Below are 72,089 nucleotides of genomic sequence, written 5' to 3'. Positions count from 1 at the left end.
ACCAGGGTCTCCCGGATCCTAGTCCAACACTCTAGCCACTACACCACGCTGGTATTGAGGATATTGTTGTGGCCAATTTTTATACATTTGAATAATCAGAACTATAGCTCACTCTGAGAAATAGTCACAGTTGCTGTGAAAAAACTTCTACCAAAATAAAAAAAAATGTTACCAAGAACTCAGATTAAAAACTACTGATAACTTTCCTCCTGTACACAAATTTTACTGAAGCAGAGTCAGCCGCCCCACTGACAACATCTTGCCCTTCTTCACTGGCATAATTTTAAATTTGGCCTAAGTGGTGCATTTTTAAATGAAACTATTTCAGTAGCCTATGGCAATTTAACGAATCTGTAAATTAATCCAGGTGCTATCATTGCCAAATGATTGGATTGCCTAACTCATATTAATTTAGCTATTTTTAAATAACTGGCTGAAATGTACACCATTTACTTAATTAGATTTACAGTTAATTAATCCTTCAAATATCTTCAACTCCTAGAAGTCTGGCTCCAGAGAAAGTTATGTGCACCGTAGTGCCATTGAAATCAATGGATTGTTAGTTGTAACTAAACGTATCTTATACATTTCAACTGCACATACATGGAACTATTTTCCCCTAAATTAGGGCCTGGATATTTGTTTTATCTTAACTGTAATGTAGTCGTTTGTTAAAGTTTTGGTTATTTCCATCAAGACTTCAATAAACTCATATTTGCAACAAAAAATGATCCAGTACAGCTATCCAGTAAGCTATAGAAAGTATTTGATCACATATCATCCACATAGGCAGGACAGAAGAGCAAGATTTGGGTCCAGTAGCACCTTAAAGACCAATTACAGACTAACACGGCCAACTCCTTTGGATCTAGATTTCAGGTGACACTCCAATTTACAACACCCCTCCCACCCTCTGCCTGGATTATAAGGACCCCTTTCTTTCCCCCACTCCTTGTATCTGATGAAAGGAGTTCTGACTCTCGAAAGCTCCTACCCTGGTCTTTAATGTGCTACAGGACCTGAATCTTGCTCTTCTACTACAGACCAACATAGCTACCCACCAGAAACTATAGACATGGTAAAGTGTGATTGTCTGAATAGGTTCACTTATGCTCACAAACTGGCCTAGAAAAAGATAGCTACATTTAAAACTTGTTTTGTGGGATTTTTTCTCAGCCTAACCTTAGCATTAAGTGATGTGCAACAATTAAATAAGCATGCATTTAAATAAGCATGTACAATAGGGTTGCCAGCTCCAAGTTGGGAAATTCCTGGAGATCTGGAGGGTGAGACCTGGAGAAACCTGGAGAAAGTGGGGTTTGGGGAGGGAAAGGATCTTGGCATGGCATAATTCCATAGGGTCCACCCCCCAAAGTAGCCATTTTCTCCAGGTGAACTGATCGCTGTGGCCTGGAGACCAGTTGTAATTCCGAGAGATCTCCAGCCACTACCTGGAAGCTGGCAACCCTAATGTACAATCAAGCCGTAGCTAGCCTATCTTCTTCTCACTTCTTGTCTATGTTTTATTGACAGAAAATAAAAATATTATTGTATAATTTGTATCGATATCAATCTCATAAAACTGTTCCTCAAATTAGGGCTGCAATCATATGCACACTTCCATTGAATTAAATTGGACGTTTCTGAGTAAACTATGTTTAGGAATTCTGTTTCCAACTTTGGAAATTCCTAAATTAATGGATGTGCAGATAACTGCATATAAATCCTATTTTGCTCATCTTATACTAGCCCCAGATGTTACAAGGACTGCCAACAAGCAGATGCGCAAGTTTCTCTTTAGTTGTTTGCATGTGCACAGTGTTACGTCCGAAGAGAATCAGTTTGGCAGGTACACAAGCTTCAGGTGCAAGTAACTTCAGGTGCATTTACTATTTGAGCACGTATCCTTTCAGATATTAGCGAGAGTAGAAAAACAAAACATAATGAACGAGAGAAGGTGCAAGGGAACATGACTCCAAAGGGCATCATTTCAAATGTTGTTTCGTCTGAAATAGTTCAAGAATCCTCTCCTTTTAAGCAGGGGTGAACCAGCTTATTTGTCCTGCTTAGAGACATATAGTCTTTATATGTCTTGCCTTGGTTGGATTATTTCCATCCTTCTCTGTCTTGCCACGGAACTTGTCCCAGACACCACAGGAGGGATGTGGAACAGGCAGTTCAAGTGAATAATGACGCTACAGGAACAGGGAAGATGCCTGTCACTATTATTGGTACTGCAGGGGTTTTAGCTACTCTTGCTTTAATGAAGAGGAAAGATGGGAGAAAACAGTGACCTGTCTTAGAAGTGCAAAAACAAAACCCCAAACTCTTAAAGCCAAAACACTGTCCTCTAAACGTTTATTTTATCCTATGAACTGTCCTCCTCATTTTTAGAGCTCTTTTAAAATGGGCAGGATGCTCTGAAACGTTATTTACTGTCACAATAACTCGCTGAAAAGCATTCCCTTTTATTTCCATTTTACAGATCAGGAACTGAGACCAGTCCTGACAGCGATCATGACAGGATAGAGCTTGGAAACCAGCTTTAGATACAGTTCCTTTTCTGCTGGTGAACAGTGAACTGTCTGACCACACAACTGGGATGTTTCACTGATTTGCAACAAAGCTTGCATGCTGTTCGAGGAGAGAACAGGGAACGTGGCTGTGTTGTACATCCTACGCTTGAGATCCACCTCTCTTAGTGTGGGGCTGCTCCTTCCCGGGCATTTTCTCCTCCGGATCTTTATGAACAAGAAGCCTGGATGGGGGTAGGTATATTTCACTCTGTCTAGTTCAGAGGGGGGGGGGGAGTCCATTAATTCGTGTGAGTCTCCAAGTTTAGTCCTTGAATGGAATTTTCTTTCAATCATTCTTTTAATCATGAGGGTCAGCAGATGGGTGTCTCGCAATGCAGTCCTAAACAGAATTTCCCCCCTTCTAAAACCGTCGACTTCAATGGATTAAGAAGGATGTAGGTGGACTTCAGGCTGGCACCTGCCCTAGGGGGGGTTTTTCACTCTGGTTAGCATGCAGGGATGCACTTTCCCTCTGGAGTATACAAGTGGCAGGCTGGGTCCGGTATTTTAAGCTGCAGCACGCTAGGTGAGAGAAATGGAGGGGGAGAAAGGGGAGGGGGGATAGGCAGAGACCGCAGTGACACTGCCTTCCCTGGGCTGGCTTGAAGCATCTCACTGGTGACAGGCCTGGGAGCACGTGGCTACGTCATGGAAAGCCAGTCTCTCAATGCAAATCTCAGCTCCTCCTACTCCCGTTGAATGCCTGTAACTCATATCCAAGGCTCAGGAGCAAAATCCAGTGTGTGTGTGTGTGAGAGAGAGAGAGAAGGGGGAGGATATCTTTTTTTCCCCTTCTAATGCACGCCAGTGTTGGAAGAAGCAGGCAGAGAGAAAGAGAGAGAGAGAGAAGGAAAAAAAGAAGAGATCTGCCTCTCTCGTGTGCACGTTTCCCCGCATACATACACCACTGAGATGATTTGATGGTAAAACCAGCACTTTCAGAGTGGACCTTTCGCCTTCATCCATCTGACTTGAGCTGGGTGGTGATGGTGGTGGTGGGTACGGGCTGTGTGTTCTCTTTTCCAGGGGCTGCACCATGACAGTCTTTTAGTAGGATGCATCCTCTCTTGGCTTTGTTCTGCAGATCCACCCATCTTCCTAACAATCAAGTAACAGGCTATGGTTTCCTCTTGGAGGATCTTTTGTGCTTTACTGTTGCCTCGGGTTAGTTTTTGGCCTTGGCTGGAATTTCTTCGCCTTACATTTTGGTTGGCTTCTGTTTGAGAGGGGAGGACAATTTTTTTTTAAAAAAGGAAAGGATCTATGTGTATTTTTTTTCTTCCACAGTTTTGGGTGATAATCCAGCGTCGGTCTGGAGTGGGGGGATAACCGTTCACCCTGGCTGGAAAACGCATCCCTTGAGAAGTCTGAAAGAAATTAACCACGTGAGGGAAAGAGGGGGGGGGAAACCCTGGGAGATCAGGATTTTATCCTTTTTTCTTTTCTTTTTTTGGTCTATGATAAAACTGGTGTCCCTCTTGAGGAGAACTGATCTCAATTTATTATTATGCAACAACCACAAGGATCTCATCTTTCTCAGGGTGTATAAGCGCTGGATTGCTTTTCGCCCAAATCAATGTGGTTTCTTTGGAACATTTTCAGCAAAGGATCGCATATGCTGCAGTGTCTTTGTGGCAAGAGTCTTAAGAAAAACAAGAACCCAACTGGTAAGCAATACATTGCATCACACTGTTTTCCTTTTGTGTTACTCTGTCTGTTGCTTGCTGGAGGTAGGTCTGCAGTCCTCTTGAGGGGAGAAAGGGGGAAATGCAACCAGGCCATGCATGCAGCTCTGTATACAAATAAGCAAGGATCCGTTCGGATAAGATTTGACAAATCTGCTATCAGTCTGTTGTTTTCAGAAAAAGAGGGAACTTAGATAACTGTTGACATTTTGAACAGTAAAATGAAATTGTACCAGGGTGTCTACCCCTGTTTCTCCTCCATCTCCTCCCCTCGCCCCATCCCTCACAGGTATAGTTATTTTCCAGAAGAGGTCTCGGGGCCTTGTTACTCCTGTGAGCCAGTGGCTGGGAAGTGAACCTATGGGCTTTTCCAGTGTCCTACATGATACTTTCAGTTCAACTTGCAAATGTGGGTGGTGCTTCCGAAGTGTGAAGAAAGACCCCAAACAAATCCCACTGCAAATCCAGCGGCGTGTACTTCAGTAGATTTTGAATCAGCTGCCCTCCCTCCCCCCATCCTAACCTGGTGATGGGACAAGGGAGAGACTTTCATGGGTCTTGTGCCTGGAAGGGAACTAAGGGAAAGCCCACCTGTCCAACAGCCCCAGAGGCGGTTGTCAGCATGTACAGGTTCATTTTTGTTCCTGGCAGCTGGGACGATCAGCTCCTCTGAGTGTGATTGTGTCTGTCTCTCTCTCTGTCTGTTGTTTTAGTGCAATGATCATGCGCCTCAATTCAAGCAAGCTCCAACGGGGAAACTTGCAGTACATTACATAAGGAAATGCAAATGCTGGGGCTTTGGGCTGCCCCAACCCCCTAGGGATCACTTCCTCCTCCAAGCTGCCTGCCCCCCACCCCCTTTCTCTTGGGTCAGTGCTTGCAGGGGTGGAAGCGTCTGGGGCAGCCCTGACAAATAGAAAGGGCTGTTGGGGGGGGCGCTCCAAGGAAGTACCGCCACAGCCAGCCAGATCCAAGAATGTAGAGTTTGATAGTTGGGACTATCTGTGGCAGAAGGGTCTCTGCACTCCCTTGTGTACCTGGGAGAGCAGGAGCTTGGCAAGTTGTGTGGTGAGCCCAGAGAGAGGGGGATAAGGCTGTGTGGTATGTGTCTGGGTATATGTGTGTGTGGTGTTGTCGGCCCTGCAGTGGCAGCTTCTAAGCAGGAGGCTCCTGACGCTGGCACTGCAGTGTAGTAGATCATATACTTCCGCTGACACCCCAACATCAACAAGCTGCAGCAGGGTTGGCAGCCAGTTCGTCTCATTTCTTCAGGCAGCTGTGCCCCCCCCCATCCTTCCTGCTTGCTTGCTTCTAGGTTCAGAGCAAATGCAAAAGAACAATCTCTGCATCCCTGGAGAGGGGGAGCAGCTCATCCTCTGGAGTTTTGGCTTCCCCCGGCTTCACTGCTGCAGCAAACAGCAGCTCCTTCCTGGAATACCAAAGAGGCTGGAATGCCCCAGCCCCACTAGAGGAGTGGGCAGGCAGGCAGGCAGTCAGTCTTGGTGCTGCCTTGGAAAGCTTCCATGGGGTGGAGAGGATTTGCTAAGGAGGTTGGATTGGTGCTGAATTGATCCTTCCGGAAGGCACCCTTTACTTTCCCACTTCCATTCACTGCAGTGCAAGAGAGACCCCGCTTTTGCAGTGGGCACCTTTGAGTAGGTGAAGCAGATCCATGCAAAAAATCCCCATTGCACACTTTAGAAAACTCACCTCCTTGATTAATTTAACATAGGGTTTTTGATGCTTAGAGGCTGACGGAGGATTCCAGAGAGTCATCAGCTGGCCCAGATAAACCCTCTTTTGTCTCCTGTGGCTTATTAAAAAGGATGTTGCAGTTTGGAGAGGCAAGGAACATAAAATACCCCTTTCTTTCCATCCTAACAGCCAAAAAGCGCCACTTAACATGAGTGTTTTCGATTCCTTAGACCTTTCCAGGCACAAGCAAGAGAGAAAGAGACAGACACTGTGTTGGGACAGTTGTCCAGATTACTTTATGACTCTTTCCAAGGAAACTGCCTTGTGGGGCTTGTTTCTAACTATTTCAGTGGGGGTGGAGGTTGTTTATGGTCAAACACTGCAGATTTGTTTTGGTGGTCAGGATAAGAATCAATAAGTATTGTTAGAGGCTTCAGAAAAGTCGGCAGCACAAGCAATGCTATCAAAAACATCTTTCCCCCCTCCAGCATTTTGTTATCTTTAGTTTGTTTAAGTGCATTTTGGAATACTTTCTTGTTCTACACTGAAGAAAAAGTAATTCTGGGTTTGGTGAGGCAAAGCATAATTCAGTAAATGTTCTATAGCAATGCATGTACTTGGATAATGATGAAGTGTTTGATGGGAGTGGAGGAGAGTGGCAAATTAAGCGTGGCCAAGAACATCAGGTGTTCTTTTATCTTTCAAACTCACCATATTACCAATGCAGCAGCCTGGATTTTGATGTGTACTTCCAAGCTTTCCCAAAGTTGCCGAGTTTCACATATGAACCACACACACACCCTCCTTCATCCTCCAGCCTTTGGCTGTGATACTAAGGTTTCTTCCTCAGCCCTTAGCTGAAGCATTTAATATATGCCGCAAATAGTATGCAGTCCTGAGGTACCCAGCATCTGTGAAATTAATTGGTCAATTAATGTGAAATATAGGCTACCCCCTCTAAACTATAAAACACCCCAGAGGAATAGTCTGAACGTGATCTATCATGCTTTGTTTGTTATGACTCAGACACAGCATAAAGAGGTTATCACTTGAAGTCGGGAAAGACTGGGCGATGCATGCAGAGGCTGCATGAGTGGATTCCTTTGACAGTGGTCCGTGTACTGCAGCGTGTCAGTGGCTGTATCCTGTTCTAAAGTTTTTCAGTGGCAACATTTGTATGTGATCTTGTGAGTGACTCTTGAAGCAAACAAAATATGCAGGTGGCATAAAGTTTCCCTTTAGGATAAAATGTTGGAAGTTTTTACGGGTGGGTCTGGCTAGGTTGTGTTGAAAACAGGATAATTATGCTTAGAATTAAGCACCAAGGGATATATTTTATTCAGATGTCTATTGGCTGTAATGCTGAAAGTGGTTACTTTCTTTTACAAAAGGCAGTCTAAGAAGGCTGAAGCACTCCCTGCACAAAGTCCAATGTAGCATTAAGTCAAACAAAAAGTATATGCCTTTCAAACAGTGCGAGGAGATTGACTTTTTGGGGAAGAGCCTGATTAATTAAACCCTAATAATGCCAATTAAATTATTAACAGGCAATTGGAAAGAAAACAGGGCTACAACTTTTTAAAATCAAGGGATAAATTATTAAATTATATTTTGCCTTTGTTTAATTGTCCATGTACTTGGTATTCAACATACTCCATTCACATACTGTAAAAGAACCTGTAATATAGCTAGCACTCATTTTTGGTTTTTAAGTTTATGGCACATTATGTTAAACTTATAGCTTTGTTCGGTTTGACTGCCTAGAAAAATGACTAGTCCATGGTAATAGCTGGAGTATTCATCATTCTCTGAATGATATGCCAGTTTGAAATATGATTGAAAATGTGTTCAGAAAAGCAAAATGGAATGTGTTTACTTATAATTGGTAACACTGATGTGTCTGAGCTGTTAAAGCCATTCATATGTGGATGTTTTCCCAACTTTTTTCAAATGATGTCATCTTCTCCTCTGTGTTTTTCCTTCCTCTGCCTTGTTTACTTCTTGGGACTCCCTGATTTTTGTCTTACTGGGATTCCTTTTCCCAAGGAAAGAGTTTGAAAATGATTTGATTTGCTTTTTCTTTAATATGTTAAAATGGATTGAGTAGGGTTGCCAACCTCCAGGTAGTGGCTGGAGATCTCCCAGAATTACAACTGGTCTCCAGGCCACAGAGATCAGTTCACCTGGAGAAAATGGCTACTTTGGGGGGGGTACATTCTATGAAATTATACCATGCCAAGGTCCTTTCCCTCCCCAAACCCCACTTTCTCCAGGTTTCTCCAGGTCTCACCCTCCAGATCTCCAGGAATTTCCCAACTTGGAGCTGGAAACCCTAGAATTAAGTAAAATTTAGCTTTAAAATTTGCACATTATGTCTTCATTAAAGTTACTTGTCCTTGATGCCGTGATTTTTTCCCTCATTAAATTGTTGTTCAGGGATTCTGAGTTTTTGTAAACTCATGGGGGTGGGCGTCAAATTCCTCTGGATCAGACCTGGTCCAAGACCTGTATCACAAATCTTTTCTAATAATGCAGTGGAAACTGGAGCATCATTCATGGATCATGAGTGGCTACACACAGTTCAAGAGTTGTGTCCCAGCATCCTCTTTGACTCCGTAAGGAGGCCTGACTGAGACTGCTGTGAGAGCTGCTCTGTAATATTGCCACCCCCACCCAAAGGTATGTTTGTTTTGCTTGAACTGTTGAGGCAGCACTGGCTTTAATACCTAAATTAATCAGAGCTGTTTAAAGTCTGAAATAAGTAAAAAGCAGGACGTGTATCTCTCTCACCTGTAACTAAATGCAAGTATTCCCATCTGCTGGCTTTGTAGTAATAATACTGCTAAATAAATAAATTTGAGGAGCTCCTTACTTAAATGTTTTTGTGAGGGGAGACGAAACTCTTTTTTGAGGGCAGGGGATAGGTGGAAAGATACAGTAAAAGATTTCAGTGGAAAGACTGGCTATGTTTTTATAGAATCTCTGGAGCATGCTGGGATTGGAAAATGTAATCTTGCATGCTCCATAGGCTCAAGGGCTGAATACATGAGTATCTGGTAGGGGAAAGGGAAGGCACTAAACTTACTGAAACAAATAAGCATGGAAAACTAGGGTGTTTTAGTACCACCCACTAGTCAGCAATCATCCTAGAAAGAGATCTATGAGACCTTTCCCAGCAAGAGAATAGTAGCAGGTTTCTAGGCCCAAATCCAACTCCCAGGCCTAGACTCTCTGTTCTGGAGGAGGGCCTGGGCCAGCAGCAGCTGTGTGCAGAATGCAGCTTGTGTGCTCTATCACGGCTTCCATCTGACTCCAGTAAACTGCATAGAGATGGGGAAATAAGTTTGCATAAAGATACCCTGAATATGATCCTTTGCAATTTAATTTCAATTTCCCTCTCACGGTAATGGACTCACAGCAGTTCTGTCCCAGGTGCCACTAGGCCCTTGAGCCTAGTTTATCTATTATTTTATTGGATTTATAACCTGCTCTCCCTGTGCACCCATTCTTGTTCCAAAGGCCTCTCTCAGTCTGCTCTAGTTCAGGGCCTTCCACCTTCCCAAAGCAGAGCTTGAGATAGGCCTGGCAGTCCCCAGGTGGGGCCTGGTGTTCTCCTGGAATTACAACTAATCTCCAGACTAGAGAGATCAGTTTTCCTGGAGAAAATGGCAGCTTGGGACAAGGAACTCTATGGCATCCCATCACTGCTTAGCTCTTTGCCCAAACTCCACCCCCAAATTTCCAGGAATTTCTCAACTCAGAGTTTATAAACCTAGCTTGAAAGGAAGATCAGTGCCGCAGCTTGCATTATATCTCTCCAGCACCAGCAAGCAGGTAAAGTCTGGTAAGATTGCCAACTCCAGATTGGAAAATTCCTGGAGATTGGGGGTGAACCCTGGAGTGGGCAGAGTTTGGAGAAGCAAGGGAGCGGTGTATAATGCCATTGAACCCACCTTCCAAATCAGCTATTTTCTCAATGGGATCTGATCTCTGTGGTCTGGAGATGAGTTGTAATTCCAGGAGATCTTCAGCCACCACTTGGAGGCTGGCAACACCAGAGCTGATCTCTGTAGACTGAAGATCAGTTGTCATTCTGGGACATCTCCAGGCTCCACCTGGAGACTGGCAACTCTGGGTGTGTGAAATGGTTATTCTACTGAAGCTGGGACTGTGGAAATGGAGGGAACGAGTTCATGGATGGTCATGGAGGGCAGTGTGGCAGAAAGTGGCTATGTAATTGCTACTTAGATTAGGTGTTCTTGGAACAGAGATAGCAAAAGTGGAAAAGATGGGCCATGCAGGCTGGGGGTTGACTCTGGATGCTAATCACATATATTTAATATGACCTGGATAAAATTAGAAATGAGGATATCATTGATCTAACAAAATCAAAAAGAGTCCAGTAGCACCTTTAAGACTAACCAATTTTATTATAGCATAAGCTTTCGAGAATCAAGTTCTCTTCATCAGATGCCTGATCAAAACTCCCAGTTTTGATCAGGCATCTGATGAAGAGAACTTGATTCTCGAAAGCTTATGCTATAATAAAATTGGTTAGTCTTAAAGGTGCTACTGGACTCTTTTTGATTTTGCTACTACAGACTAACACGGCTAACTCCTCAGGATCTATTGATCTAACAGTTTTTTAAACATTCTTTTGAAGAAATAAACGTCTCTTAAGCCTAGCTTTAGGGTAGGGTAGATAGTTGGGGCGATGTTGTTTGGTGCAGAGAGCAATCCTCAGCAGGTCTTCTCAGAAGTAAGTCCCATATTATTCATTGGAGCTTACTGGAAAGTGTTCTTAGCGCTGCAGCCCTGCTTATTAAAAAAACTCTTTCCAATATATCAGTAAAATTTAAGTAATAAAGGAAATGATTGGGGATGGTGGTTTGATGTATTGTCATGCAATCTGTAGACTTTAAAAATCCTTCCATGGTATACACATTAAAATATTTTAATGCTAATGAAAAATATGAAAACTACATTGTCTTATTTGTAAACATTTCCCTTCAAATTTCAAATGAAAAACTAGGTCACCTGCATTAAGAATATAGGTCATTAGGTTTGGTGGGCATTTCAGCAAATGGTGGCTAACTGAAAGACAAAAACAAGGTGGGAAAAACAATTTCAACCCAGAGCAAACCAGGTAACCAAGAAGGTTGAAAAAAGAGGAAATACATATATGTAGAAATATCCAAATAAGTAAGAAAATTCCAAATTTTTTAATTTAAATGTTAAAAACCATGTGTTAAAAGTCAATCAGTTTTGAATACATATATAGGTACTTTCCTCTAATATAAAACCAAACCACATGGTTTACATGCATTTTATGCCACAAACAATTGTACTTGGTCATACAAAAGTTGCCTGTTAACATGTGACATCCCCATGTGTATAGGTGTGATTATTAATAAATTTTTATACTCCTGAGATATCTAGGATAGGATTTGCATACCTGTTTTAGCCAGAATCTGTCTAACAGGTATATGAATTCAAAACTGTGTAGGCATTTGTACTCAAATCCATGTCCAAAACTGTCGATTCATACTGGTTTTACAGATTTCCAGTATGTCTGGATATCTGGGGAAATCACTTATGTCTTCAATACACTTTGAATGTTAGTGAGATTATACTTATGCACAATTTTTTACAGCCACCTGTTTGAGACTTAATGATAGATATGATTTTCTGCTAGTGTAAGCAATAACGCTTTATCAGGTAAGTAGTAGAAAAGTTATGAGTTGATTTGGCCAACTGGCAACAAGACCATGTTCTGCTCCCTGATTCTTCATTCCGATCTTGGTTTAATCAACCAGAAAATGTGGCATAGCTTTAGTTATGTATGTGTGTGAGATCGCTTGCACTGTGGGATACAGGGTAAATAGAGAACTGATTCCAGTACTTTTTCAGACAATATTTTCTTTATTAGGATATATTCATCATCTTATGGTAGCTTCCGTGGCCTTCTGGTACTCTAAGGTAGTATAAAGGGTAAACTTTGGAGAAAAGAAACAAATAACTGTTGGATCTTGCAACATTTTCTCTGGGTGTGCTTAGAAATGAATCTTGGCCATGGGCTTGACAGCACTTGTCTGTTGGCATTTGATGCAGCAGCCTTACCAGACTGGACAGGAGACCACCTGGAAACCCTATACCACACTGAGTGCCAAAGGAGCAATAAATTTTTAAAACTTCCATGAAACCTTTATTTTGCTTATGACATCACCTGATGATGCCCTGCTCTTACAAGCATCTGTTTTAATAAAACAGAGCTCTGGATGAGGTGCTATGACTATTGTGACATAGTGGTCTCACAACTTTAAGCACTGCAAGCTTATTGCAAGCCAACTGGCAGTACTGCACTGTTGCAGTACTGTGCTGGTAATCGTTGGCTTTACCAGGTAGCAGTGCTATAGCTGTTATTTAGCTGCTGAAAATAGATGGAATGAAGAAATACTAAGAACAAATGAAGAAATAATAGGAACAGGACTGGAGATGAGTCTCCTAATGTGTCATTCGGCAAGCCCTGAGGCAAACGTCGTTGACATAAAGCTTTGTATATTCGAATAAGCTTCTACAGCTGGGATAGATCCAGAGGAGTTAGCCGTGTTAGTCTGTAGTAGCAAAATCAAAAAGAGTCCAGTAGCACCTTTAAGACTAACCAATTTTATTGTAGCATAAGCTTTCGAGAATCAAGTTCTCTTCGTCAGATCGGATCATGCATCTGACGAAGAGAACTTGATTCTCGAAAGCTTATGCTACAATAAAATTGGTTAGTCTTAAAGGTGCTACTGGACTCTTTTTGATTTTACAGCTGGGATGAAACTGATTGCATTGGCAAGTTTTGGAGGACAGTGGACTGAATCCTTTGTTTGGCTTACACGTTAAGGCTATGGTTGATACTGTACACTTTTATGGCAGTCATACCTGTGTCCATGCGTGTGTGTGTGTGTGTGTATGTGCACACACGATTTGGTGCGTGGCCTTTAGGCATGCCTTTTCTCTTTGCTGGGGCTATAACTAGGTCAAGACAAGATATTTCAGTCTTCAAGATTGGGAAGGTTCTTATTTGCTTAAGAGCATCTTAGAAGAGAGAAATCTCAGTGGGTGTGGTTCCGCTAATTTCTGCAATATTGGGGAGAGCTGAGTCAGGCAAAGTCTGTCTTCCATTCAAGGGTATAGGAAACTTCCCAGGATCTGGGCCTACACAGACAAGATACATCAATGGACTGTGCTTATATTTCACAGAAGAGTCTGTAACAGCCCTGAAATATCCATGCAGAAATTATACATGAATACACATGCATAACAGCATGCCTATCTACTATACAGCGAACCTATGCCAGACATTGGTACATGCCTCACAGAATTAAATGAAAAATGGATCTCACCTACTGAAATACTTGTCCTCCATGGAATATATTTTCTGAATTTATATAAATTAATTTTTCCTCGATCAAATTAAAATGCATCTTGCCTTTGCTAATAGAAAAAACGCTTTCCTGCTCACGACTCTTTCTGTTTGATATATGCTCTTGTGCCCATCTCAGTGTGCACTGGTTTTAGTACATGTACAAATGGATCAGTACTTTTCAGAGAATTATTGGTATTGGTGGGGCATAAGTAACATGCATGTTTAATTGTGACATTTGAATCACTTTCTGGGAAAAGGTTTATTTAAGGCCAATAAATCGTTAACTTGAAGTCTGCAGAAGAATCACAACATCGACCTAATGCCTGAAAACAGAAATTGATTAAATTTTTAAATGCATGAATTTGCAAAAAAAGTGGTTTTTTTCTTCCCAAAAGCAATAAAATGCACAAAAGAAGCAAAATCTTGTAGACCTGTATTGGTTTCATTTGTACTATAAGGCTTGTCATGATTTCATTTCAGCATGACAAAGGCCTCATTCATACATGCATGAACACCAGTTGATATCTTGATACTTCCTTTTGTGCATTTGATGACTGTAATCTGAATGTGGTAGCTGAGTCCATTGAAAAGCATTGTGTTTGAAGTGATACACAATTTATTTATGCAGCATTCTAGCCATTCACCTCTACAAATAATGCAATTGAACCCTTCAGGCTATTGTTTTTAAATGGTGTGGAGTTCAAGAACATGTGCCAGCAAAATATTCTTGGTTTCTCTCTACAATACATCATAAAATAAATGGATCCTGATTGCAGCACAGGAAAAATCTCTGATGTGCACCTGGATGTATTGGAATGCAATGATAGGTGCAGTAATGCTGACCTGTAAAAGTCCCTAAAGCCAGTGTGGCCATAATGTTCAGGACATACTATGCAACTAGTATGCTGCATAATATGCATTGTTGCTGTATTATTATTGCAGGACTGGATTGTTTGGGCTGCTGTGCTGAGATTTTGCCTTAACTAAAAAAATCTGAGAGATAAGCTAACCCCCTTACCCTGAATGTCCAGGATGCATGCATGGGCCAATCAGGTCTTGTTTAGTTCGTTTGCTTAGCTATACCCTATTTTTCTCTCCAGTCGAAACCCAAAGTAGCTTACAACGTCATTCTCACATCCTCCAGTTTAGTCCCACCTCACCAACCCAGTGAAGTTTTAGGTAGCTTTGTACATTGTATTTCAAGTTTCAATCATCGTCAGATAGTTAGCTATCAGTTGGAGAAACTTACCTGCTTGCTGGTAAGTCTTCACATTTGTGGGCTCATGGGAAAGATGTTGATACTCTGGAGGTAAACAGGTAGCTGGAGCTCAGTGGCTGAACTTCTAACTGTAGGAATGATTGGAGTTTTTATGTGGCATATGGCATCTGTCATTAAGAAAAAGTTCTGAATGGTAGGTTTTGCAACTGGCATAGAATCCTTGTGGAATGTGGCTGTCTGAAGGGTATCTAAGATGTGATGGACTTTGCATAAAAGTCAGTACACTGTGAGGATAAACTGAACATTGGAACTGTTCTTTGAAAGGGCTCTGCATTTGAATGGCAGGGGGGAAACGAAGAGAGTTCTCTTGTGCTTATTCCTGTGACTTAATGATGCAGTAGCAGTACTGCCAGCTCACAACAGAGTTGGTGCCCACATGAGCATTCCTTGAAATATTGTCCAAGAAATGTAAGAAACGGACCTACTCACCCACTCCCCAGAACATAATATGCAATTCAGGGTATATGATCAGTTCCAGCAACACTTTTACCTCACAAAAGGATGGAAAGATCTGCAGGAATTAGTTGTATACATATTTTGATGGTAACTTATTTATTTATATATTTACTACATTTATTCTCTCCCTTTCTCCCCAACAGCGACCTAAGTCAGCTTATATCATTTTCCTCTCCTCCATGTTATCCTCACAACAAGGTGAGGTAGTTTAGGCTGAGGGAGTGTGACTGGCCCAAAGTCACCCAGCAGGCTTCCATGGCAGAGCGGGGATTTGAACCTCGTTCTCCCAGATCCTAATCCTACTCCTACACTCTGCTCACTACACCAGGTTACCCAGCAAGCTTCCATTGCACTGTGCACGCCCGTTTTCATATTCATAAAATGCCACATGCACATATACCTGGTGCTCCATCATGTACATGATGTTTTGGTGATTCCATTGAAAATCAAGCAAATGTTAATGGATCTGAACCTCTGATTGCAGCAAGGTATCAGGTCTTGTTTGATTACTAATACAAAGATTGTACAGGATATTTTGGAAGACCAGGAAATGAAATTAACAATCAGATTTTGAGATATGTTAGAAATATTGGTACCATTGGTGCTATTTAATCAAGGAGCGTTAAGAACTCTGAGAAAAGACAGAATAAAGTATTTGTATACCAAAGGATATCACTATCTTCTTACTATATAACTGAGTAAGCGTATTTCAGACAACTCACTTTATACCCTGGTGCACCACCAAAGAGCGCTGCCATGGAGGGACACATAGGCAAGGCACCATGTCCCTCCAGAAAACATACCATGGTGGGAAGCCCAGGCTGGGATCAGGCACAGAGCAGGCAGCAATGCCTAATCCTGCCTTCACCCACCGGGGATCAGGAGCAGAGCAGGTGGCAATGCCTGCCCCCCTGCACTCAGTCAGGATCAGGCACGGAGCAGGAGGCAATGCCCGCCCCCCCCTCACCTGGGGCTCTTTTTTGGGTTTTCTCCCTCCTTCACCCAGCTGAGATCAGGCATGGAGCAGGCAGCTATGCCCTTCCCCCTTCTCTTGCCCAGGAAAAGGAGTGGAATAGGTGGCAATGCTTGCCCCTCCCTTCACCGTGCCAGAATCAGGCGTGGAGCAGGTGGCAATGCCTTCCCCCACCTTCACCCAGCCGGAATCAGGTGCAGAGCAGGTGGCAATGCCTTCCCCCCTTCACTGGCTGGGATTAGGAGTGGAACATGAGGCAATGTCTACCCCCCCTTCACCTGGACGGGATCAGGCATGGAGAAAGAGGTAATGCCTGCCTTCCCCTTTCTAGAGCCTGTTGTATTTTTTCCCACAACGGCTTTGTTACTAGTATCTAATAACTAGGTGGATGGCCCCTGTTTTTATGGCAAAAACAGCACAACAGGACCACCCAAAGACAAGATACAGGTCAATACCTATGAAGGGAACTCCCTAGGTATACACAAAAGAGTTACTATAAATTAGAAAAATAAAATAAACTTTAAAAGTTGGTCTGCTGAGGTCTGAAAATGTTTGAGAAAGAATAGAATGTTAAGAATAGCTTAGTTTCAGATAAAGGAAAAAGTGTGGAGGAAAGAAATCAACCAGTTCGAGCCTCAGAGACCTTAATGAATGCTGAAACAGGGGATTTTGTGCACCATGAGAATTCCAAGTTGTCCCTCCACATGATTCCTCTTGGACCCTTTCTTTTGTGAGTAACTTTGGCTGTATCATACCCTTTTGTGAGCTGGGATGTGCGTGAGTCCCACGGGGCAGTTGCGTGCTCTGAGTGGCCTGGATGAATGTGAACACATCACATCACCATTAGCAGGTGGGTGGTGCAAGTGGGCCATATCCCTATGGCTCACTGCTTAAAAGGAGGTTGAGAGGGTAGATAAGGAGCCCAGCACGAATGGACATGGGAAATCTGGAGGTGGCATCAGCCTCCGAGACGACCACGGTAGGGAAGATGTTGCCAGTAGGCAGGCTGGAAAGCACCTCAACCACAGAGGCAGTGCTTATCAAGTGGAAGGGCGTCTGTCTGGAGGAAGGCATGGCGGTGTGAGGGAACTGGTGGAGGTATGAGAATTATCAAGCGAAGTGGTAACAGAAAAGAGACAGAACTGTAAATAAGATCCAAGGAAGAGGAAAGGGGTGCTGAAAGAGCAGGGATCCCCAGTGTGAGGGTCCATTAATCCTAAGAGGCACACCTTTATATTAAAAGATACATTTTTCTTCTCTAGACATCTTTCAATGTAGTCACTGATAATATCTATAGAACTCTAAGGTGGTATCAGTGAACTAGGTGATTTACCTTTTAGTAAGGAAGTTTTTGCTATATGAGACGTACCAATTACTGTTGCTAATGTTCAGGACCAGACAGTGACTTGCGTTCAGATTTATCCTTGAGTATATGAAGCATATGTGAAAATATAGAATCTCCCTAGTTACCAAGTCCATTGTTAGAAATGGTAACCACTTCTTATGAGAGGATTTGAGTCATGGTTCATGTCAAGGACTCATGCCGCCTAATATACTCCCCTCATTTCAGATTGTTCTGCCTCACTTTTGTTTATAAAAGCAATTATGTTTCTGCAGTCCTTATCGTTTAAAGTTTGAAATGATAACCACTGTTACCAAAACTGATTCAGCACAACATTTAAATAGGTATTTAGATTCATAGGGATAATCCAGATGAAGTGTGTTGGAAAGTTTCTTTGTATTTAATGATGTGGTTTTTCGTGTTTTGTTGCAGCTCATACAATTACCGAGACCTTGATATTTAGTGCAGAAAGAACTTGCTCATCACAAGGTTTGCAATCTGATGGTTAGGTCACACGCAGCTGTGAGAAATGACAGAATGAGAGGGAGGTAAATTATTTTTATCAGAAAATATGCAGCGATGGGAGGTTTGTAGGCACTGGCCACAATTCAACACCAAGTTAAACCCATTGAAAAGAACAGGATTAAGTACCTTTAATGCTAATTCGATTGGGTCCGTCCTCCATTTATAGGGTATTCATGATTTATTGCGTAGTAGGATTGGCTTGTCCAGTGTATTGAGCAACTTACAGTGAATCTTTAAACTTCATTGGACTTCAGAAGTTCCTGTTCTTTGTACAAGCTTTACTAATAGTGAAAAGAAGTTATGTATCTCTTCACTGTTCATGTAAAAATACAATGGCAGAAGAAAATCTTGAATATATGGTAAAGAATGGCACAAGCATAAATTTTAACTGGAACTCTCTCTAAAATGGAATCCATCTTATTAAAGGGAATAATATAAGAGATAATATAGTATCTGTAAACTTTGAAATGATGGGCACGATCCAGCCAAAGTTAAGAACTTCCTATTTCGATGGGAATGAGTTAAACTTGGGTTACCAGCCTCCAGGTAGTGGCTGGAGATCTCCTGGAATTACAACTGGTCTCCAGGCCACAGAGAAAATGGCTACTTTTGGGGTGGACTTTATAGAATTCTGCCATGCCAAGGTCCTTTCCCTCCCCAAACCCCACTTTCTCCAGGTTTCTCCAGGTTTCACCCCCCAGATCTCCAAGAATTTCCCAAGTTGAAGCTGGCAACCCTAAATTAAACATACTACCACTAGGATCAATTAGACTTTAAAGTGCTTCCCTTTGGATCATTTCATGACCCATATTTGCTGTTAAATTTACCATCTTTCAAGTGTTGATTGTCTAAACACCACTTGACAAAAAATGATATTGTGGCATCAGAATGGAAGCTTAATCTAGTACAGTATTGTAAAATGTCAAGAACAGATCATTGCATGTCATAGATTTTTTAAAGAAAGAGGGGAATGAAACACTGCTTGTGGAATCAAAAATGTAATGACAATAACTGGAATTAGAAACTTGAACCACCTACACATATGTTTGAATTTATTCCCCCTCCCAAATTATTTTAATTTGAGGAAAAGGTGAGAGGGATTTGCATCGCACTAGTTTAACATTTGCATATGAACAGTAGTCTCTTGGAAATTATTTGACTTAATCAGTTGGTGAAGTTAAAATTAAAGAGGTCCCACTTGACGTTAAAGTAGTTCCAAGGTTAAACACATCAACCTTGTCTGAAATTGTCTTTGTTATTTTTAGACGGGAGACACAGGTGTGATGCTTTGCTGTAAGGAAGCTTTGTTTGAAAGAGATTCCATGAAGATGGAATTTCAAGGCAGAAGTATATCCTGTTACTAGTGCGTGATTTCAACTGTGCAGTATGGGAAAGAGTGCTTGGGAACTTGCTGATATCATTATGAAAACTTTGATCATCGTAATTCATTGGGAAATCTGTCTTGCAAGACTAGCTGAAATGACTGGGAGCTAATCAAGAGCTTAGTAAGACTCAGAAATAAAGTAGAGCTCATGTACATTCATTTCAGCAGATCTCGTTGAGGAGAATTTTCTAATGGGCTTAGCCCCTGGGTTTTGCATGGCCCATTCCTTCTTTTTCATTCTGGCAAGCCCCTTCATTCTGGCAAGCTTGCTACCATACTTTACCAGATAACTGATTATCACCTTGGCCTGTAGATTCCCTGCTCCTCATTCCACATGCAGAGCTGCAATCCCACCCCTAGAGAATAAATGCTAGAAAGACCTGGGACTGGGAAGGGAGAGGCTGCTTCTTGACCTGCAGATTGTCGCTTTTTCTATGTTTTGTCCCTGTTTTTAACTTTTATGTTTCAGAGCTGGGGGTTTTTTTTGACTCTTTGGGTGGTTTCTTGCTGGTGTAGTGTCTTCCTCCAACTTTGTGGGTAACAAGGATATGAGCAAGATATATTCTGATGTATTAGAATTTTTAAGTGATTGTTCTTGCCTGGGTTTTTCTATGCATTTGATGTATTTTGTATTTTAGTATGTTGTTATCTGCCCTGAGCCCACTCACGGGGAGGGCGGAATAGAAATTTGAAATAAATAAATAAAAACAAATAAGCTGCTTTGAGTCATGTATTTCAGGAGAAGAGCATCATATAAATATAATAAATGAAACTACAAGATTGCATTTTCTATGCTACGAACCTATATAGATTTATATTCATATAACTTCAATGACTTTCACTAAGGAATTGCGAGAATAGTAGTTTGGTCAGAGTACTGAAATCATTGTAAGAGGAGATTGTTAGAGAAATGGTGCTAGTGATTCCCCAGGACCCATTGTTTCCAGGAGTGGATAGAGAGAATGAATGATACACATTTTTAATCTATTCGTAGTACAATTGCATAAGCCCCCAGTCCAGCACCAGTAGTGAAATGCTTCCTTGCATTTGTTTCCAGGTACAATTTAATTTTTTACCTATAATTCCCTAAATTGGACCCCTAGGACCAAGGAACTTGAAGGACCACCTCCTCCTGTGCTGTCCAGCCTGCCAGTTAAGATCCTCCTCAGAAGCCCAGCTTTCTGTGCCTTTGTCTGCAGAGGCAAGATGACTGGAGACCAGAAACAGGGTTTTTTCAGCGGTGGCACCTTGTCTGTGACACGTCATTACCCTTGAGGTTCGCCTGGCACTAACTTCACAATCATTAAGTACCAGATTACAACATTTCCTTTTTATCAAACTAGGCATTGAGCTTTCAATTTGTTTTACAATCTACTCTAGTCTGTTTTATGGGACTTTCTTAAAGTTGTTAAAAATTTTGTGCTATGCTTTATGCTCAGACTATAGCTTTTGGCCAGCACCTTCCACCAACTGGAGTGCCTGTTCCTCTGATTGGCTGTCAGTGTTGGGCTCAGAGGAAGAGAGCCAGTAGGTAGCAGTTGCAGGAGCGAGATGGAAGGTTCCTTCTGTTCATGTCTCACCTATGGCTTCCATAATGGCACAGTGTCCATCCATGGCAAAAGCTGCATGAGTGGTGGCGGCGGCTGCAGCATAGGTCCTGCTTGTTACCAATGGCTCCTAGAAAGGTCATGCACCATCTCCCCATGAACATTTAAAAACTCAGTTGCCATACTGACTTTTATATAAAATCCATTTTCAGGAGTCTTTTACTGTCTTTCTTCAACTGTCTGCAGTTTCCTTTACCTAATTTTTACCTCAGAACACAGAGCCAACCCATCAGCCTGCCAGCCATACAGGAAAGCCAGGCCCCACAGGGAGAATAGCAACCCTAGAGTGGAAGACTGGGAGGTGTGTTTTTACCTCAGGACACATTCTATGACTGGGAGTAATTGAATTTGTCCTGAGGTACTGCATGTGTCCTGCATACTGTTTAGAATGTTGGGATGATGACCAATCAGGTGCATATGCAAATGAACTCAGGGAAGAGTGGCTGAGTTGGCAGTTGGTGCGGTGGGGGGAGGAGCACCCTGCCAGCCACTCAGGAAAGCTGTATCCCTATGGGAAAACACATTTTACCCCTTTTTACCCCATTAGGGGGCAAATTTCTTTAAGTCCCTTCTTTGTGAGCCTCTACATCATGAAAGGAATGTTTTCTCCAGATTTCTCGTTTCTAGGTCCAGGGGATTGGGCTGGGTGTTTATGAGTCAGTCAGGACACTTTTCTTTATATATATAGATAAGGGAATTCCACCTTGCCAAGTCATAGGAAACTAAAGAATGATCCATTTAGTGGCATTCCTCGCCCCTAAGGCTAATGGTACTTAGGAACAGCCAGAGTCTTTTTAAACAAAACATTCCTGTTGCAGGGAGCACACTGCCTGAGGTACATGTCAGCCATATATAGCAATTGATATCATAGTGGTCTGAAGAATTCTACATATCTGCTCTATGGAGATCAGGAATGTAAAAACAGAATTCCCAGTCTTTTAAATAAATCATCTGGATTAAGTATGAATGTGCATCTGACTCAACTTTGTTTTGACTTTTTCAACATCTACTTTGTCAAGCAGGGCATGCTATTGCCATGCAATTGGGGTGCTAGCCACTGATTTGGCAGAAGTTAACGGATGCCCCATTGACTCAGGAGTAGAGATGGGCACGAACCGAAATACAACCCAAAATTCGTGACAAGCCAGGCCGGTTCATGGTTCGTGAACCAGTGGTTCGTCAGATCCCATTGCTGACGAACCACCATGAACTCTAGGCTGGTTCGTTTGAGTCGTTTTTCAGTTCATCACTGCAGACAGCCTGGCACTGATCAATCAGTTTCCTAGGCAACAGGGGATGGACTTCCTACAGACCTTCTGCTGACCTGGAAGTGACCTGCTGACCTGGAAGTGACCTTCTGCTGACCCAGAAGTGGTGATTTGCTGGCCCGGAAGTGACATTTTCACAAACCTAAACAAACCAATTCGTGAACCTGGGCAGGTTTGTGAAAGTTCGTGGTTTGTGGTTTGTGAAATGTGATGAACCACGAAACGCATGGTTTGTTTTTTTTCTGGTTCATGTCCATCTCTACTCAGGAGTGAGCTTGGATCTGCACAATCTCTTGTCTTCCTGAATGTTCTCACTCTTTGAAGCATGTCACTTAAGATCTTGCGTGGACAATCTGGTAGATGAGTGTGGCTTTGGAAGGCAAGCAATCTCAAGGAACAGCACAGTTCGCAACCAGATGGAACCTGGCTCTTGCTTAAAAATAGGTTATGGAAAGTGTGTTAGAAGCCTACCATTATCAAATAATCTTGCAACTAATGATTTCAGCAGAAGTGAACCTTCACATAATAAGTACATCTATATACTTCCTCATGGTTCAGTTTTGTCCTGATCAAGGATATTTTGAAGTTACAATGTTCAATACCTCTCAAACATATGTTGTCTCAGAAAACAGATGTTAAATCCACATACATAGTAGGATTCTGAGGTACATTTTTTTCATACAAAGTATACATTTTGTGTATACTTAGCTTTTTGTAGTGGAACTGATACGAGTGAGCTCATTTAAAGCAAGCCCTGGGCAAGATTGCAGTAATGATGGTAAGCAGGCTTTGTAATTTGGATAGTATTCTATGGGCACTCTCTTCCATCCTCATCCTGTCCACTTTTAAAGACTGCAGTAACGTTACTGGATTCAATTATGTTCACAACTCCCTCTTGGTTTTTGTGTTTACCTTTCTGGCTTCTCTTTGGTGATTTATATTGTCCGATTACAGTGCCTCCTTGCCTTGTTCAAAGAAAATTCTAATCAGTTTCATTTTGTTCCTGGAAAATCAAATGGAGGGGTTTTTTTGTTTTTGCTATTTCTCCCATGTCTAGAATATAGATGCCATCAAGAGCCTTCCTTGTGCTTTGTTGCTAATGAAATTTAGAAAAATTGTGTCCAACACTGAGTTAAACTGGGCGTTTCCTAATACGGCAAGAAAGTGCTGTGCTTTCTTCTGCGGTTGTAATGAATTCCCACTTCTTTTGCTGTAAATCAAACATAGCAATACCTAGAAGCCTTCAGGGGGGAAAAAGAAAGAAAAGGCAATGTTATTTATTAGACAAACCCATACAAATGTCTTCTCCAGTTTAAAGAAAAAGGCTAACTTAATTATCCCGTTCTGTATATTGCACTATGCTTATATAGGACACATTCACAGAGATCTACTCTCATTTGCTTCCTGGTTCCCCTTGGCTTCTTTGCTAAATCAGAACTGTTAGTTGAGGTAGAAATAAAAAGGTCAGCTTTGCTAAGAATTTCCAAAAGGCATTGATTTTTATTTTTCAAAATCCCTAATCAGGATATTATTTTTAATAGGGTGGGGTGAAGTCTTTAGTTCTTTAATAGTAATACAAAACTGACAATGAAAAAAGAATGGCAGAAAACAAAGGCCTTGAAAAATAAATAAATAATGGTGCCATCCTAAAAATAGTTTCACTTTTCTGAAGCCCATTGACTGGTATAGCTCAGCATTTGCACTGCACCTCTTCTTGTTCAAATATTTTCTACAGACAACTCTAACATTAGGCACCGGGAACGTGGAATCAGTTGTCTGCATTTTTGCATCCTAGTTTACCAGAGAACATAAATATACTCCTTCCATTGAACCTAATGGGCATCTTAGGTGCATTAGTGTTCCATGTACATATTTTGAAGCACTTGCAGTATACTACAGCTGGTACAGAAGTTCTGTGTTTTAGCCTGCGTCAAGTCCTGTTCTTCCATATACCTACAGGGACCCATGTAGGTAGATTGCAGCCTGGACTGCCGCATATATTGGACATAAATATTTGGCATGGTTTAATACCATAAAATAGGGGAGTGGGATATTTAGAAACAGTATTACTTAATAGCTTGAAATGGAGTTGAATTAAACAAAGAAACCAGAAAAGTAATTGAGTCTTTGGCTGCTGCTTCATATTATGGATATATAACAAAATATACCTGCCAGATTCAGAGGCCCTTTGGGCTGCTTGAACTGCAGGCTGCCTTTTTGCTGTTGTTCCTTACCTTGTGAAAAACTGGGCAGGGGGAGGTGTTAATTGAGCACTTGGCAGATCACACTGCTAAGCTGGCAAACAGCAAGTAGACCTTGAGTCTGACAAGCCCAATATAAGACACTGGGGAGGGGGAAGATTTGTATATAACCTTCTTTCCTTTAGATTTGAGGTATATGTGTTTTGAAATTATGAACTACACTACTGCTAGACTAGAACATGAAATTTTGCCATTATGTTGTTTGCTTTTGTATGAAAGTAGTATGGAATTAAAATGAGAAGCTAGATTATATCTGATATCCCATTTTTTTCTAAGACTCGGTGTGTGTCTTTTTCATCTCAAAATCTCTTTTAATGGACAGATCTCAAGTGTGATAGTCAGAATGCCATATAGGAACATATTGGGAAGAGTCAACATACTCAAGGTGATTTCTAGGTTAGCAATTGCTCAAGCCATGCGAAAACTGAGATTTTTGATCTTGAGAACTTAATGCAGCACCTCAGCTCCCTAATGGGAAATAGACCCTATTAAGTTATCCATTATATCTCAACACTGAATGAATTACAGAAGATTTCTTTTTCTTTTGCTGGAAGTATTCTTTGGTGGTCCATTTAAGCTTTTATTTTCTGTTACGGAATTTTGATTCAGAACTGAAGAAAGTAATGCTCTCCTATTTTTAAAGCTTGAAAGGATCCAGGGTTCATTGGTTTGGGTTGGGATAAGCTTATGGCCCCTTGGCATGTTTCTCCCTTAAAGCTCCATGCCCATAATGGAGCCACCGTAATCTTTCTTTCTTTTTTTTTTACTTCTACCTTTTTGGTGTATCTTGCACATTGTATGTACGATACTTGTGGTTCCAAAGTGGGAGCAGTGGCAAATTCCACAGAAAGCTAGACCAGTGGCAGGGGATACATAATAGCTGCCCACAGGCAATGAAGCCATATTCCAAACTAGTTTGGAGCACAGGATTAAGTTGGAATCTTCCTTAAAGACAATTTTGTAGCATTAATGCAAGATTCAAGTCCAATAATAGCACCTTAAAGACTAACAAGATTTTGAAATCTTGTTAGTCCTTAAGGAGCTACTGGACCCGAATTTTGCTCTTCTACTGCATACCAACACAGCTATCCCACTTGAAACAATCCTGAAGTGGTTTTGGCTGGAGTTCCTGAAAAGTAAGAAATGTCAGCAATTGTTGATTACAATTATCAGACTATATATGTTCTTGTAGAAAATGTCAACATTTTAGAGCATTTCCATGTTACCTTTTTAGAGGGGCAAATACACAGGCTGTCTATTTGTAACATACATTTGGCTTATTATTAGGAGTAATTTATTTTCCAAGCAGTAATAGCTATATATTTGTACTTGGCAAAAATATTTGTCTCAGTTAAGAAATCCACAGCCTTTTAGATGCACTGTGAATTGTGACTCTGGCCATTTCCACACACGTTGAATAATGCACTTTCAATGCACTTTTGTAATCCTTTAAAAGTGGATTTTGTGTTCCACACATGGAAAATCAGTTTCAAATGTTCACTAAAGAGTATTGAAAGTGGATTATCCAACATGTGTGGAAGCAGCCATAATGACATCACTAGTACTTTGTGGGTGTTTGTGATGGAAAGCCAAACAACTCCTCCAGTTTTCAGAATGCCATGCTCATCATTTTGTGTGTAATTTTAAAATTGCTGAAGGATTTGCATTTTCCTGCATTCCCATTTAATTTCACAAATGCAGTCTAAGTATACAAGATAGTATGCTTCTCCCTTTTGAGCACCAATCCTGTTTCCATAGAGGTATTGCCTGAATACAATTCTGCATTTAAGAGGTTAATGCACACAGTTGCCCCTCCATTTTCCAGTTCAAACTTCCTAATAGAATCTTAATTTTTTATTCAAGGCTGTGTGCTTGACTGCTCCAACAGCCCACAACCCAGGCATCGCTTGGATGTGCTTAATTATTTATGGTGCTAGAGTGAATTTTATTTATTCGTTTGTTTGTTTGTTTATAGTTGCCTTTCTCACTTGAGACTCAAGGTGGATTACACAGTGTGAGATTAGTACAGTTAATTTCAAGGACATTTCCATAAACAATGCCATAGGATAAATAAACACAATTTTACAAAGACATAGCATTAGTAAGAATCCAATACAAAGTTGAAGAAATGCTGAAACAGAATATAAGCAATTCTAGGGCTGACATTAGACCACATGAAGCACAAGTAGCTCATAGAAGCACATATTTAAGACAACAGGTAGTATGTAAGGCAACATAGTGGTGAAGTCTATGGTCCTTAACTCCTTAGCGAAGCATCTGAGAACCCCTCCCTACAATACAAAAGCCTTTTAAAATAATTCTGTTTTGTATCGTTTGTGGAAAGCTAGGAAAGTGGGGGCTCTCCTGACCTCCTCAGGCAGGCCATTCCACAGGGTAGGGGCCACCACAGAGAAAGTCCGTGTATGGGCTGCTGTTGATTTCACTGGTCCTTCCAATCCAACTTCTCCAAGTATATTTGACATCCTGGGAAAACAAATAATCTTACAGTTATCATTTGGACCAGTTTCTGCAGATGTACCATTACAATCTCATTAATCCAATTCTATACAAATTTTAAGCTACTTACATTGAAATCTATGGGTTTAGAAGAGTGTAACTCTGCTTAGGATGGGACTGTTAATATAGTATAGAAAATGTCAGAAATGTGTCTAATATTGTTGCTTTCTGGCAATTTTTAGGGCAGTGGGAATGTCAAAAAGGGCTCTGGATAAATAACCAAATTTCAGTTTTTATCATTGACTTGTATAGGATCAGATTTACCATAAATGTTTGAAACATGGCTTGTCTGTTTCTCTCTCTCTTATTTTTAATATTTTCTGGTATATCTCAAGGATTTACAATAAATGTACCAACATTATCCTTGTTCATTGCCATAAGGCTGTGTTTAAATGAATTTTTCAGACAATTTTATGAACTAGATTTTGTTTCACAGCTTTTTAAGCTGTCTCAACAATATTGTACACCAAATATAAAATAGCTTGTAAGATTTTTTAGGAAGTATCTTTTTATTTTCTCAAACTGCCTATATTTCACCATAGTTTATGGATAGATATAGTTTCCTTGGTGTAGCTGTGGATTTTTTTTCTTTTCTTCCACATTGTAGGTAATTGAATTGGAAGGTATAGTGAAGAAATACAAGCTGGTAGGATGATAAACATTTGAGAGAATGAAGAAAGTTTGTTAAGGTGCTGGATGCTGGAACAATATCAAAGCTTAGGGAATTTATTATGGGATTTTGTTTATTTATTTAAATATTTGTATCCCTTGGTTCTCCACCGTGGGACTCTGTCTTGGGCTACTGTGGGATTCAGGAGCGGGTTTATCTAAAGGCACAAATTTCATAAATAAATAAAAAAGCATAAGCAGACATAGAAATGAACATTCATACATATATACTGTGGCCCATCATATGTCAAATCATATGCTTTGAACATTCATCTATTCGATTTATCTTTTTAAACTGCTGCAAAATTGTAAGCCTGATTAAGTTAACCAGTTGAATTACTTTGTGAGTCCATTCTCCTTTGGGCGTTTGACTGTTATTTCTAGTGTCTGGCAAAAATCAAACGAGCTACAGTAATAGTACTCAAAACAAGCACCCTAGAACAAACTGGAATTACTGCTATTAAGAAGAAATACTTCTGGTAAATAAGATATATTTATGCCTAGGCTTTCAGACAATTATTTAGCCTGCATTTCCTTTGTGACCTTTGTGAATATGAGCACTTCTACTGCAGAAATTCTTGTGACAGAACCAACACTCCTGAAGAACATTTAGAAGTCCAAGCCTTCCTTTACAGAAGACAACTCATAGGTTTGAGCCCTGTGGTAGTGGATCGCCTAGGGCAATTTGGAGTATTTCTGTGTTGATACAATCTCTCTGATCCAATAGGACTTATACACCAAATTGGAAGCATTCTTTGTCAGAAACACTGGTCAAATTTGTAAGGATAGTTTTTATCAGTCTCCTTGAGTGATGTAGACAGGATTCTTGGATTCCAAAGGCCATCACCTGTAAACAAGGTATTTGTCCTAGCTGGTTTCTGAAAGCTTGTAGACAGAAGATCAGGGCACATGTTGTGAGTATTGTAAATGCCTCCTTGGCTGAGGGAATCTTTCCAACACTTAAGGAGGCTATGATGAGATCTTTGCAGGGGGAACAAACTGACAGGCCTGGCTAGGGGATTTTCTCAGACTCTCCACTGCATTCAACACGGTTGTATGAGTTAAAGGTCTTTATTTAGATAAAACTCCCTAGAAGTGCACTGATACATAGAGATTGCCTAGAATGCTGAAGCAAAATTTTCCCCAAGAGGTTATACCCCAGTCCCCCCTCCCCCCAGTTCAAACAAGTCAGTTGAAGTCAGCTCAAGTCCTTTGCAAAAGATGCAAAGCTGAATTTCCAACGGCTGGTTTCCACATGCTGCCAGCTGGACTGATAAGGCCTCTTAGCAAAGCATAGTCGAGTACAGTGAGGGAAGCTACACTACAGGAAGAAAGCCCAGGCCCCCCAGTAGATAATCATTCACAGTTATGGCAGGCAGGCTGGCTGGTAAAGATGCTTTTGGCAGGTAAAGATGCTTTGTCCATTTATAGGCCAGTATCCAACCTGATATTTCTAGGCATGTACGACGCTCCACCCCTTTGACTTAAACAACTTAAATGGCACTAGAGGGATTTTTAATTCAAAAATAAAATATTTTATTTAACATAAATGGGAAAGGTCAAGTGAAATCAGGGTTGAAAATTTCTGAGGTAACTCAATATAGATAAATCTGAGGTAAAATCAGTACATGCACAGACTTAAGGTCTAATGTTTCAAACTAATGAGAGTTTCTTAAGCTCTTCACAATTATTTAAATCTTAATGTTGAGAGGCTTTTGTTCCAGTATTTCCCCAAACACTCTAGTATACTTTCTTTGAGTATTCTCTTACTCTTTTGGGTTTCCAGAAGGCTAGTACCCTCTCTCCAGTACCCAATCCCCTTCTCTTGAAACACCAGTACTTGTCTTGGGTTTTTAACTGATCCTTAAGGTCTCCAAAGGCAGTTTCTAACCACACCAGACCAGAGATCTCTTCACTCTGATTGGGAAATTCTCCTCCCTTAGAAGATCTATCCCCTTTATTTGGCCCGAATGGAAGTCTGTCCCTACTTCCCAAGCTTCCTGGCCAACTCCCCCCCCCCGTTTTCCTGTTTGTGAAAATGCCCCCAGTCAGGGCTGAATCTTGAAACCATCAGTACTCAACACCTCTTAGCTGGGGCTGAAATCAGACTCCCCTCTCCCCAGCATCCAGAAATCTTCCTCTGTTCAGCTCATGCTACCCAATCACATTCCTTGGAGTAGATTGTCACTCAAAGCTCTCTGTTTCTATGAAACATTAATCCTTCACTGTCCTTCAGCTGTTTGTACAGCACTTCATGCTTTAAAAAAGAGAAGTCTGTCACAGCATAGTAATAGAACAATTGGTGGCAGAGCAACTACAGGGGTTTCAGAATAACAATTCTGTTCTTATTTCAGTCTGGCTGTGGGATAGGGATGGTTTTTATTGTTCTGGGCAATCTCCATTTGTAAATGATAGGGCAAGGCATCCTTCCTGGTCTTGCTTGATGGCCACAAGCATAGATGGCTTTAAAAGGCAGTTAGACAAATTCATGGCTGATAGGTCCATCCGAGGCTGCTAGCCAATGGTTAATAAAGTAACTTGCATATTCAGAGGCCATAAATCTCTTAAACCCAGTGCAAGGAAGGCCATGGCCTCTGTGCCTTGTTGTTGGCCCTCCATGGCAACTGGTTGGCTGCTGTTTGAAATAGCAGGTTGGACTAGATGGACTGAGCGAGCAAGGATCAGCTTATGATCTTTCTGCAGCTTTTGATAGTGGCCGTTTTCACACTACTAACCTGCTTCTGCAATGTTGTGCAAAAAATGCGGAAGATAGCGTCTTCGTGTGAGAGTTTTGCACGATGTCACGCAAAACTCTTGCAAGAAGACGCTATCTTCTGCGTTTTTTGCACAATGTTGCACAACGTTACAGAAGCAGGTTAGTAGTGTGAAAACGGTCTATCATTCCATTTCCCCCCCAAAACACTGAAGCTGTTATTTTGGTGGGGGGGGGCGGGTCCCATTAGGATCAGTATTATTCCTGATGCATTTTAATACCATTTTTGTCAATGTTTTTTAGTATCCAAGTTCACCCACTAAATGAGCGTCTAAAGCTTTGCTGCTGTGTGCTATCAGTCTATGTTTCTGTTTTCATTTCTTTATATATTTCTTTAAGTAAGCCTTCAGAATCTGCTATCTCCATCCTGGGTTGATGCCTGGATGCTGTAATCAAGTAGTTTGGGGAGAACAAGCTAAAACAGAATTCGAGTAAAATGGAGGTGATGTTGGTAAAGAACATTGATATTCTGGAAGATTTTTCATTGCCTTTTTTGGATGGAGTCTGGTGCTAGGAGTTGAGGGGCATTTTGTAGATCCAGCTTTGTTGCTAGAGAAGTAAGTTTATATAGTATTTATGGTTGCCAGTCCCCCACTGGGGCCGGGGGATCCCCTGTTCCCACCTTCTATCCCTGCCTTCACTTAGCTGGCAGGGGAAAAGGCAGGGGAATGCGCCTTGCAAGAAGCTCTCCCGGGCAGTGCAGTGCACTCCTGTGCACCACAGTAGGCTGATTTTGGCCCTAATCAGGCCACTGAGGAGCTCAGGAGAAATCCAGGGTCCATTGCGCTGCCCCAGCAGTGCTCCCACATTACACAGGGGCTCGATTTGACCTGAATTTGGCTGCTGCGGAGCACAGGAGCACTCCATGGCCCGTTGCGCAGCCCTGGCAAAGCTCCCGCACTCCACAGTGGCCCAATTCTGGCCAAATTGGGCCCAATTCAGCCTGCTGGAAGTGATGTCATCACACAGGCCAGGAGCGCGACACGAGGGCAGCGATCAGGTAGGTGCCAGATCTCCAGCCTCCTGCCTGTGGGGGTTAGGGGAACTGGCAACCCTAACAGTATTAGAGTTCCTGGAGTTCTTTACAATTATATCAAGCGTAGAAATTGTACTGTGTTCTTAGTTGACCTGGCCACACTGATCCAAGCTATTCAAGGTTGGGCTCCTATTTTGTACTTTCTGTGGGGATGTCCTTAAAAGATGACTGAGAAACTAAAGGGATACAAAATGCAGCAGCTCAGCTTCTGCCAGGAGCGAAATGATTTGAACGTATCTAGGAACATCTTCATTGCCTCCAAGTCTGTTTCAAAGGCCTGATTACATGTGCTCTAAACACGTGTTTAAAAACAAAAGAGCCATGAGGGGGGGTGGGCAGACTGTTCATCATAGTGATAGATATGTGTCTCCTGCACAGACACATGGAAAAGGTAGTCAGAGAAATACCTCACGTCCCACAGCTCTTTTGTATGATGGTGGGTATAAAAACAGGGATGGACAAAGCCTCTCCTTCCTCCACATGTATGCTTATAAGTCCAGCCCCTGCTCCCACAAACCATTTTGAAGATGAGTGTGGTCACATGTGAAATGTGAGTTCAGTTGGCGGTCCCCCCATTAAACATATATTTGCGTGTGTAATCAAGTCCTAAGTTCAGCTTAATGTGCTGGTGTTTACCTTTACAGCCCACAATGGCCTAAGGCCTATATTCTTGGGATATCATCTTTCTCGATTCATATGATAGATACACTCTGCCCAACACTTTCTGGTGGATGTATTCTCATGCATGCTAGTAAGAATAGCCTTAGCCAGTTATTGGATTTCTCCCTAGTAACTCCAGGAAGTTTAAAGGTCTCGCTCCACGTTAATGTTTTTTTAAGATTGTTTAAGGCAGAGCTTTTCAGTTCCAGGCAGTAAGAGACTTTATTGAGCTTCTATGATGAGCATAAGTTTCGGTGTGTGTGTGTGTGTGTGTAGAACCTGTTGATATTTTTTTTTTTGGTATTGCTGGAGTATTGTCAGTTGCTTTGATAACCCCCTTGGGTCCCGTCCTGGGAGAAAGTGTTGGATATAGATCTTTCAAATAAAGACAAAGAAGAGACAAGAAGTAGAGTTCATATAGATAACAGAGAATCCTTTGGCCAAAAATAACAAAATATATGGAGAAATAACCACCAGCATCCCTCCTCTGATCTCGTTTAGCAATTGGAATAAGAATATAGTGCGTTTGTCGTTTAATCCCGCAGGTTTCAGCTGCTTTTCCCTGTTATTATATCTCAAGGGTTTTAGATAACAGGCTATTTTTACTATGTTTAACTGATCCCCAGTAAAGAAGGGTCATGCTGAGTACTTTTTAAAAAGGTTTTCTGTAGCTGTTTCTCTGGCTCCTGAGCCAATTATCCTGTGGCTTTAAACGCGTGCATTTCAATCCATTGGCTCTGATGCACACATGGGGACTCTGTGCAAGAAGCTCCGTGTGCGGCAAAGCCTGGCTGCCTTTCAAATTCTTTTGTAGTTGCTGCATGCTTCCTTCTATTGCATGGGAGTGATGCTTCTGCTCAGGGCTTAACTAGTGCTTAACCGTGCTTTTCATCTGTGGCCCTGATAAGTGTACACCCTCAGCATAAAAGTGCATTTTACCTATGGTGTACAGAGCATGTGCTCTATCACAGAGCCATTCTCCCCACCCTCCCCCTCCATTGCAGGGATACAGTACAATGATAGATCTATCACTTCTTTGTCAGGAGATGATTGGGCAGTGTGGAAACACCCCCTAGGGATACTATTGCTGTAGACTGTGAACTGTTTATGTGACCATCAGCCATAGGCTATGGTCTTATTAATAACACCATTATGGTGCCATGAAAAAAATGTTTTAAAGTACAAGAATATAGTGAAATGAGTAGTTCTGTACTATAAAGCTATAGGAAAGAGATTGCTCTAAACATCTGCAACAGGGAGCACAAAAAGTTGGGGTGCTTCTTTGATAGCAAGAAGACACAGCTTCTCTGTGGTCTATTCCTATTTCCAATACTTCCCTGCTAGCTGTGTCAAATTAGATAAAAGTCTTGCAAATTCACACTGGCTTGGATCTAGGGTTGCCAACTCCCTGCTGGGGATAGGGAGGCAGGGTAGGAGCCACTAGAGCATGCGGTGAAATGAGGCACACGTGTTCTGGAGGCCCCAATGATTCACTTCCAGTTTAAAACTGGATGCTATGTGGTCTCATTGGGGGGTCAAATCAGCCCCAAACATTTGGACCAGCCGAGACCCTGTAGCTTCCGGTTTTCAACCTGAAGTGATACCGTTAGGGCCCCTGGAGTGCGTGCATGTGAGACAAATGGATTGAGGCCCCGTCGTCCCCTGCTTTAAAGGGAGGGAGGGCTGGCAAGCAACCCTACTTGGATCCCAGGCAACCTTTCTGCTCACAGTAGGCATTTCTGTGTGCAGAAGTGGAAGACCATTTTTGTTGATCCTCCCCTCACTGTACCTCCTACTTTGACCCTCATGATGTTCTTGGGTGGTGGTAGGGGGGGGGATAATTTTGGGAAGCAGAGATCACTGCAGCTAAGTAAGGAGGCTGGAAAGCTATCATTTATGCTTAGGACCCAAGTCAATTAGAGTAAATTTAATATAATGAAATGAGCTTGTTTAACTTGAGGAATTCATTCTGCTTGTGGTATTTAGGGATCCCAATCTGTAGAACCTAGGAATGTGTTAATGCGGGATTCTGCCTCCCACATACACAACCTTTCTCTGGGCTTTACAGTACAGTCTTAAGCAGAGTCACACCCTTCTGAGTCATTGAAGTTGTCAGGCGTCCGTCCCGCTGATAACTTGCTTTGCCTGTCACTGCTTTGAAAAGGTTTTTTAAAAACCTGTCAGCCTCACAAAATAGTAAAGAGTCCAGTAGCACCTTTAAGACTGACCAACTTTATTGTAGCGTAAGCTTTTGAGAACCACAGTTCTCTTTGTCAGATGCATCTGACGAAGATGCATCATTTACCATGACATCGCTTTTGAGAAAACTCAGTTCCTAGAGTTTATCCCGGAAGTGACATCATGGAACACACAATGCTGTGTGCTCCCCATTTCCCACCCACCAAGTTCTTGCTGGTTACCATTGTACCTCTTATTGATACTGGTTGTGGCCTTGCATGTGCTGGCCTTGCAGTCCAGTTTTCTTATCTATACATCTGTTTTGGTGTTGGTGGGGGAGGGGGAGAGTGCTGTTTTGCAACCCTTTCTGGCCTATCTGAATGCTTTGTAGTCATCCCTATAGTGGTGGAAGGTTGGATGGCTTGTAATGCAAATATATAGTTCCAGAGAAACTCACTCAAGTATTCTGAGTTAATGTCTCTGTTTTTGTTTTAATAGTTATGCTTACAAAAGTGTGTGTATGTAAGTTTAATTTGTGTTAGCATTTTAAACATTAGTTGGCCTAATAAAGGCTATTGCCTCACTTCTTTTGGTTTTTCTTTTTTCTGTTCAAGCATGGCTGCTAAGGCTCTGGTATCAGTGGAGGTAAAGAATGCCAGAAAGCATACACTATTGGAAAGTTCTCTTGCCCAAGTACCATTAAAATGAATGTAGCCTGCAAAAGAACACTGCCACCCCCCACCCCTCTCATTCATTTCATGGATATTCTTGTTTCAGAAATATTGACACAGAAAGATGAAAATATCCAGTTTCTCTTTAATGCCTAGTTTCAATTTAAGTTAAAGAATCATGAATCAAGGCTGAAACATTTTAGATTCATCATATTGAAGCCTAAATTTTGGGTTCAGTTCAGAACAACAGATTCATGGAGGTATGCCTTATCCTTTGAAGAATAATCCTGACTCATTGTTTACTGCCAATAGCCTTGGCTCTGAATATCTACCTACTTTCTGTATAGTTCTGGTTGTTAAGCATTTGACATAATGTTCCAGGGAAACATAGGAAACTCTTCTTTGTGTTTGATATGCACATAATGTTCTTTTTCATTAAATAAAGAGGTCACAGAAATGCTGGAGAAACTACAGAAGCAGTGACACTAAATTTTTCAGCTTCAGTTTTGTTACCAAGAGTTGGAGCATAGTCTCTCAGGCTATCGCTCTTGCTCTTTTTTTTAATACCTCAAAAATCTCTGGCATAATGTCACTACTCCATAGAAGAGTGAAATTAGGATCTCAAGTGGTCTTTACTTCCTTTCCCTGGGGCCCAGCAGCTAGCTGCTACCTACCTAAAGTCAACAGCTCACCCATTGGTAGCTAAGGTACAATTTAGGCTTTCACTATAATTCTTCTGATTTGGTTGCATAATTTCTCCATTTAAGATTAAAATATAGCACTGAAAATGCATGTGGATGGCCTCACAGGTTTTTGATTAAATGCTTCCCAATTATCTGGTTTGTATTTATTTTAAAACAGGACTACTCACTTTCTAAATCGAGGGATAGATAATGCTTTATTAGATGAGGACTAAGAATCTTTAAGAACTTGCATGCTGGTATGGTAATAACTGCAATGAGAGTACAAAAATTAAGAGGTCAGTACCAATAAATTGAGCCAAGCTGAAGCACTCTGGAATTCTCTAGCTACCGAGGCTATGGCTGCCAACTGCCAGGTGGAATCTGGAGATCTCCTGGAATTGCAACTAATCTCCAGACTACAAAGATCAATTTCTTTTGAGAAAATGGCTGCTTTGGAAGGTGAACATTATGGAATTATATCCTGCCAAAGTCAATCCTCTCCTCAAATCCCATCCTCCTTGGGTTTCATGCCCAAAACCTGCATGTGAGCTAAGCTACAAGAGATGAATTACAGGAGGAGAAGCATGTGAAGGGAGTTGCAATGTTAGCAGGAAGCTGAGGGCCAAGCTACAAGTGACGAATGACACTTGAACAGCAAGTGAACAGACTCACGTGTATTCCTCCCTGTTCACTTGCCCTCTACTTGATCACTACGTGATCACTACGTGATCAAGTGGAGCGCAAGTAGAGGGTAAGTGAACTGGGAGGAATACACATGAGTCTGTTCACTCGCCATTCAAGTGTCATTCGTCACTTGTAGCTTGGCTCTGAGTTTTAAAAGAGATCAGAATGCTTTGTCAATTTCTCCTCTCTACAGAGCCAAGGAGATCACTGCTCAGAGGGTTTGTTTCTTTTTTCTTCACCTCTTAGAAGGGGAGGTGAAACTGACAGAGCCTTCAGTAATTCATCTCTTGTAGCTTGGCTCTGTGTTATACTGTTTGAGGGTAAAAGAGCAGCTAGCCCTTGACTGAACTGTGAATTTGGATCTTCCTGGATCGAATCTCAGCCACCTTTCTCTTCAATACAGTGCTGACCTAGATTTACAAGGCTGTTATAATATTTACTGAGATAACATTCAAAGTGCTGTATAATTACTTAGTAAACAAGAAAACGGGAAGTGTCTCAGGAATGGAGCTGGCCTTTAATTTTCAGTCAAATATTACGAATAGTAATGTATAATAAAAACAGGTCAGGTTTTGTTTTGTTTTTGCATTACTCCAGTAATGTAACTCCATAGCAAACCTTGCTTTTCCCTTTCCTACTTCACTGGCAGTGGATATATTAGCTGAGAGAGAGAAAAGATCTGTGAATTATGCAGTGTATGTTATATGAGTTGAAGTGACCACATCATTTTGAGCTGGAAAAGAAAAAACAAAGCTGCAAAGCTGTTATTAACAGAACCAAACGGGTGCGAATAAAATAGCTATTAATACTACAGGAGCTGACACATTTTTTGTAAGGATTCTGTGGACAGGCTTTTATTAATTATGGAAATTTACACTGAAGGTAGAAAAGACTCCATACTAGCTTTAGATAGTTGTAGGGATTTGACTTTTATAGTAGCTGCAGGCTATGGTACCATACTTAGAGGAGGAGGATAACTTGCATTTTTATTTATTCTTTATTTATGTCATTTATAGTCTGCCTTTCTCACTGAGACTCTAGGCGGATTACATAGTGTGAGATTACTACAATTAGTATCGGGAACATTTCCATATAGTATACAGTGTTAAGAACATTTCCACAACCATGTCATAGGATTTTACAAAGATGCAGCATTAGCAAGGATCCAGTACAGAGTTGAAGAATTGCTGAAACAGAACATAATCAATTCTAGGACTGACATTGGATAACATGAAACACAGGTACTATGGGAGTATATATTCGAGCAACAGATAATATGCAAGGCAACATAGTGGTGAAGTCTATGGTCCATAACTCATTAGCAAAGCATTTGAGACCCCCTCTCTATAATACTTACAAGTCAAAAATCATAGTTTTTTCTAAAACTTGGAGACCATACAAGTGGGCCATGGACGGGAAGGAGATAGAACAAGTTAAATATTACAAATACCTCGGTATTTATTCTCAATAAGTATGCAGCGAAGACAGCTGACATTAGTGCATCAGCTATAGCACTTTTTTTTTACTCCAGAGGTAATCAATTTGTACCAGCTGCTTCCAAAAATTTAAAGTCCAAAGTGATTTCACAACTATTGTATGGTATTGCTATCTGGATTAAGGCCTTTGACTGGGTCATTGAACGTGTCTAATCTAAATTTCTGTGAAAAATCCTGGGCCTACCAAAGTGTGTTCCATATGCAGTTATTTGCTTAGAAACTGGTTTAATTTTAGTGGAAACGAGGGCCTGGCTTATGACATTTAAATACTGGCTACGGTTACATTATAATTCTGACCCTGGGAGCTTTATATATCAAATGCTTTCAGAGTCCAATGTGTCAAATTGGTCAGTGTATATTGTGGAAAAAATGAAAGGCATGGGTATATCTGTGGACTCACTGTCTATGTTAACATCAAATGCCGCATTTTATCAATTTAAGAGTAGGTTGCTAGATACTGAGCTCCAGAAGTCATATAGCTTGGCTACTAAAACCTGCTCTCCCCTGAGCTTTGAAATTCCTCTCACTGTAGGGAGGATGGCTCCATATTTATCTTCACTGCAGGTACAATGCTATGCCTTCAGCCATTCTATATGGCAGATTTAACAGGATAGCCTATTCAGCTAGATGCTGTTTATGTGAACAAAAATGTATTGAGTCAATTACACATTCTTTTGCATTGTCATTTGTGCGCTGGTATACATAAAACATATTTAAAATCTGCTTTAGCTAGTATGATGGATTGCTCTGACTTGCTCAAAGTCTATAGACTGTTGAATGATTCCTTTCCTGACGTCACTGAGAAGGTAGCCAAGTTTCTCCATTCTGCTTCGAATGGATATTATTCCAAGGATATCAAAGGATATCATATCAAAGGATATCACGGAAATAAGCTATAAATGTATTTATGTATTTGTAATGTAGTATCCTTTTAACCTTGTTTTTATTTTTGTAAGTGGATAACTTGAATTGTTGCTATATGCCAATAAAAGCTAACTTGACTTGACTTGAATACTTCCCTGCTGAGTAAAAAGCCTTTTTGAATAATTTGGTTTTGCATTTTTTCCAGAAAACCAGGAGAGTGGGGGCTCTCCTGACCTCCTCAGGCAGACCGTTCCATAGGGTAGGGGCCACCACAGAGAAAGCCCATGTGCGGGCTGCTGTTGATTTCACCCATGTGCAGGCCAGCACCTGCAAGAGACCCTGTTCAGATGAGTGAAGCTGCTGTGGAGGGACATAAGGAGTGAGGCGATCTCATACGTATGCTGGGCCAAGGCCGTGAAGAGCTTTGTATGTAATAACCAATACCTTGAATGGAGCACAGTAACTGATAGGTAGCCAATGAAGTGACTGTAGGATAGATGTTTATGCTCCTGCTCGCTTCTGCTAACAGTCGAGCTACAGCATTTTGCACCATTTGGAGCCTCCTAGTTAACTTAGATGTGAGACCAATGTATAGTGCATTACAATAGTCGAGTTTTGATGTTACCATAGCATGGATCCAGGTGGCCAGGTCAAGGTAAGAAGCCATCTTCTAGGCTAGAGTGAGATTGTAGTAAGCATTTTTTCCGCCTGCCTTTACTTGTTTTTCTAGTAGAAGCACTGGATCCAGTATAACCCCTAGGCTGTTAACCGAGTCTGCAAGGGTCAGATGAACTCTATTGAAAGTGGGGAGTACAATGTCTTTCAAGATCTCTGCCTTCCCAACAAGCATCACTTCAGTCTTGTCTGGGTTCAATTTCAATTTGTTATTTTTCAGCCATTTCACCACGGCTGTCAGGCAGCAATATAAGATTTCTACTGCATCCTGTGGGGACCTGGATAGCGAGATATAGAGTTGGGTATCATCTGCATATTGATGACATCCTACTCCATAGCTGTGAATGAGTTCTTCTAAAGGTTTTACATAGAGGTTGAATAACATGGGAGATAAGATTGTGCCCTGCAGAACCCCACAAGTTAATTTCCATTCTGGAAATAGCTGATCTCCATCGGCAACCCTTGAGTCTGTTCCATGAGAAATTACTTAAACCAATCCAGGGCACATCCTTTCATGCCCACTTCTGTTTCTAAACACCTCAACAGGCTGGCATGGTCTACTGTGTCAAAGGCTGCAGACGGATCCAGGAGGAGCAATAAGGAGACATGGCCTTTGTCTGTATTCAGACGGAGATCATCCACTAACGCTACTAGAGCTGTCTCTGTCCCATGCCCTGGTCTGAATCCAGACTGGAAAGGGTCCAGAGTGCTAGAGTTATCCAAGAAGGTCTGGAGTTGGTCAGCTACTGCTCTCTCAATCACTTTGCCCAGAAAGGGCAGATTAGAGACTGGGCGATAATTGGCCACGTCAATTTTATCTAGGAATGGTTTTTTAATTAGTGAATGGAAAACTGCCTGTTTGAATGGCTGGGGGAAGGTGCCCTGAGTTAGCGATTGATTCACAATAGATCTCAGTGGTTCACTTATATGATCTTCACTTGATTTTAACAACCAAGATGGGCAAGGATCAATCACATAAGTAGTGGCTTTCATAGATGCCAGGATCCTGTTAAGGTCTGTCATTGTAATTGGTTCAAAGCAGTCTAAATGTAGGCCAGATGGTGTATTAAGCATTTCTCCTGTCTCGTTTTCATTGCATCTAGCATCTCGATCAGAGCATATTTGTGCTATTTTATCAGTGAGAAACTTAGCAAAGACCTCACAGCTAGTTGTCTGTTCTTGGAACTGTAAAGGTTCAGATTTTATAGCATGTTAGCAGTGCCCTCCTAAGCAGAGTTATACCGTTATAAATCCTTTGAAATCAATGGCTCAGAAGGGTGTGTAGCCTTGCTTAGTAGTTAAAGTGCAGTCCTAAGGAGATCTGTTCAAAATCCTACTCAGGTCTGTTCAATGAGGTTTGCTCTTAGGAGATTGTTCTTAGGATGGTATTGTTAGTGTTCAAGGTGTTTTATTTTTTTCTTCAATCTTTACCTCGCCCTATTACCAAAAATGCACTCAGGGTGGCTTACAATAAGTAAATAAGCAAATGGTTACATTAAGTAAAAAATCCCCCAAATATATCTCGCTGACATAAAAGGAAACCTGATTTAAATAATCAAAGAAAGCCTTACATCATCTGTGTAAGGAGAACCATATTGTTGGTTGGGGAGGGGCTGGCTAAGTATGCGAGAGAATGACTTGCCTAAGGCCATCTAGTGAGTTGGTGGCTGAGGTGAAGTTTGAACTGGTGATTCTGAGGTCACAGGTCATTCTCTGAGGGAAAAAACCTTAGGGCCAAACTAGATGTGTGGCTTTTTAAAGAATTGGGTGCAGAGAGCCCAGACCCAACTTGGGTTCTCCACAGCCACACAGCAACTGTCATGGTGACCTTTCAATAGTGGCATGTGAATGCTTTCTTCAACTTCCTGCAGAAGTTACCAGGTTGAAATTTTATAGTTTTACTAAGCTTTTAATGGATAGTGTGCTCTGCTGTTTTACATGCTCTTTGGTTATTACTTTAGTTTCTGGTGTTTTTAATCCACAGTTCTATTTATTGTTTAATACCTGTTGGTTTTTTATTTTGGTAATTGTAGATGGTGGGTGGGTTGTAAGCCATTTTGGAGACATTTGGTGAAAAAGAAGCATATAACATTTAAAAATATATATGTAATACACAAATTCATCTGAGCATTATGATTTTACTTGTGGGAGTTGAAGAAATACCCCCATAAATTAACGGCAATCCAGGAAAAGAACCTTTGGAAATTAAACACAAACGTAGGCTCGAAGTATGCATTATGCCAGGAGATAGCTGATCTTCCAACATTTTTTCTTCTTTTGAAAAAGTCAAGGAAATGGTGGGGATTTGCAAACATTTAATCCTTTTCCTGAGATCATTTTCCTGATCTAGTACCTGTTATTTGCACTTCAGGGGGAAAAAAATGAAAGTGCCCATAATGAGTTTTATACATTCTACCCCCAGCTATCACTAAAACTGCCAGGCCTGTGCTTGCCAATCCTGGGACCTTTTGGGAGGAGGGCAAGGGAGTGGGGGCATCGCATGATGTGGTGACTCTCTAGGAATCCTCCAATTTCTGTGGTAAGACTATCTGGTAAAGACCAGAGAGTCTGGAGGAATTCCTAGAGAGCAGCTTGATCCAGTGATATCATTCCCCCACCATTTCCCCTCACTGATCCATTGAGGAGTGCCAGGGCTGTGGAGCATGGATGGGAGTTTGTCCACTATCAGCAGCCCTTCCTTCTACCTACCTCACAGAGCAAAGAGAATCTTGGGAGGTTGATTTACACAAACAAAACTTGAAGGGAAAAGGTTAAATTCTTTCTGTTCCTGTGTCTCATCCACATGAAATGATCAGTCTCCTCATGACTATATTTACTACTGTAGTGAATCTCATAGTTTCATGGATCCCACAGAATTCATTACGATTTTTTCTGATTTTTGCTGACTCAGTAATGTAAATACTGGTTTATCTGGATATATCAGAATATGCCAGATATATATTATCTAGATACCTATAATAGTAGATATATCTGTTATCTAGATATCTTCTTTTTGGCATATATTCAATATCTTTGAGTCTTCTCTAAGTATAATAGTTCCTCAATTCTCTACCATAACTTCCAAATTACCAGAGGTGGTGGTAGTGGTTTATCAAACTGCCACCTGTCCAGGGATTAAGCAGAACAGGCAGAAAGGCGGTAGAGGGGGTGAGGAGAGAGGCACAACACTCTACTGTCCAAGAAACTCTAGGGCTGACTCCTCCCACTTTAGGTACCACTGCACTTTATAAGAACTTAAGCCCTGCTTGAGCAGACCAGGGGCCAATCTAGTTTAGCAACGTGTTTCACACAATGGCCAACCAGGGCTGTTTCCAGATGGCTTACCTTCTGCCACTCCATGCCGCAACGTCGCGGCTCGTCCTGGGGCGAATGCGAAATATCGTGCGAGTTTTATGCGACGTTGCGCAAAACTCGCGCGAGAAAACACGATATTTCGCGTTTTCCCCAGCACGAGCCGCGACGTTGCGGCATGGAGCGGCAGAAGGTAAGCCATCTGGAAACGGCCCAGTTACTGTGGATGGCCAACAAACAGGACATGGGGACTAAGGCCTTCCCCATATGTTGCCTCCGGGCACTGGTATCCAGAAGTTTACTGCCTCTGAAGGTGGAGGTCACCATGGCTTGTAGCCATTGATGGATTTGTCAGCCACTACCCAGCTGCTTTGTGCATCTAAACAGTGGGCCCTATCACTTTGCGCTGACTATTAATGCAAGCTTTCCATCATTTTTGAATTGCTTTCTCCCCTGCAAGTTAACAGCACCTTTTACACCTTTTGATTTTCAGTCTTTTAATAGAAGCTTTTAAAAACTCTGCCAGGGAATTACCATCTCAGACTTGCCCACAAGCCAAAGCTGCTTGTCCTTGCGATAAACAACATGCTACTAAGGGAAATGAGGCAGAGGGAAGAAGACCTCTGGTCTGGTGTCTTCTAGTTTAGTAGAAAAGAGCAAGAGTCCAGTAGGATCTATAAGACTAACAAAATTTGTGGTAGGGTATGAGCTTTCGTGAGCCACAGCTCACTTTTTCTGACGCAGCTAGAATGTGAGTCCATCTGTCCTTATCTCTTGGAGAGTGGAGTGATTGCAGAATCTGAATTATAATACCCAGTGAATGACAATGGCAGGCATGATTTGAGTAGGGTAGGGTATGCAGAGGGGTAGTGGGTGTGGAGAAATTAGCATTGGTAATGAGACAGAAAGCCAATGTCTCTATTCAGTCCAGACAGATGTATTGTCTTGAGCTTCGTTATCAGTTGCAATTCAGCAGTCTTTCTTTCTAATCCCCCTTTGAAACTCCTCTGCAGGATAACTGCTACTTTTAGGCCAGCAACTGAATGTCCTGGAAGGTTAAAATGTCCCCCACTGGTTTTTGAATGTTTTGTTTTCTGATGTCAGACATATGTCCATTAATTCTTTATCGAAGGGACTGGCCAGTGTGTCCAATGTAGAGAATGGAGTGGCATTGTTGACACGTGATGGCATAAATCACATTGGAGGATGAGCAGGAGAGTATGAACCCGAGATGGTATGGCTGATGTTATTAAGTCCACTGATGGTGTTGTTCGAATCTATGTGAGAGCAAAGTTGGCATCTTGGTTTGTTGCATGCCTTGGCAACAGGGTCCATGTTACTGTTAAGTAGTTTGTCATTAAGGGTGAGTATTCAATGTTTAAGAGTTTTTTTACATATATATGCCACTTTCCAGTCAAAAATAGGTCTCCAAAATAGCTTACAATCATAAAGCAGAGAGAGAAAAAACCCAACAATTACAATAAAACAAAGTTAAATAACAAAATTAATGCAGACAGGAAGATAGGACTAGAACTCCATAAGACAAATTATACCAAACTTTGAACTGAATGGAAATAATAATTGCCCACCACTCATCTTTCTTTCTTTTCTTTTTTTAAATAAAAATTTTATTGTCTAACAAATCATCTATAACAATAACAGTTATTATAAACACTTACTTACATAACTTTACAATTTTACAGTCAAGTATGAGCCACTAATCTTTCTCAATAGAGAATTGTGAAAGCTGATATTTTGATTAATTTGAAAACCAAGTTTTATTGTTTTCCTTTCACAAGTCCAATCACCCTCCCCTTGCCTCCCCAAAATCAGAGAGCCTGGAGCTGGAAGGAAATATTTCTGCAAGACAGTTGAAGTACACTGAAAACTAAAATGTGCTACTTAGTGTTTACAAACCAATTTTGGAAGTTATCCCATTTCTGAGAAATATTAGCAATTGGTTACTGTAAGCTGACAATCAAAGTTAGAAAGAAATGCTGGGACTGACATTTTTCTAAGTTGTGGTGTATTTGTTTACAACTGAATAAAGCGAGGGCAGATTACTGCCAGTTTCCTGTTCCTTCCTTATCTCGATTAAAATATTTTATATTCATTACATTTTCTGTTCTGCCATAATAAAAAGTTTACTCTATGCTCCCTTTCTCACCAGATGTGAACCGTTCTGCTATATTCAACACACAAGTCTGTTCAAGTCACACTTTCCCCTTCATTGGCTATACTTTCAGTAGCAAAGCACAACAATGCTACTGAAGTCATCCTAGGCTCCTTAGTTGTTTAAGCTTTACTAGAAATGTTCTCCACATGCTGTTAACTGAAAAGGTGAGATTTGTTGCTTGATGTATTATTCCCTTGGTATGAAAGCTTTTACACATGGATTTTAACTGCAGCATCTCACTTCATGCTTTATATCAAAAACCACCAGTTGGCTATAATCACAGGGTAACATGAACATATACTGTGCACCGCTCAAGGGTTTTATATATACTTTTGATGGATGCACCATTCCCTTTTGCCCATGTAAAGAGTTGTAATGACTTTTTATTGAAATGAAGATACAGCAATTTTGTTATGAATATAGGTACCAAATCATAGTAATCCTCCTCACCAAGGCACTGTATCCTTTTCTGTAGGATTTCCAGTGCCTTTATTAACCTTGTATGGGCTAAAATATAAAAAATGACTGGTACCAAAAGAATCACAGGTATTATGGAAGTTGTACTGAAAATTGGTCATGAAGGTCTTGCTAGGCATCTACGCCCCATTTTATAGACAGGGTATCATTAACTAGTTAGAGACCAAGATCTGGGTCCAATAACACCATTAGGAAGTTAAATCAAAAAGAGTCCAGTAGCACCTTTAAGACTAACCAATTTTATTATAGCATAAGCTTTCGAGAATCAAGTTCTCTTCATCAGATGCCTGATCAAAACATCTGATGAAGAGAACTTGATTCTCGAAAGCGTATGCTATAATAAAATTGGTTAGTCTTAAAGGTGCTACTGGACTCTTTGATTTTGCTACTACAGACTAACACGGCTAACTCCTCTGGATTAAGAAGTTAGGTTCTCATATCCAAAGAATGAAGATATGGAACTTCCTCTTGAGATCAGTCGTGAAGGATACAGAGAAAAGATGAAAGAGGCTGATAAATTTGAAAACTAATTTAATCATTATCATCAGTTTATATGCTGCCCTTCAGGATAACTTAACACCCATTCAGAGAGGTTTACAAAGTATGTCATTATTATCCCAACAACAACAAACACCCTGTGAGGTGGGTGGGGCTGAGAGAGCTCTGGAAGAGCTGTGACTGACCCAAGGTCACCCAGCTGGCTTCAAGCGGAGGAGTGGGAAATCAAACCCAGCTCTCTAGAGTTCTGTTGTTCTTGACCACAATACCAAACTAGCGTGTTTATAGAAGAAGCATATGAATATTGTAAAGATTAATGGTATTATGTTTTTAAATTGTATAGTGAACTGCCGTGTTGATCAGAGATGGTTGTAAGCTTTGTTGCAGCTTTGGAGGGGGGACTCCTCCCTCTGCCCACCAGCAGATACCCTTACCACCACATATGTGCCCCCTGTATGCCTGTGTGTTCTTTCCCCTGGCCACTCAGAGCCGCCCACATTACCTGCACAACCTTCCTGCAACAGTGTTGGGCAGTGCTGCTCCATGGCCACTGGTAGTACTGCCACTGTGACCACTTACACATACTTCCCTAGTGGTCCTGGGCAGCATTTGCTGCAAGGAGCATGGGTGGTGGATCCATTTTGATGGATCTGTGGTCTGATTTAGTGTAAGGCAGCTTCATGCATACTTGATTAGAATTTTTACTTGTATAGGATAAACCCAGAAATGTTTTTTGAATGATCTATAGTGTCAAACGAAGAAAAGATCTCAGCCTTACCTTGGTCTCTTGAACCCAAGAAAGGTTCCATCAAAAATGAATTGTTGTTTGCCAACTAAATCCCTTCCCCCTCCATTAAAATGATTACATAAGCTGCAGGTGTGAGCCTGACTGACCTGTTAGCAAACTCTTGTGTGGGTGAAGTTTCTAATGGAAAGGAGAATTTTGAACTTTCAATGACGATGATTCATCTCTTCAGTGTCTCATTGCCACATCAGCCTACATGAATCTGTAATTTCATTCTCTTAGGCCCTTACATGTTTCCTTATGCCTTTATAATCATGAAACATAAAGTTTAATACACTTCACAATGGCTGACCATTTGCCTAAGGCAGCATTGCTCCAGTAAGGGGATTGTGTTAGGGATCCCAGGTGCTCACCGTTGGTGGGCAATCTCCAGGAGGTTTACCTTCTTGCCTGCTGGTTGCTGGAAACCATTGGGAGGTTTTGGGCCACTTGGAGATTGCCCAACCCTGGCAGGCACCCTGGGTACATGCGCAGTGCGCTCACTCCCACGGGGCGCGACAACATCACTACCTGAACTGATGTCATTGCGCTGTCCGTAGGCATGCTCCTGCACTTTGTTGGGGCCACTATTAGCCCCATGCAAAGCACAGGAGCATGCCCATGGCCAGCACGATGACATCACTTCTCAGAAGTGATATCATCACGCAAGTGCCAAGAGCGTGTGCACATTTCTTGCATGTGTGAAAAAGAACACGGATGAGGCATGAGGTAAGTTCTAGATCCCACCCTCCCACTGGGAGGACCAGGCAATCCTAGATTGTATGGAGAAATTTCACTGAGGGTTAGACCGTACATGAATAGTTTCTAATGAGCAATGATCAGTTCTAGGAATTCAATATATTGGAAAAATGCATCAGGATCATAGAATTTGCTGGCCACTGAGGGCTGGGTATTGTAGTGAAAATAAGTCGCAGGCTTACACGTATGGATCAGCCATATAGAGAGGTATTGAGTAAAACACAGTGGTATATTGTGAAAATGTTGCAGGTCTTCATTTTAGGATTCTCTTAATTCAAGAAGTAGCTTTTCGGCTTGTATGACTAATTATCTTTGGTGTTATTATTGTATATCTTAAGGATAGGCTAGTAAATTCCTAAAATATGCTAATACAGTAGGTTATTTAGTGGATACAAATCTGGTACAATTAGGAAACAGTTGTTATAGTAAACATAGCTACAGTGAATATGATAATCTGATAAACCCAAATTTTTCTGTGGCACAATGAAGACCTGACTCTAAATTTACAGTTACTGGGGCATGAAATGTAGCAGAGAGAGAAATGGACTCCTGAGCTTCTCTCAGTCGAGTTTTTTATGTGTGTGACTATTTACTGCCTCTGTCTTAATATTGTTCTGTTTCTTGGGCTTTGATGCCATATGGTTTTATTCTAAACTCTTTACCACCAGGCACAAGATGGAAGTATATGTTAATTTTTCATCATTTTGTTTGGCAAGCCTCCTTTGACATACATTCAGAATCAGAACTGTTGGGTATTTTCTGCATGCACACTTACACCGGGTTTTCTGGATATTTGATCTGCAAAGATCAGATCCACTTTGGGCCTCTGTAATTCCGCACTTGAGTGGGTAGAATCGAAGCCGTTTCTGTTTATTTTTTCTGCACTAGAAAAATGCTGTTTATGCTGCAGGTTTTCTGGGGAACATGTCAGTTTTGGTCATTGATCCGCTAAAGAATCATCAGTTTCACCAGTTGATCCCTGAGGAAACTTAGGCCGTTCCCCCACGGTCTAAAAATACCACGATACTCACAGAAGGCTGCTGGCTTCCTTGCGCAATTTTTTATACCATCTGTTTACAAAACGGAGGCAGGCAGCCACAAAAGCGCCATCATCACTGCCTGCCTCCATTTTGTAAATGGATGGCGCCAAAATCTTGTGAGGAAGCTGGCAGCGTTCCATGAGTACGGCGCTATTTTAAAGGTGTTTTTTTTAAGGCACCATTGTTGTGATATTGCTGTTTTAAAAAAATAAAAACTGCCAAAAAAGAATGGACTAAAAAGTACAGAATGCACAGAGGGTAACTTTAAAATATCAAGTGGGATTCAGAGTTGAGTTTTTGTGTTAGCCATATTGCAGTCTTTTTTGCATTGCAAGGATTTTTTAAGGTACCAATGTTGCTGTTTAAAAAAAAATAAAAATTAAGGAAAAAACTGGATTAGTTGCTGTTCAACCAGTATGTGCGCAGGGGAATAATGGAAAGGGCGAAAGGCAGACTCAGGGCCAGGCCTCTTATCAAACAAAGCATTCTGCACTTCAAAAAAGCACCATTTTGACTTTGCTGGAAAAAAATTAGGGTATGTGTGCAGAGAGAAAAGCTATAGAAAAGCTGGGAAAAGATCAAGTCTACAGTAGATGTAGACTTTTCCTGTGCAGAACACAAAAAAGTCTGGAAGCATTTTAGAGACTAAATAGGAGTATTTTAACTGTGCATGCAAAACTCTGGAGAGGAATCAATGCAGAATGAGGCTAGAACTGATGAAAAAGCCCCATGTGGTATGGCCTTGGTTCAAGTCACTTAGTTCTGTTTTACTCCATTTCTAGTAATGTATGTGAAAAACAGAAGGCCTTCTTGAACCAGTGGCTTGCATGGGATATTATCAAACACCTTGTCAGATTGATTTAGTGCAAGATATCCAAGAGTTCAGTAACACAGTTTTTGTTCTTCAGGAATTCTTATGGCTTCAGTCTGTAGGTACTGTTGGTGGGCTGCACAACTTTAAATATTTTTACCTCTGGATTTTCATGTTTCTCTTATGTAAAGAGGAAAGAAAGAGAAGGGAGAAAAGCTATTATGGTATATACAGTGTGTTCTTTTAAAAATTTCTCTAGATTCCTAGAAGTTAATCCTTTGGCTTCATCCATAGGAGATAGCATTTGGTGAAACTATAGGGGGGAATATATTAACAGTATAAATGATAAAAACTGCATGTTGTTTATATGCTTTTTGTGTTTTGATTTTAAAAGATATTTGAGCAAAGCCTATTTGCATTAGAATAATGATGAGTTAGATTGATTCAATCAAGCGATTAAAAAAATCATGATTCACGGGCCCCATCAAATTAGCTGAAATCGTGACTTCTGAATATGAAAAGCAGTCTTGGCAGTGATTGTATCATGAGTTATATATGGAGTACAATATGTTGGTTGGTGAGGATCAGAAGAGTGAGCATGTTAACAAATGAGACATTGCACAACTGCAAAGAAGAGAAGAAATCTGTTGTCATCTTATTTGCAAAACAAACAGAGCAAAGTAGTATTCCACTGCCTCAATACAGCTCTATTTGCACGTGTTACAGATGAGAAGTAGCCAGTGGATGAGGATTTGTATCTCTTTGACAGTAATAAATTCAGCTGTAAGAACATAAGAAAAGCCCTGCTGAATCGGCCCAAGATTTACCATCCAAACCGATGTCTGCAGAAGGCCCACAGCAGGGGCACAAGACCAACATGCCTCTTCTGCTGCTGCTGCTGCCCCATCCCCTGGCAACAGGCAATCAGGAGTGTACGACCTCTGAACGTGGAGGTTCCATTCAGCTGTCATGGCTAATAATGTGAGCTTCGAGGGGCCCAAATGATCTATGAGTATCCACAACTGGGAATCTCCCTTGCTGGATATGAGAGTGAAAATCAACCACTAACACTATGATCCTAAAATTTAATCTGAAGAATGTGTCATTGAGTTCAATGGGGCACTCACAAATAAATGTGCATATGTTTGCAATGCAAATGGTCCATATGTGGAGATGGATCGTTGCATTTGCCATAGGATTTACACATACCAGAGATGATTTTCCAGGACTTTTATATTTAGTTATACAGCCTCACTTTATGATTTGAGAGTATCACACCGTGAGCTGCTCTGCCTCTGCTGGCAGCTGCCAACAATATAGAGCATGCTGAAGGAAGTCAGCTGACTGAATAATAAAGCTGAATTGAGAATAATACATTATGATCATTCCTAGTGAAAGGGTATGGCTGTGGAAAATTCACCACAGGGACGCCAATTCTTGTGTCAAAGGTAACAGGTACACTAGCTCTCAGACCTTCATATTAAGGGAGTTTTCAGATTATAATTTGAATCAGATTATAACCTGAAGCTCTTCCCTTCACCTCATTTTTTCACAACATAATGTTTATATTCCTTAATTAAAAACACATTTCAAAATGCTATAAATGTGTTAATGAATCTTTCAATCATGGAGTGCATAACTCTTTCAAAATAGCCAACAAAGATATTTAGGCAGCTAAAAATCCCTAGCTAAATAAACAAGTGATAAACTAATTCCAGAGAAGCTGCCCTCATCAATATATCTAATTCTCAACACGGCCCCTTCTGTGGATACTTAAATCTGGAGATTGGTGCCATAAACAGACAAAATGTGTTTCTATAATGTAGTGTATATGTAGTATACATAATGATCCCTGAGAGTTTGCACCAATGCATCTTGGATTTAGGCCAACCCAAATGTGCACCAGTGTTCATAAGCACCAAGAAAACCTGCATGAAAGAAGGCGGGGGGGAAATACTTCCAAAATACATTTGTCCATTGAGAAGAAAGCTCTTTATATACCCATAAATTCTAAAGGAAGTAATTACTCCAAATATACTTGAGTTTGCAGTGTCAAATGGAATAGTGAATGGGAAGGTTTTCAGATTTGTTCTTCATGGTGAGGCTGAAAAAACCCTATGCAAGCTTTCTATTGTATTTTATGTAGCTGAGTGCATACCCCTAGTGTTTTGATAGAAGTGGATGTAGTTTCAAATTAAAAGCTATTTTGGTAAAAGGTTGCTGTTTTCTAATTTAGAATACAGTGCTAAAGACTTTGATGAACATCATGCATGTCTTCCTTTGAAAGGCATATTCATAGGGGCAGAAGGATTCTAAGCTATTCAATGCTATATGCTAAGATGTTTTGATTCTGCAAGTGATAGATAAGAGTAAATTCTTAAATGTTAGTTGAATAAATATAGTTCCTTTTGCCCATCCTTAAGCCTTCTCGTAGCAATGAAACCATATTTCTAACCAACACGAGGCCCTGAAAACACAGTAGACTCCAAGTTCTATCATAGATTAGTCACTAACCTATCACAGTTTGTTCTAGTTTTGTTAGTGAACTGCCTGGTGAGGAGCTTTGGCTCAGAGGTATGGCTTCTGAAGTCCCAGGTTCAATCCCTGGAACCTACAGTTAAAATGATAGGTTAATAGATATGAGACCTCCATCTGAGATAGGGTTGCCAGGTCCCCTGACTCCCCCGGTGGGAGATCGGGAGCCTGGCACTTACCTCGCTGCATTTGTGTGTTTGTTTTTCATGCGTACGCTCCCGGCTTGCGCAATGACATCACTCTTGGGAAGTGACATCATCATGCCGGTCAAAGATGGCCTGGGAGCACTTCCACCCTCACCAAGGGGCTGAATAGGCTCACTGCGCACTCCTCTGCTGGCCAAGTAAGTGGGGGAGGGTGGGAGCAGGGGATCCCCTGCCCCGGGCAGGGGAATGGCACCCCTAATCTGACACCCTGGAGAGATGTTGTCCGTCAGAACTGACTTTGATAGGCCATGTCTGATGCAGTATAAGACAGCTTTATGTGTATGTAGTAAGTCTGCTAGATTCTTCTATACTTTTGCCCTTGTTATTTCTACCGATTCTGCACAGTTCTCAGCTGGAGTGATGAGTAAAATTGGCATAACTACTTCATACAAGTGGCTAACCATGCAGAGGTATGTACCATCCAGCAGCAGCCACACACCTTTGGTGCCATCACATTGACTCTTGTTTCTAGAGCATTACTGAGCACTGTTAATTCTTAGCTGGGTTTTTGGAAGCCGCTTCGAAAACTATAAAAATGGAGAATATATACTTGAGATTAAATAAATGACCATAATACAGTAAAACTTTTTAAAAGGCTGAGGATGCTACCTTTTTAAAAACATAATCTATTTCATCTCTTTCGTTCACTGTCTACAGTGCAGATGTATTTTTTGTGACTGTGAAAGTTGTGGCCAGAAGCCATATTTGCTGCTTGAGAGGGAAGAACAATGCCACTGAGATTCCTGAGTGTCGCTTTTGTGTTCTATGAAATCTGCTTCTGCAAATACTGATGAGATAAAATTTGTGTGGCTAAATGTACAAGGAGAAACATGGCACGACGGAGCCAATGTTGGAGACCTGCTGCCATTTTAAAAAAATAAACTGTCCTCCATTGGCATCCACATGCCAAATCGAGATTGTGAATTATGGATCTCATTTTGGAATAAAATGTGCCCTCATGGCCCTTTTAGTGACCCGAATCTCATTTTTATGAGAGTAATTTATAAATGTCATGATCCTTGAAAGAATGAAATTGCCTTGTCTATCCTTTGTTTATAGAAGGTGGAAATTACAAACAGAGAACTATACATATTATTACTTATTAATGTCTTCTGCTGTGTCAGATCTGATCTTTATGAAATAATTAAAGCACAAGGCTGAAATCTGCTACATAAATACGTAGGTACTGGGGAAATATTTCATCATGTACCCAAATGATTTTTTTAAACCATGTGTTGTCCTTATAGTGCTTCATAGATCACAAAATTGGAAAGTGTCCAAGATCACTTAGTCAAAGCTTCTGCCTGAAGGACCATCTACCTACCTGTTTCCAATTATTCAATTTCTGTGATGCAGATCACATTGTTGAACAGGATGAACAGGGGTAAGTGCCCAGACATACCTCAAGCAAACAAGCCAAACTGTTCTGTAGACTTGGTCACTGATTTCTTTTCAGTGTTGAACTTTTGAATAGATATACACAGTCACACAAAGCTGCCCTCTGTTATGGCAGACTATTAATGTCAATAGTCCGTACTCTGACTAGGGTTGCTAACTCCGTTTTGAGAAATTCTTGAAAATTTGATGCAGAGCCTGCGAAGGGTAAATTTGGATAAGGGGGAGCTCAGCAGGAAGATGTGGTACTGTAAAGTCCACCCTCCAAAGCAGCCATTTTGTCCTGGGCAACTGATCTCTGTAGTCTGGAGACAGATGTGATTTAGGGAGAACTTCAGGCCTGAGCTGGAAGTTGGCAGTCCTAATTCTGACTGACTGTAACTCTCCAGAATCTCAGATAGAAGTCTTCACCTGCTACCTGATCCTTTTAACTGGAGATATTAGGGATTGAATCTGGTACCTATTGCATGCAAAACAGATGCTCTTTCACTAAGCCATAGTGCCCCCCACCCGATGAATGATACAGCAACTCTGGCATGTTTCTGTGCATTGATTTGCTATGTGTTTCCTTTTGTTCACATGAAAGGATCAGGGCTATTTATTTACCCATATATCAGTTTTGCTTTTATTGAGTTTCAGCTGTACTCCATGTAGTAGATGAAGTCTGTACACACCTGTAGTTCTTATTCATGCATACTATAGTCAAAAGCCCTAGAATGCCAACATTTCTGCACCTGTTTTCCTAAAAGAAGTCAGAGCCAAACAGACCCTCCAGTTAGGACGCCATGGCACCCAGACAAGATTAGACTCTAAGCTTGTCCTATTTTGACAGCTTATCTTAATCGTCTCCTTCAAATAATTATATTCATTCATTAATGAACTAGAATGTTTCTAAACACCAGTCACTCTTGACTAACAAAGTAATATGAAACAGTTATGTTAGGATCATTATATTTGAGTTTTACCTTACTGAATGCATGAAGAATCTAGTGTATTATTTTGCATTTCTATTGCACTTTCTCATGATTCTTTAGATTATGACAAGTTTAACTTTTAAAACAGCCCATGTGTGGCTCTGACTAAAATGTTGCTGAAATCTGGCAGTTTATTATTGTGGTACCTGCACAGTTCCACATAGGCCTGCGCATGCATAGTACCCATGTGACCAGTCAGTGAATAACAATTAAATGCAACCATGCTCTATTTATTTTGCCTGGGCTAATAAAAGTTAATGGCTGTCCTTTATAGGTTGACCAGGTCTCCTAGCCAACCTCTTCATTGCCTGCTGCCTCTTGGTGAGGAGGCAGGGGGAGTGGTACGCAACTAGCATGCCATCACTTCCAATAAATACCCAGAAGTGTTACCACATAAAGCCAGAGAGTTTTGTCCAAATCTAGAGCATCACATCAGTGTCATATACATGATGTGATATCACTTCCAAGTATTCCCTGGAAACGAGAGTGCAGTGTAATTTCTCCATGCCCCCCTCCTGCTGGTTGCCAGCCAATGGTTGGCAATCCTCATGCTTTAATCCAGGCCTTGACCATTTTTCTTTGGTTTTAGGAGCCAGTCCAAAATTTTAGGAGCCAGACTCATTGTTCAGTCTTTCTTTTAATGACCACATTACTACCACAAGACCTAATCCTGAATTCTTTGCTGTTTCTTGTAATTACAACAAAAGTGTTGTAGTATATAAATATAGGTGTAACCTTTGTTATCCTCATCAAAACAAAAAGCTAACCTCTAACCCTTGCCTAACTTCTCCCCAATTTTTCATAATCCTATTACTGCTTTAATTGAAAAGTAATTCACCACCACTGAATGGTGCAAAATTAGGTTTGTCTATAAACAAGCAACAAGCAGAACTTTATGCACATTTAATTTTATGTCATACAACAAAACATTCTGTTGCAAAAATGATAAATAAGCTTTGGGTTGAAGCCAGCAAGCTTTTTTGCTCAGTCTCTACCAATGTCCCTGTTCCACAGGGCTTTTGTCCATGCAGGTTCCATGATCCCAGACATCTTTGGTGGTCCCTTCCTCCCTTTTTCTCTGGCAGAAAAACTGGTAGGATCCAACTTTTTATACATCTATTGAGAATTAGTGAGAAATGCTACAATAAAGTGGCTGAAAGTACTAAATGCCACAATTAAATTTCTAGGCATGATGGAGCACCATGGAGTTCCGCTTTAATCAGGCTAGGATGAATACTGAAATAATTGGAGCATTCCATATTTAAAACTGGAGGGGGTTGCATGCTCAGATGGGGTTGCCAGCTTTTAGCTGCCCCTTTAATATCAGTTTGATCTGCTGCAGTTGTCAAGTGATGTTATTTAGCTCCATGCCATGAAAAGTTTCACCTACCCATTTCTGCATATTAATCTTCTATTCATTGGACAGGATATTTCCTCCCCAGTTGGCAGCCTTATCAGTACAACTGTACTTAGATTCAGTAATTGTGTTTTTAATTCAAGCAGCTTCTCACGATACAGTTGAAATTAAGAAAGTATGGCCTGCAAAAGGATGCAGTACAAGAAATGGAGGTGATTTACCTGGTGATATTCACCTCTGTTCTGTGAAAAGCTACACCTGAGGTTCTTCTCATCGTGGCGACTCAGGAGAACTGAGGGGAAGATGTCGCTCCTCCCACATAGTCACATGACCGTTTAGGCAGGAAAATGGGCTGGGATGTGACTGGGAGAAGCAGCCCCCTAATGGAGCTTTATGGAAGTGATAAAAAAACTTCTCCAGTCAGCAGGCCTGTGCATGCACAGTCTCAATGTGTGCCCGCACAGAAGAACTCAATGAACAATAATTACAAGTATGTACAACCTTGTTTTTCCACATATCAAGCTTCTATTAAAGTGTCCAGAGATGTTATTCGCCAGATTGTTGGCATCTTTACCTTGTATGTAATTTTAATAATCTTCCTTCCGTTTCCTTCAGTCTTTAAAACCTATTCAGCACAATGGCTCTTAGTGAGTTTTAAAATGTTCCTGTCCCCAGCAACCTTTTTATTCATAAGAAGTGGAGTTCAACTTCTGAGCTCATTTTGTGATGTGCCAATGTTGTTTAAAGAAATAATGTGAACCTTGAATACAATACAAAGTTCTTGGCATGTTTTGGAAAGAAATTGCCTTCATTTTGACTTCTAAATTGAACTCACGCTAGGGAGAGGAGTGTGTGTGGGGGGGGGGGGGAGTCTTGCAACTTTTAGCCTACTGTGCTGTTTGTACTGTTTTTTAAAAAACAAAACAAAAAAACCCTGGTGTCATTTTATTTAAAACTAAACTTTGCCACCGGCTGTTCTGATTTGTGCTCACACCTGTACACTATAAATAGCTTTCCTGCCAATATTTAGTATTCATGCAGATTGCAACCTCCTTTTTCCTTTTGCACGTCCAAACTTTTGTGCCAGTCTTTGTCTTTTGGTGGAGGGGGGAGGAAAACCTGTCTTTCTGGCTCACTGTGGTTCATGTGCCAATCAGAAAATACAGTTCTGCTGTGTTGCTATGTATGAATCAGTGCTTGCTGTTGAGAAAATGACCAGCAATTAACTGGTTGCACAAACATTCCCTTTAGGGAGACATGATGGCCTGTAACTGAGAACAATGTTTGGTCCTAGGCAGGGCTTTTTTTCTGGGAAAAGAGGTGATGGAACTCAGTGGGTTGCCCTCGAAGAAAATGGTCACATGGCTGGTGGCCCCGCCCCCTGATCTCCAGACAGAGGGGGCAATCTCAACTCCCCTTTGTCTGGAGATCAGGGGGCGGGGCCACCAGCCATGTGACCATTTTCAAGAGGTTCCGGAACTCCGTTCCACTGCGTTCCCGCTGAAAAAAAGCCCTGGTCCTAGGAAGCCTTAAAAAAACAGACTAGGGCTCTTTCCAAAATGTCCTTTATCTGTGGGAAACACTCCAAGTGTCTGTACACACAGTATACAGGAAAAGGGCAAGCTGTGACATTTGTGGCATCATATCTCACAGGGACTGCTGGCTGTATTTTTGGAATGGTTCCAGCATCGTGCATTGTCAACCAGTATGTGGAAAAGATAGTTGTTAGATTAAGAAGTTCCAGTCCAAATCACTGAGATAAGTTTTTGATGTTCAGTTTTCCTCTCTTCAATTTCCTCCTAGCTTATTCCACAGAGAAATACAGAGTGTCAACAGTTAATCTCAAATACTTTAAAAACATGCCTATAACCAAGCAAGTTGAATGGAGCCCACCACTCTTTAAACAACATTGGATGGTGTGGGATAACTTTTGAATAGCCTGAAAATTAGTTTAGTAATATTAAAAAATTAATAAACACAAATTTTGATTTTTCACATTTATCAAATGAAAAAAATGATTTCTATACAAAGGAAGAGAATTGTTTCAGTGTAAGTTCAAGTCTATAACACAGAGCTTATGAAAGAGGTTAGTCTACTGGGGAACAGCAAGATTAGAGTCCAGTGGCGCCTTAGAGACCACTGGATTCAAATCCTGCTGTTCTTTTGCAGACTAACACAACTACCTACCTTAAACAATCTCCTCAGGAGAAATGATCAAGTCCACTTGCTAGCCTGGGGCAGAGCTTTCAGTCATCACCTAGTGCCTGTGCATTATGTTTAGCTTTTATCAATTGTCTGTGTACTTCTTTTGCACAAATAAACCTGACAAAGTAAAGTTCACAGATCAGAAAAAGACACTGCTACTATTTAGGAATGCCAACTCACATCTTAGAGGGTGAAAGGAAATTTTTGATGCAGTTTTTGGAATAAAAGCATCTTTTTAGAACTTCTGTACAATTTGCTTTTTTACGTTATTACCCTCCTGCTCTTCCTTTTGAAAACCTCATTTGTGATGTTGGTGGAGTATGGTGAATGACAGTGCAATCCTAAACAGGGTAGAGCTGCCATTCCTCCAGTGGCAATCTCCTGGAGCATTTGGGGCCAAGGCTAGAGAGGGGATGACAATGTGGATGCTGTAAGCACCAGAAGTGAGATCATGGCATCTACAATGCTCTAGGATTTTCCCCAAACTCTATGGTAAAATGCCACAGAGATTAGAGGAAGTTCCTAAAGGATTGTGGATGCCATGACATAACTTCTGTTTGTTGGCTGGAAGTAATGTCATGATGTCTTCTTGGATTGCCAAGTCTCCTCTATGACTTTTGTCATAGAGTTTCCAGTGATTCTGAGAACTCCCCAAGTGTCCCAGAAGTGATGTCATAGTGCACAGGGGTGTAGACTTTCCAATTTCCTGAGGGGGGGGCTGGGCCAGAGGCATTTCTATGCTAAGTCCTTAAAAGAACCGGGGCCTGGTGACATCATAGGGTGACTTCCCATGGAGGTGGGGCCATGGGGGATTTAGGGAGGGGGTTCCTACAAATTTAGGGTGGTGGGCACCCCTGGACACCCCCCTAACAATGCCCCTGGGCTGGACCAAACCTAGGAAAAGGTTGGAGTAGATCAGTGGTTATTGTGGTATCTTAGCAATCTCCTGCTGTGTACTGTTTTTGAAATTCATTTTTAGAATAGTCACTTTAAGATACATACTGTGTGCATAGAACAAACTACTGGTCACAAATTTGACACTAAGAAAGGCAACACAGAAAAGCCTGTAGGTGAACATTTTAAAAGTTTTTTTTGGGATGTTCATTTACAGGAGTCTTGTTTGTGCCTTATTCATAAGGATGACTTAGTACTGAAATTTACTAAATTATGGCATCACTGATGCCTTCATTTCATAAAGGCATGGTTGAAGTCTCTGAGCCAGGGCAGAATACAAAACAGTTCCTATGCACTCAATTTCTGAGCAATGTACAGAGTTCAGACTAGTAGCAATCTTCTCACTTCAAACTCATATAATCTAAGTGAGTAGAAGCACATTTTGAGGCAATTCAGAACAGTGCCTCATAGCTATGATCCCTAAGAAAACTCACAGTTATGCCACTTAGGATTTTAAGTTACACAAAATGAGTTTGTTCTAATTGATATTCTTTGAATGAACTCATTAGCTATAACATTAAGATCAATTTCCTGAGAAATCTATTTATGTCCATGAAGAAGAGCCATGTGATTGAGCCTGGCCTATCTCATGATTGACCGTAGAAAAGTCTTTATTCTATGAAGGCATGAGAACGACCTTTCTCAGGTGCAGGAGGAAACAGATATGGTAAGGCCTGTTCTGATAAGTTTAGCTAATTCTGGTAGTAGCTGATGCAGACATTTTCCATGTCTGAATATTCTGGCCTGTACACATTAGATGTATTTTGGTCCTTGGCAAATATGTGAGAATGTTTGCTGGGACAGGCTTGCCTGGGTTGTGCAGGAAGGGTGTAGTCTCTGGAGCTTCTAACTTTTTGTAATAGCATTTCAAATTTGCCAAAGAGCTTTTAATCCAAACAACAATTAGCTTTTAATCCAAACAACCATCAGGCAAAGTAAGCCACAGTGCAATAATACTATTATATGTTTGAAACCAGTTTATGTTAGCTGTAGTTTCCTAGGTGGTGAACAATACATACCTACTTGACCAACTCTTTAGAGTATAGACATTTTGAAAAGAAAGCTTAACAGGCTTGCTTGGGCCATTCATTAACTTAAAAAAGGAATTGGTTCAGCATCTACTTCAGCAAATATAGAAAATCACAGGCTTGAAGAAGACACAAAATACATGTGTACCAAAAGAATCCACAAATCCTACAGCATACATTTGCTGTAATTCTGAAAGTGCTACTCAACTCCCCCTCCCCCATTTCTTCTCTAAGCGTTAGGTAGTTGGTTGCTTGTTTGAAACTGTACCACGCCATTTTAAGTATCAGCAAAATGAACAGCATGAACATGAACAGAGTGCACATTCCTTGCCAATATTCTCTCTGTGAGCTGCTCACAGGGCAAAAGGAAATTTTAAAAGGGCCTGTGATCTGCATCTCCTCCCCAGTCTTGTTCATGCAGATAGGCTTTCTCATTGCTTCAGAGAGACAGCGCCCAGATTCCACCTCATCATTTAAAAATGGAATGGAAATTGAAAGAGGAACATAGGAGTGGATGAAGCAGCCCCCTCATCCCGCGCACACATTACCATGAAAAAACTAACTGTTGTCAGTCAAGGATATATAGACCCATCCCACATCCAGCAAAAATCACAGCAGCAGCAAGCAAGCAAACAAAACTATTTTAACAAGAAAACACAAGGCCTACCCTTCCACAGTGTTCAGTTCCCAAAATACAATATAATGATAGCATAACTGAAAAGTAAAATAAAATAAAGACTCACTTTTTCCCTATTAAAACTGGTCCTTAAAAGAGTAGCTTAGATTGCAGAGAAAACGTGATGGGCGGTTGGAGCACGGTGACATTGCAGGCTGACTGTTGCTACATTGAAAGTGGGTGGAGCCAGTCAGGGTTAAGGACTAAGCTATTTTGTGTGGGCCATAGCCACAAGTCCTTTAAGGCAGTGTATAAATTCTTTTTTTAATAAATAATATTTTTATAAATATAAGCCAAACAGAAAAAAAGGAAAAGGAAAATGATATCACAATTATAATTACATAAAAAGAAGAGTAAACATATAATATAATAATGATATTGTAAACAGTAAAAATTATATGATAATAGCAACCATTTTTACTATATCTTGTAATAAAAGATTATCGTTTAATCGCCATCTTCCCCTTCTGCCTCTGTTTTGTTTCCTAGTTACGACTAACTGATTGTGATCTGCAAAGGTTTTTGGTTGTATCTTTGCACTCTCTAGATTAATAATTAAGGTTTTTGATATCCAGCACATATTAATCCTTGAATATGTTTGGAGTATAGTTTCTAGTATTCAGATTTTTGATCGTCCAAGCATCTTCCAATTGTAACATTTCCATATAATTAAACACATTTGGGGGAAGTTTGCCTTCATTTTTTTTCACCTGCCTTTTTTTAGATCCACTATCCCATTCATGTCTCTCCTTGAAAATCTAAAATGGATTGGAAAACATTTTCATAAAATTTTTCTCTTGCAGTGTTTGGGGCATATATTGTTGCAAGTGTGTAAATCTTGCCTTCTGGGAGCCTGATTTTCAAAATCATATATCTTCCTTCAGATTCTCATAATTCTTCTGTAACATTTATTTGTAAATTATTTATATAAATCATGACTCATTATAAATTCTTAATAAACACACAAATACATTCTAGCAGACAGGAACAAAGCCCCAAAGAATCATGAAAATTGTAATATGATAAAACAGGAAGTGTGGGCAATCCTTTGCTTCAGTTGCCACTGTAACTGAGTCCCTCATGTGAGTTTGTCACTGCTTGCCCAGGGGGGTCAGCCCCCCCCCAGCCAAATCCAGGAGGGCTTGAGCCCCTCAGCCCCCTTGTAGTTTACACCTATGATAGTGCGTATGCCATGGCATGCCCTCCATGATTCCTCTCCCCAAGCTCCCACCAGTTACTGGAACAACATGGCAACCGCAATGTCTCTGTACTGTTGTTCTCCCTCATTTTTCTCCTCCTTCCCTATCAAGGGAGTGAGGGTGTGGGGTGGCTTAAAACAGGTTTATATTCTTCTAAATCTGTTCATATCAGTGGATTTAGAAGAGTGTAATTCTGCTTGGAACTGAGAGTCTCAGTCTCATATTCCCTATGGGGAAATAATGCCCCCCCCAGAGTCCAATTTCCCTGAAACTTGGGGGGGGGGTCTTTATACAACAGTTAGGAGAAGATCCCCTGCAAATTTGGTGGATTTTGCTTGCAAAATGCCACTCCAGCCTCCTAGATAGCTCTCCTAGTGTTCCCCATAGGGAATAATGGAGATTGGAGGTGGCTGAGGACACCTTCTTGGGGCATATAAAGGCCCTCCAGGGTCCAATCTTCATGAAACTTGGGGAGCATTTAGAGGACAGTCTGGAGAACATCCTCTGAAAATTTTGAAGATTTATTTTGCAAAATGCCACCCCCATCCCCTGGATACTTCCTATAGTTTCCCCCATAGGGAATAATGGAGATTAGAGGTGGCTGGAGGCACCTTCTTTGGGGAGGGGGGAGCAAAGTTCAGTCTTCGTGAAACTTGGGTAGTCATTAGAAGACAGTTAGAAGAAGGTGCCCAGAAAATTTGGTCCAAAAATGCCCCCTCAGGGCCCCTGAAAGCCCTGAATCGTGTTTCCCATTGGAAACAATGGTTGAATTTTGCTGAAGGCAGAAAGATACCATCCCTTGTCTTTCCCACACCAACCAAAATTGGCACTCCACACTGGCAACTCTCTGATTATGGCCATGGACTCTCACAAATGCAGCTACACGAAGTTACATGGACTAAAGCTATAGGACACGTGCTCAGCTCGGGGAAAAGTTGACACGGGGAGGTTGGAGCATACATACTTCTAATCACTCACAAACTTACGTAAGTTGTCTTGTGTAGCTTAGCTCTGAGTAGCCTCAAAATTATCTACAGAATGGTCTTTAGGCTATGCCGTAAAACAACTGCAAAAAGATCAGCCTTCTTAGATAAAAGCGGGATAAAATAAATGTTTTGGCCTGATAAAGTTATAAACTATCGTTATAACACTGGGTAATAACATTATAAAAACTGAATAATCATTTGCAAGTTCAGACAGCAGGCTATAACCCATTTTTCAACCATTAACATTAAACTACAAAAAAATGTAGAAATATAGCAATGCATAAATATTAACCCAAGATTATAATACACAACTCAAATAATCAGTGAACAGGGATTCTAAATATGTAAATGATAGTAATAACATTCCTGCATTCTCCCAATAGAAAATTTCAGTTAACAGTTTCAGTTTTCATTTTCCCAGCTGCCATAATCTAGTAGCCATAGCAGTGATCTGATAATTCAACTGAGCTGACATGCTGATCCTTCATAACTAACTGGCCATCCCTATAAAAAAGACTAAAAATATTATTAAAAGCTAAAAAGTACACATTGAAAACGAAACAAGATAAAAGGAAAACCTTAACTGGTAGAGATGATATTTAGCTAATAAACACAAGCAAAAAAATGGTTTTGTAGCTGTATTTGTATTTTGAATCTGTGCTAGAGATTTCTTACTGTTTGGAGCCTTTATTCTAATCAATTTATACTCAGAGCTAACACCTTCAGCTGCTGTAGTTAATGGTATCTGAAAGCTTTAGATGGCTGCCAATAGTAGGGGCAAACATTGTATATTCCTATTCCCTTTTTGTGCCTGAAGAGAGCTCTGAGGCTTTGTTGTGGTGGTTTATTAGGCTAAGGTCTACCTTCAAACCCTGACAGTCCTGGTTCAGTCCTCTACAGTTTCTGACCCCCTTTTGCATATCCTTCAACAAACCTTGGGAGATAAACCATCGTTAACCCATGCTTTCCCTAGGATCTGGAAGAACTTCTTTTCATTAAGATTTAAATCTATGTGGATCTTCAAATACTACAATCTCTTGCCAACAGAAATTTGCCCAATAAATGGTGTCAGTGTTCTTGTCACGGAAATAAACACATGGTGCTGAGCAGTTCTGACATATTTAAAACAGCTTGTTGCAATAACTGCCTCTCGTCAATTATCTTTTCTGACAGCTGTGTCTTTGATGCCATTTCGCATTAGTGGTCACAATGTGTTAAGCACCACCCAATTGATTTGTTGCCACGTTTATTTACTCTTCCACTGAAACCATTTCTGTGCAGTAATTGGATGGTACAGTAGGCATTATGTACAAACAAAATGCCAGTTACCTGACAGGAGCTGTCTTGGGAATTATTTCAACACCTCTCAAACATCTCTAGCTTTTGTAAGTCTTAGGTGAAGGCATGGGTGACTGTACGTTGATACAACTGTCTCAGATTGGGGTGGGGTGAAATCCATTATTTTTCCATGATGACATTAGATGAATTGTAGCAATGAAACCATTTTAGTATTTTTGTTCATTCCTGGAAAGCATGGTTTAAGGGACATTGAATTATTTCACTGTGATACTTCTTCATTTTCTGTCACCTGTAGTATTATATATCTGGGATCCTATTAAGGAGGGTTTTTTTGAAAATAGGAAATAACAAATGTCAATCGGATTTGGAAACAACTGATGTTTCCGAACACGCTTGAAAAAGTCCTTCTCGAAACAAGAAAATAGCTAGCACCCTGTTGAGCATTTTTAAGCAGCTTAGGATCCTTTTCCTATGAGAGACTTGGCTGACCATTATTGGGATCTCCTGCCCAGGAGTTGTCCGCTGTGTCGGAGCTGTCCTGGAGTGAGTATCTGCAATTGAAAAAGGAAAAACAAGAGTATTAGTTTATTTCATGGATCTCATACACTAGAAAGGTTGAAAGAAAGACTTACTTGAGGATTCCAAGTCTCTTATTTGGTATTGCAAGTATTTATGACTACATTCTGCGAGCTTTTAATAATAGAGAGTAGAGGAGTACTCCCTGATAACATGATCTTGTAGTGGAATCTGTATCTTATCATTACTTGTATTTACTTGTATTGAATGTGAATTGTACATATTATTAATAGTCTATTTACCATTGTATTTATTGATTGGTTGTGAACTGTGTATACTATTAATATTCAGTTTGGTGTAGTGGTTAAGAGTGTGGGACTCTAATGTGAAGAACTGGGTTTGATTCCCCCCTCCTCCACTTGAAGCCAGCTGGGTGACCTTGGGCTAGTCACAGCTCTCTGGAGCTCTCTCAGCCCCATAATAAATCTGTGTGCTGTGGTAGGAAGCTTAGGAAATAGTATGGAGGCAGCTTGGTAAAATGGTCAAAGTGTTGAACTAGGATCTGGAACAGTCGAGTTTAAATCCCGACTGTGCCATGATGCTCACTGGGTAATCTGGGACCAGTGACTCATTCTCTGCCTAGCCTACCTCACAGAGTTGTTGTGAGGGTAAAAAGGAGATGGAGTGATCAATGTAAGCCACCATGAGCTCCTTGGAAGAAGAGTAGGATAAAAATGTACTGAAAGCCTAAGTAATAAAACTTGACAGGGTCCACGGGATCAAGACGACCCACTCAGAGTGGCATGTGGGAGGGGCAGGGTGCATGCTCTGAGTACCCCACCACCCTTCGCTGCTGTTTCCTAAAGAGCCATGCAATACTTTTTGCTAAGGCCAACCAAAATAACAGAAAGCTGCACAAAAAGTCACCCAGCCTTGTGACTCAAAATTTGAGTCCCACCTAGACTGTAGCATCTGCCCACACATGGTCCAGCCTCCCATGCCAGAGCAAAAGTTGGTTCAAGGCACCGAGTGGGCAGCTGGTTGTTGGTGCAGAAGAGTGGCGAGGCCGATGGTGTGCGAGTTCCCATGTACTTTGGAGTGCATCTTCAGCCTAGAAATTATTATGGGGTGTGTGTTTCAGGCTCTCTCTAGACTTCCTGTGAACCTCCTCCATGGAATGTCGTGTAAATTCAGGCATCAGGGAGGGAGAGATGGTGGGTTGGCTACCAAGGCCAGCTGGGCAACTTGCAGCAGAGGCTACTCAAGGGTGCAGCAGCTCTCATCACAGCTCCAGGCTGCCAGCCCCATTTCAGGGGTCAAGAAGACCCTCTTGGGGCATCCTGCACATCTGCCCTCTGGGAAGCAGGGGCTGCTTCCAATGGTTTCAGTTACTTTGGAGCAGATGGGTAGCTTGCTTCCCTGGGCCCCTGCACTGCTGGTTGCACATAAAAGAAAAGAAAACTTGACAGAGGTAGCTGGTGGCATTTCTAGACATTTACCCCAAGAGATAAGTTATTATTTGTTTTAGAAAACTTTAAGCAAGTTTTTCCCATTAATGAGGACTCAAGGTAGCTTACCATAGTCAGAGCCAATATAAATAGACCTATTAGTAAAACTGAAATAAATTCATCTAAAGTATCATAGTTCAAAACAACAAAACGATAATTGACAGCTTAAAAAATGTGAGCCTCCTACAGATATCACGCTCCAAGACAGACAATATACTTTCTTGAGTGTGAAATGTCATGCTTCTGCCTGGCGATGCCATCCCTGTGCTAGCAGGAAAACATCACACCTCTTCTTGAGTGACTGCTGCCTTGTTTACCATCATGCTTCGCACAGATAGCATGGAAGTCATCATGCACCTCAGTACCCTGCGCTCATAGCATCCCCTGGTCAAGAGTCTGAATAATAGTCTGATAATGTAACTCAGGAAAGTTAATCAAATTCTACATCCATATTGGACTTCGGCATCCAATTGTTTTGAAAATACCTCATTGTAAATCACAGCACGATCATTGTATGAGAGTGTTGTGAGAGGCCAAACAGCACACGGCAGCATTAAAGAAAGTTCATACCTTGGCATGAACAGCCGTATTGCGTCAGATCTAGAATAATGATCAAGATTGGCATTTACTCAGCCAAGGTTTGGATCTATTTATTTTGGCAAAGCTGGTATTTTAAATATGTATTTGAATTGAACCCAGATAAGACAGAAGTGATGCTTGATGGAAAGGCAGAGATTCTGAAGGACATTATACTCCCCACTTTCGATGGAGTTCATCTGACCGTCGCAGACTTGTTTAAGAGCCTAGGAGTTATACTGGATTGAGCGGTATTACTAGAAAAACAAGTTGGCAGCCACAAAATAAGCTTTCTATAACCTCTCCCTAGCCTGGAAAATGGTTTCTTATCTCAACATGGCCGACCTGGCCACCTGGATGCATGCTATGGTAACATCAAAACTTGACTATTGTAATGTAGGTCTCCCATCTAATTTAACTAGGAGACTCCAACTGTTATCAGGAATGAGTAGGAGCATGAACATCACTTCCATCCTGCAGTCACTCCATTGGCTACCTAGTAATTACCGTGCTCAGTTCAAGGTATTGCTTATCACTTATAAAGCTCTTCACAGCCTTGCTCTGGCATACCTACAGGACAGCCTCTCTGCCTATGCTCCTCCACGGCAGCTTCGCTCTTCAAAACAGGGGCTCCTGCAAGTGCCACCCTGCACATGAGCAAAATCATCATCAGCCTGTACATGGGTTTCTCTGTGGTGGCTTCACCCTGTGGAACGGCCTGCCTGAGGAGGTCAGGAGAGCCCCCACTCTCCTGGCTTTCCACAAATGATGCAAAACTGAATTATTCAAAAAGGCTTTTTACTCAGATAGAAGTGAGTGGCAATAGCTTTGGAGGGACTTCAAGGCAGAATAAGTTTAAGAGGGCTGTCCAACTTCAAATGGTTTGACAGAGTCTCTGGAGTCTGGAGATCAGTTATAAGTCTGGGAAATCTCCCGGCCGCACCTGCAGGTTCGCAACCACAGACCCAAGGACCTAGCTTCCCTGCCAGCAGAATTCCGTGGGGATATGATAGTACAGTGAACTGTGCCACTTCAAATTACAGGCTGGGAACACACCATTTATGAATTCTCCGTATAAAGATACTCTGCAAATAAAAAGCTAGACCCAAAGAAATACATTATATCCAATCCTAAATACTTTGAGCTATTTCCCCAACCCCTATTTTGAGAGGTTTTTAAAAAAAAAAATAGGAGTGCATGCAAAAATATAAATGCAGTCTAAAGTGATGAAGCCCATTCGACCTGAGATGATCAAACCACAGGTGTGCCATTAATGTTCCCTATGTATACATTCCTTAAAAATAAAATAGCACATCAGGCATCAAGATTTTACCTGTTTCCTTTCTACTTTTCTTTCCATTGGGGAACATTAAAAGTGTGATTTTTCCCACCAGCAGACTCAAAGGATATACTTCTTTCTGCCGCTGCTCATCACTAGACAAGGCCTGAGTTGTGTGCTAATTCCTCCTTCAATGTCATGTCATTTTCTCAACTCCAGTCTTCTATAGCAGGGGTGGGCAAATTGCGGCCCGCGGGCCACATGCGGCCCACTACAGAGTTCTTTTGTGGCCCGCCAAGACAGTCAGAAAAATCCGCCTTGAACCGAGCTATAGATGATATGAAATTAGCACAATAAATAAATTGAATAAAACGACCACTCTTTTATTTAATTTATATTTATTGATTTTTATGATACAATTTATACCTTTTCTGAAATGCAAAGTTAACTAATGAATGCAATCATTTTAAAAGGTGCGGCCCTCCGCTAACCTCCGCTCCACAAAGTGGCCCCCAAGCCAAAACAATTGCCCACCCCTGTTCTATAGCAAGCAAATTACCTTGCAAAGTTTTTATTTTTTCTAGGCTACAAATAACTACTAAAACTATTGTGTGTCAGACAAGCAGGCTTGTGAAAATGCTTGTGGGCAAGCAAATGTTGTGGCCTTTTTTTTTTGCACCAATTATAACTTCATGATTTCAAGTACTTGGCTCAATCTCCCTCCCTTCAATATGAGTGTACTTAACAAATTCAATTCATTCTTCCTTAGAAAGAAAGTGAGATATAGTTTCAATACATAGACAATATATTTTCAAAGAGAGCTGAGTAATGAGATCTTTAGAGAGTGTATTATCTAGGGATGAAAGGACAAGAGTGATGTCAAGAGAGCTTGGAGAATGAGTCCAAGATTACTTATTCAGAGAGCTGATGGAATTCTGAAGCGGTAGAATGGACTATTGCCGTCATTTTAAACTTCGTTTAAACCGATTCTCATTGTTTGAGCCATGTTCAGTCCTTGGCATCTCCAGTTTTAAGGATCAGGTGATATGAGAGACCTGTCCCTGAGAACCTGCAGGGATGTTGACAGTCAGAATACAAACTACTGTCCTTGATAGACCTATGCTCTGACTGAGTTTAAGGCAGCTTCAAGTGTAATGTAAATTTATACTGGCATAATCGGAATCTTAATTTTGAAGAATTGGTGAGGGGGGTATTAGGTGCTTAAAGACTTCAGCCTAAGTGAACATCTACATCTCAGATATTGTTAAGATCTTTAAAATGTAATAGTAAATCTGTTCAAAAACTAATGCATAAAAAGTTTGACTTTGGGAACAGATCTGCAGTTGAGTCAAACAAATGGCAATGGTTGAATGGTGGCCACAGAATTTTTTATCTTTTTTCCTAGCTCTTCCCAAAGAGTTCATCTGTTTTCTGCTTTCTTTTTTGTCCCCATCTTCTTGCCTAATTTAAGTGCCTGCTGGTAAAGGCACTTTTGCCGAAAGTTCTAAAAATAATCTCCAGTAAATGCAGCGTAAGTAGAAGTGTAATTCATATCAGCTAAAGGAAGGGACACTGTGCTAACTGAACTAGTGGCATGAAATAAGGCAAAATGTCAGCAGCAGAGGGTGTTCTTTAATGAAGAACAGACATTTCTGAGAGGCATTATCTTTCTGCAGTTTTGGGTACTATAAAATTGTTGCAGCTTTCTCTGAATGAAATAGTAATTGCACCACACAGAATGTGGGGGGAAATGCTTGTATATTTTAGACTTTTATTTTTTTTCTTTTCTATCCCACTTTTCTTCTGACAAGGAGGCCAATAAGAAAGTCCATAAAAAATTAAAACAATAATTAAAATACAATAAAACAAATAATTAAATTATAAACATTATCACTCAGCATATCTATTTGTTGGATGTTAAAGCTGCCCTTTGACCAAGGAGCTCAGGGTGCTTCACAGGTAGGTTTGGCTCTGAGAGGGATGGGGATATGGACTAGAGATGGGCACGAACAGCAATACAAACAAAAAAAAAGCTACGAACAGTCCAATCTGCTGTTCGCAAACAAGCTGTTCATGAGGCCCCATTCTAAACGAACAGATAGTCATCGCAAGCCTTGTTCATTGCTGTTCGTCTTGCTGTTCGTCAAGCCAGACAGTCTGGCATCTGCAATCAATTCCCTTGGTAACTTAGGCAGGGATTGTCTGAACTCTGTCTGAACTCCTGCTGTTGCCCTGGAAACCCCAATCTAAGCTCAATTTAGCTTGATAGGTGGGTCTTCCTTTCAAGTGTGGAGCTCCAAATTTGTTACAACAAGGGAGCAAAGAGCAGGGGGGAGCGGGGCTCCCAGCTCTGACTTTGCAGACAGTGGAGAGGGAGAGAGACAGTTGCTGTTGGCATTTTGATAAAGAGAGTGCATTGGAGCTTGAATTTTCTTTGTGTGTGGTGGGATAGGAATCTACCCCTTCAAGTTCCAGGTCTGCTGCCAGGTTCTGGGCCAAGCTATTATTTATTATTGGTACCTTTCCTGGTGCGTGTTCAAGTCAGGTTTCTGGGAGTGGTGCAGTAGGGATCTTGACTTGGATGATGGCTGGAGGAGAGCCTGCTGGCCCCCATGAACAGCCAACCATGAACATGTTCATGAACAGGGCCATGTTCGTGGTTGTTTGTGAGTCCCTGTTCATGGATGGCAATGAACATCATGTTCGGGTTTTTTTTTTCTTTTCATGCCCATCTCTAATATGGACCCAGGTCCTCTAAAGTCCAGTAGCACCTATAAGGCTAACAAAATTTGTGGTAGGGTATGAGCTTTCATGAGTCACAGCTACAGAAAGACTAACCATCTTAACCAGGTCTTCTAAGTTCTGGTCAGAAGCCACCTCACTGGCAATAAATACAGGTAGAAGCATCTTTTAGTCAACCAATTCCCATGGATTCTCAGGACCAAAAGGATAAAAGTTTTCACCTAAAAATAATAAAGAGCTCACCTTCTGGATATTCCAGTGGAGGGAAATTCACAAAGAGGGGTCACAACAGAAAAGGCCCTGCTCTGTATGCATCACAACATGGAACAAGGCCTCATTGAATGATCTTATCACATAGGAATTGAATGTGAAGGATACAAGAGAAGGTATCTAGTTATACTTTTGCTGCAGTTTTCTGATTTATTTTTTAACACTAGAAACATTATTTGAGAACGAATAAGACCTCCCTAACTGTCATAGAAAAACTCCTCTGACTCACAAAAGATGTTTGTTCTGCTTTGGGTCTACCAAGAGATTGAGGCCCTGAGGAACTGCTCCATACCTCCTCCCAATGGTGCACTGTTCTTCTCCTGAAGCCACCTGACTCTGAGAGGGGTTATTTACTTCTCTGTGGGTATCTACACTGCCACCAGCTTGTCATTTAGAGGATCTTCTGCTAAAAGGGCCCCACTCCTTGTGCTCAATCAACAGGCTTTGCCTAGTGACTTCATATCCCGCTCACATTGATCAGCAACTGTAGGGGAGGCTTACTGCATTTGTGCAATTTGGGGATCTATCAGTCTATTGACCAACCACATCCCTTCCTCTGGTGCCCTTTTAATAACATGTTTGAGTGAGGATTAACATGGTTACAGAGAACAAACTTCCAATGTTCAAAGTACTAAGAACTTAATGAAAAAGAAAATGACCAAACACATACTCTACACAGTAATGGATCGAGAAGGAGACTAAGTAAAGGTGCATACTCACGATCCGTTTTCCTTACGCTATATATATCCTGGTTGTTGTTATTTTAGGGTGGGACAGTTAAGATTACAATGTACTATCACTCCTCCATTATCTTGAGTCTTTGTCTGGGCTGCCTGCCCTATCTTAGCTCCATGTGGTAATGGTGGCCATCGAGATGGATCCTGGGTGTGAGAGATCCTTTCTGCTAGTTACCCCCAGGTGGAATGAGCCAAAATGGACCTCTCAAATAGAGCCTGTTCTCTTTGAGTCTAGGGAATTTTTCTCCTCTGCCCCTCCCCCCAGCAAACTTTGTCTTCCTGTTATATGTAGGAAGGCATACAATCTAGCATTTGGCCTCCCCATGTGTCTGTCCCCTCCTAGGTGTCACATTCCTGCTTTGATGTGAGATGGTCCTTTAAGTATTCTCTATGGTCATAGATGCAGAGGAGTTAGCCTT

The sequence above is a fragment of the Eublepharis macularius genome, chromosome 3, assembly GCF_028583425.1.
Source record: "Eublepharis macularius isolate TG4126 chromosome 3, MPM_Emac_v1.0, whole genome shotgun sequence".
Classification (NCBI taxonomy): domain Eukaryota; kingdom Metazoa; phylum Chordata; class Lepidosauria; order Squamata; family Eublepharidae; genus Eublepharis; species Eublepharis macularius.
This window is presented reverse-complemented; position numbering follows the sequence as displayed.